Source organism: Prosopis cineraria, unplaced genomic scaffold, assembly GCF_029017545.1.
Source record: "Prosopis cineraria cultivar Desert tree isolate PC_DT_omini unplaced genomic scaffold, ASM2901754v1 PC4, whole genome shotgun sequence".
Classification (NCBI taxonomy): domain Eukaryota; kingdom Viridiplantae; phylum Streptophyta; class Magnoliopsida; order Fabales; family Fabaceae; genus Prosopis; species Prosopis cineraria.
The window spans coordinates 38,789,666-38,840,849 of NW_026555335.1; the positions used below are offsets into that span (position 1 = coordinate 38,789,666).

General features: G+C 32.2%; 3 protein-coding genes across 3 annotated transcripts; 2 read left to right on the forward strand and 1 right to left on the reverse strand.

Moving 5' to 3' along the window:
* Positions 1 to 6,586: 6,586 nt before the first annotated feature.
* Positions 6,587 to 9,049, forward strand: LOC129309307 (bidirectional sugar transporter SWEET12-like). The gene is made up of 5 exons (XM_054950837.1): positions 6,587 to 6,802; positions 6,902 to 7,112; positions 7,698 to 7,862; positions 7,983 to 8,102; positions 8,332 to 9,049. Exons 1-5 carry the CDS (start codon positions 6,723 to 6,725, stop codon positions 8,692 to 8,694), a joined length of 939 nt encoding a protein of 312 aa, XP_054806812.1. The 5' UTR covers positions 6,587 to 6,722; the 3' UTR covers positions 8,695 to 9,049.
* Positions 9,050 to 33,162: 24,113 nt separating this feature from the next.
* LOC129309209 (bidirectional sugar transporter SWEET10-like) lies at positions 33,163 to 35,731 on the forward strand. The gene is made up of 6 exons (XM_054950645.1): positions 33,163 to 33,401; positions 33,678 to 33,714; positions 33,817 to 34,030; positions 34,160 to 34,324; positions 34,422 to 34,541; positions 35,019 to 35,731. Exons 1-6 carry the CDS (start codon positions 33,356 to 33,358, stop codon positions 35,244 to 35,246), a joined length of 810 nt encoding a protein of 269 aa, XP_054806620.1. The 5' UTR covers positions 33,163 to 33,355; the 3' UTR covers positions 35,247 to 35,731.
* A 13,302-nt stretch (positions 35,732 to 49,033) lies between these two features.
* Positions 49,034 to 51,042, reverse strand: LOC129307638 (11-beta-hydroxysteroid dehydrogenase A-like). Its single transcript, XM_054948489.1, has 6 exons — positions 50,593 to 51,042; positions 50,295 to 50,487; positions 50,138 to 50,223; positions 49,905 to 50,036; positions 49,649 to 49,813; positions 49,034 to 49,500 (listed from the first exon to the last, which is right to left on the reverse strand). The coding sequence occupies exons 1-6, from the start codon at positions 50,773 to 50,775 to the stop codon at positions 49,216 to 49,218; spliced, it is 1,044 nt and encodes a 347-aa protein (XP_054804464.1). The 5' UTR covers positions 50,776 to 51,042; the 3' UTR covers positions 49,034 to 49,215.
* Between the last annotated feature and the right edge of the window lie 142 nt (positions 51,043 to 51,184).

Consider the following 51,184-nt stretch of genomic DNA (forward strand, 5'->3'; position numbering starts at 1 on the left):
AAGGGTTCCAATCTGAGCTAGCAACATCGGATTGGTTCATTTTCTTCAATCAAAATCCTATATTCACTTTTTTTTTTTTTGATGAACCCGTATTCATATATTAACCTGACATTTGTTGAGATTCCAGCGATTTCCAGGTGTCCCTCTATGTTGTTAGGCTTTTTTAACCACATAATAATAATAATAATAATAATAATAATAATAATAATAATAATAATAATAATAAAAAGAAGCCTCATATATAAACATAAAGCAATAGTCATGCAGGACCATTATATTGTATTTGGGCGTTTGTATGTACTTATGCATTATTTCGGGAAAAAATCAATCAATCATATATCTACGTCGGGTGAAGGAGATTTAATCCGAAAGCTTCATGCAATTTGATCCACACGTTTAAATATTTATATATAATAAATAAATTTCAATCAGAATTTATTTGGTCTGGCAGCATACCACTTTGTAAAATTAGAACCCCGCGACTCTCTTTTTGACTTTTTGTCTTTATGAGGTTCATTCATCATGTGGGATTCATCATGGAGACATGTTATCGTCAAATATATAAATTACTTGCGGCACATGCAGGAATTTATTTTAAATGATTACAAATTAATTCATGAAAATGATTAAAGCATGTATTAGATTCAAACTTACCGTTAACAAACATGATTGCAAATTAATATGAATGATTAAAGCAAAATACTACTATTAGATTCATCATGGAAGAGCTGTAACAAAAAGAAAAAGTGTTCTTGGGCAAAAATGTCAAGGACGAGCCCAAAAACACCGCAAGAGAACAACTAAACCAATAGTGAAAAACCAAAATCTTAATACTTAAATTTGTATATAGGTATTTTCATCCTATTATATATTTATTATTAAATTCATATCGATTCAATAGAGAGGTTTTTTTTTAATTAGTTAAAATAATTAAATCAGCTTATCTTAAAATTATAAATTTAACGACTTGATGAAAATGTCAGGAATGAGAAGCGACAAACTAAGCTCAAAAATAAGGGAAATTAGTGAATAACTAGAGGAAGAATAGTGTAGAACTGCCATGTCATAATTCAAAATATTAAGACTTAAATTTATAGGCAATGATTCACTCCGGATACTTTTCTCAAGTTCCCTGCCATGTTAAAAATATCAACAACATTTCTCTTTAGGTTTCATCTTGTGAAATATCTATTACTAGCAGGCAACTCACCAAGAGAGAATCTTTTTTCTAGGTTTATACATCCTCTCACTTTATTATATACTATTTACTGAACTTATATGGGCTCACATCCATTCAGACTTGAACATCATAATAATGAAAAATTAAAAAGGCATTAATTTGTTTATTTGGATGTCCCGTGTTTAATGTTGTTTGCGTGGCTTTTAAGGGAGTAGAAAATTAACAGGTATACATATGTAAAACACTTAACACAGACAAATGTCGGCGATGTCTCCTGGTATTGTGGCTGTAACTATCATTTTTGAAAAATGTGAACACTGTTTTGTTAGAGATATGATGAATTTCAACTTCGAAAAGTGGTGGGTTAGTTCGCCGAACGATCCTAAAAGAGTAAAAGGAAAGCTGAGGTACTCATCGGGGGCCACTCTTGATCATTGTTAATTAACAATAATTTCTTTCCTTTCTAATTAATTTACACACTTCAGATTTTTTTTTAAAGTGCCATTTATTTATTATTTGGCACTGTTAACCTGAATTTAAGTCCTGAATCAAGATAACTCTTGCAAATTAAAAAAGCTCCCGTACGTACAAGAATATTAATACGTACGTAGAGCAACATATAGTTAATTAATGAATTAATTAAATTGAATATTATATAGCTTAACTGTGATGCTTAGGCTTTTCTCTGTTGCAATTGGCGGATATTGCTTACCCCATTAATTAGTATGCGGCATTTACATTCTTCATTTGAAATTAGGATTGATGAATTTAGGTGAAGTTTTCTTCTATTGCTTTTAGTATTTTCTCCCATTTTATTATTTTTTATAAAATATAAAATCTTCTCTCTCCATTAAAAAAATTACAAAAATTTACCAATTACAACTTCAAAAGATTTAAATCCTTATTTAATTATAATTATCAGTCTTAAAGGTTTGCTAACTATAACCATCAACTTGAGTGACTCTAACATAAAAATCTTACTGCACCATAGCAGCTTGTTACTTTTGATTATTTAATATACAAGTGATTTGTTCCATTGTTCAGCAGAGAACATTATTAATTAGGTTAGTTTATTATTACATTACTTTTAGACTCGATGAATAATTGCAGTAACAAAATTACTTAAACCTTAAAGGAAAAAAGACTGGATTGTTATGAACTTGTAAGATCTTCATGCCTGACCAAGATTGAAATTTATAAAGCATTATTTTTCCTGGTAAAAAATATAAATAATTAATTAATGATTCATCGATGGATGAGTATCTCATACTCTCCCTACGCTTCTGTTGAGTTGTCCTTTTTTAATTTTAAAAAACAATTATTTGTCTTTTTAAAGAGTTCAAGTTAACATTATTTCTTGTTGTTTAATTAACCTTAATTAACTAATTTTAAAAATTCAATACAACGCTGATGATCAGTAAAATAAAATAAGGGCATAATAGATCGATTTATTTTGTTAGTACAAAACAACAACAACAACAAAACAATAAATTCTTAATTGTATGAATTCTCAAGTTTACCCTACAGTAAATTCTTGGAAATGTGAAATTCAATATATTAACTTTCAGCTACATTTTTCAAAATCCTCCTGAATTTAATTTCATTATACCAATAATTTTATGAGCGGTTAATTAATTAGTTTATTATTTCACGTGCATAAATAATATAGCACAGCCTTGACCGTAATATCTGAACCTTTATGATCTTTTGTGGAAATAACCTACTTAGCTTCCTCGGCCAAGCATGCATGCGAAGAACATGTATTATTAAAAGTATTTCATGTAATAAATTTGTTAATGCAATTTAAAATTATGTCGTTAACTCCAGCTTTTTAGGTCTGACGATTAAAGCATCAGTTTATTTGCAAAGTGTTATTAAAAAATAAAGGAGATAATCACACGTGCACGCACATGAGGGGGCAAAACCCTGAAGCTTGTTATGGCCAAAAAATATCTGATTTCCCAAGCGATTTAACAATTCTCATACGAGGACCAGACACAATTAATGCTGATCATGGTAGATAAGCAAGAATCACCTAATGATTGATTATATGCGAGTGATCCATGACCATTCTTATTATATATTTAAAAAATTATTAAACTACATTAAGAAGAAAATGATATATTAAGAAGATAATGATATACCCCTCATCGCATATATTTATGAATCAATAATCAATCATAACTAAAAATTAGATTTTAGTACCATATCTGAAGAAAAACGTAAGGCAATCATAAATGTTGTCACTTGTAACGTATCATGGTATGAGAATAAAATTACAATCTTATCTTTTTCCTTATCTTCTCTTCATCGTCATGCCTCGGTCTCATGTCTGCCTTAACCTACCACTCGCATCGATCTCCAATTATACCTACCAGGGGCTAAAAAAACTCTCACTTTTTCCTCTTGCATGTATTTTCTAAATGGCTAAAGAGCCTATCCATTGTACTGCCGAGCCAAACAGGTTCAAAAGGAACACCATTTAAGGTTATACTAAAGCGGAAATGGAGGAGACCAGTAATCAAAGGTTGACACGTGGTCTCGTCAACAGATCGACTTTGATTCCACTGTCCACGCGTGAAGAGTCAAAAGACGTCTGAGATAGACCGCAATATCAGATTGCTCTGACAATTTATAACGTGAATCACCCCACTACGGCACAGTTGCAATCCCATTAAAAACCGCAGTGATTTGGTCTAGCATCTTAGTTAATTAATTACACGTGTCAACTTTGGTGTGCCATTTAAATCATAGCTTAAGTTTTGTTATTATTAGTGGGGGTGATTAGGCCACAGGCTTTTGGCGGCTTCCACCGTGCATCGAAATGCTCCTGAAATGTGATCAACACACTACCGGCGTTCGAATATTTTAACCCGCTTGTTTAATTTTATTGGAGTTTACCATTATTTTAAGCAGATATTTTTTTAATAAAATGCACACAAAATTCGAGGCCTTTAATCGCACTATGAATACCGTTTTAAATTGTCAAGAAGTAAAAAAGAAATTCCGTCTAGCTTTTCATCGTAAGTTTCTTTTAGTCTTGTTTGTCCAAGAGATTAAAAAATAATTCCGAATTTCTTATTACATTCTATCTCCGTATAAAACTTAAAGTGAACTTAATTTGAACTCTAATGATTTTTGGCATGAACAGTGTGTATATATATATATATGAATTTATATTGAGCTACACTGTCAATTAAACAAATAATGTGATAATCAACATAAAATTTGTAGGGGCATTTAGAGTTGTATCTATCTCAATTAACTCATACCTATCCTAGTCATATCAAGACGGGATTGTCATAGCCTAAAAAATCAAGACACAATAGAGAAGGGGCCAGGACAGGACAAGAAGTGGGATACCCTTTCAGAAGTCTTGTCCCATCCCAATACTCTATATACATTTTCCTTTTTATGCTTGTGTATATATATTAATCATTATATCATTTTATTGTTTATCTGTTTATATTTTTTGTTTATTTTTACTTTATTTAATTTTGTATTATTCTGTGATACTCAATGTGGCCAAACAACTTGCAAGATGTTTTCTTATAATTATTGATATTGATTTGAGAAATTAAAAATGCAAATCCGAATTGTTGCCATTCAAATACTTTAATGAGTTTATTTTTTAAGTCTATGCTTAGTTGTTATTGCCTATTATAATTTAAGTTTATAATAGGCTCAAACCAAATAGCCTATATGTGTACGGGGCTTTTGTATTTGAGTGACTCATGTCCTTATATTTATTTGTTTATGTATTAAAACTCAATTGAAGATATAAGTAAATGTGACTAAAGCAAGTGAGGGTGGTTATCGAATTTCTCAATCCCATTCTGACTCCTACTAGGACGAGAGGGCTTTTAAAATGGGATAGGAAATTGGATAAAATTTAAGTTTAAGTCATTTTTTGGGATGGGACACCTATGATGAACAATCTTGTTGTCTATGTTTTTGGTAATAGATGTGAGACTGCATGTCTTTAAATTTGGAATATAAATGATGAAATGATAGTATTGATATAATATATGAAAAATATAACTTTAAATCCCTATATTTTACTCAAGTTTTGTTATAGATTCCTGATTTTTTGTCAATATTATATACTTTTTTTTGTATTTTAGATCTTTCTATAAAAAATATTATAGGGATTTAAAATATTAAAAAATAAAAATTAAAAAATTTAAAATATTAAAAAAATATAAAAATTTATAATAAAATTTAAATAAAGTGTAAGAATCTAAAACTATATTTTTTAATAACATATAAAAATAAGATTGCTTGTCACCGTTCATTGGTTACTCATGTACTATTAATTATACGGTAGAAAGGTGTCGTTGCTTGTCACCGTCCAATGGTACTCATTTACTATTTATGCACAATGAGTCGTTACTTTTTGACTTTTTAGATGGGTGCTTTCTTGAACGTTTAAACATACACATGTACTAGATTCACACGGGGAGGCATTTTCAGCCGTTATAAAGTACTTCGTTTTTATATATAAAAAATTACTAATTTATTTTTTAAATTTATAAGCAAAGTCATGAATGTGAACAAATATTTATCACAATTTGTTTAAGTTCTCTCTCATAAACTTATGATTTTCACTTGCGAAAAATAATTAATAGAGCCTTATTTTTATTAAATATAAAAGTATTTTAATCCAATTTTTTATTTTCAAATAAAATTATTATCCTGAACTGATTTTGTTTTTAAATTATGTCACACAGTTATTTTTTTTTAAATACATAATTTATGTTAATTTTTGGCCAAAAACTTAAAATTGGAGTGGAGTTTAACACAATTTCTTGGGATTGAATATTTACATAGATACATATATTCATACATACGTACATATACGTGTGTGCGCGCAACAAGATTCTAGAAAATATTGCACAGTTCTAAATATAATTAAGAGTATATTTCCTCCAATATATATGAATAATTAAGGTAGAAAGAAGTGAATAAAAAATCCTCCAATATGCTGGGATGAAAACACTGGGAAGAATAATGGAAGGGGCCAAGGGTGAAGCAAATGAAGAAGAAGGGAAAGGACACGTGAGGGAGGAGTGGGGGAAAACATTTTGGGCACGTAATACGCAGGGTTAAGTGATCAATTGGGGTGGGCCAAGTCATTATTGTAGAACTACATTGCAGCAACTTGTTTATTATACGTCAATAATGCGATGAGTTGGCAATTTAAGATATACATCTCCATGGGTGCATGAGTTTTGTGTACCCCACCTCCCCAGAAAGCAACTTCTAGGAATTCAATCATCACTTGTTCCATTTAGTCTCAAATCTCAATATTGTCCATGCAAATAACACATACCATGCCTATCCCATTCCCATGCATGTCCCCAAACTCTTCTATATATATCTCTCTCATTCTCATGTTTCATTCAGTCACAGAAACACACACATGTAGAGAGAGAGAGAGAGAGAGAGAGTTCTCCACAAATTAGCTTCACAAACCTTCCTTCTCTCCCTTGATTCCTTTGAGAGATTACTGAGAGAGAAAAGGTTATAAACTTCCAAGGCCATGGCTCATCACGGTCCATTAGTTTTGGTGTTCGGGCTTCTCGGTAACGCTGCCTCCTTCTTGTGCTTCCTGGCGCCAGTGTAAGCATATATACTTAGTTTTGCAGACATATCTTCTTGTTATTTCGTTGTTGTGGAAGTGTACTGATGTTGGAGAGGCAACGTTGGTGCGTGTTGCAGACCGACATTTTATAGAGTATGTAAGAAGAAAACGACGGAAGGGTTTCAATCGGTGCCATACATAGCAGCACTGTTCAGTGCAATGCTATGGCTATTCTATGCGTCCGTGAAAACGGGAGAGACGCTCCTTATCACCATCAATGCGTTCGGTTGCGTAATCGAGACCATTTACCTCGCCATTTACATCACTTACTGTCCCAAGAAAGCTAGGGTGCGTGCTCCTTCTTGTCCTGTTTACAGAATATTTTTTAAAAGTAATTTTTAATACATTATAATGATTAAATCATTTTTTTTAATTTTATCTTTTTTATTATCATGAAGGGATTTAATATAGTTATTTCCTTCGGTCTTATTTATTTATAAGATATCATTTAAAAATAATTCTTGATCTAAAATATATGACATCTTTTAATAATTAAACAATTTTTTTTTAATTTTGTCCCTTTTTGATTAGCATAAAAATATTTAATGTAGTTATATTATTATTCAAAGTTAAAGGTAAAAATAAAAATACATCTCTCTTTTATAATACCCAAAAAAAAACTGACTTTTTTCAAAATATGTGAAATAATTAAAAGTATTTTATAATGAGGATTGAAAGAAGTATATTATTATTTAAAATTAAGAATAAAAAAATTTCATTTTCTCATGATATAACAAAAAAACTTTTTTTAAAATGTGTAAATCGGTTGAGAGTGTCCTCGATTCTGACTGGAGAGAGTATCTCTCTATGTGGCTCTTTCTTAGTTCCCTCATCATGAGGTTTTGATTAATATATGATTGAACTCTCTCGCAGATGTCCACATTAAGATTGATTCTATTGTTGAACTTCGGGGGATTTTGTGTCATTGTGCTCTTAACACATTTACTAGCCAAAGGAGAAGCTGCTCGTGTCAAGCTTCTGGGATGGATCTGCGTGGTCTTCGCCACCAGTGTTTTTGCAGCCCCTTTGAGCATTATCGTAAGTATTTTTGATTCATCATTATTTTATTATATATCCTGCATCGAAGTTGCTGCTAATAATATATTATTTGTTGAGATGTTTTATGAATCTGGATTGTTAATTAATTTTAACTTTCAGAGGGTGGTCATTCGGACGAAGAGCGTAGAGTTCTTGCCTTTTCCTCTTTCGGTTCTCCTAACAGTCAGCGCTGTGGTGTGGCTCTTGTATGGACTTACCCTCAAGGACATCTATGTCACTGTAAGTTTCTAGAACTCTTGTTTGGTTTGTACTCTTTAATTATTTTGGATATATTTCCCCAAATTTGTGGGTATAAATATTACAACAACAAAAAACAAGATATCGAGAAAATTCAGAAAATTTCTGGAGGTCAAATTAATAATGTCCGGCCTCAATTATTTTGAATGCGATTTTTCTTTTTTCACAAAATATAAAATAATATTCTGAGTTTGGTTTTATGTGTGGACAGCTCCCTAACGTAGTAGGGCTCTCGTTTGGGATCGTACAGATGGTTCTGTATGCAATGTACAGAAAGAACAAGCCGGTGAAAGACGAGAAGCTCCCAGAACAGAGAAGCGAAGTAATGAATGAAAAAAAAAGTGAGGTAATTAACGAGACCAAGAATGTCGGCGAGGAGGAGAAACAAGAAGTGGTGACCATCGAGATCACAGATCAGAAGAAAGAAGAAGAAAAGCAAGAAGAGGAACAAAAAGAGCAGGTTAAAAATAACAAGCAAGATCAAACATACATGGACGACAAAGCCAGACCAGCGGTCTTCGAACCCTCCATTATTGAAATACCACCACAGCAGATGGTGACTTGCCAAGTTTAAGGAGGGAAAAGGACATATGCACGCGCGAGCGCGTGTTGTCAGGACTCTTTTGAGACTGTCTCTGTGGCCATCACCGCACCGCATGGGCTCTGGAATTTTCGTGTGAAATTGTTAAAGCCTGAATCGGGGGAGGCCACGGATGGTGTAGCTAATTAATTAATATGGTTCCATTTTCATGATCTTTTCTTAGTTATATTTCATTTTGTAGGGTTTAAGTTATATATAATAATACGTAATAGTTGTTGTAAAATCTTGTTATATCATTGACAGCAGCCTACATCGCAGGCGCCGGATATGCAAGGTAGAGATATCATTCTGATTATGTTGAATACAATTCCACCTTTTTTTTCTTTTAGCTTTTTGTTATTGTACAATTTTTATCGTGGAAAACAACAAAAACAAAAGATTAGTTCAATTGATAAATATTTAATCAATAATCTATAACTTTGGTTGTTAAAATTCTGTTGTCAATATATGGGGTGTTAGTGAGTAATCTATAAATACAATTGTATATGCTTTTTAAATCTAAAGAGATGCTCAAACTCTAATGTATTTTTAGAATCGAACTAGTCTGTAGAGGGAAAGGGGTTGTGGAGATTGGAGGGAGGTGGTGGCAAAGGTCTAATCAAGGGAGGGGAAAGTTGTTGGGTAAGTGTTGGGGAAGTGGGAAAAGTGATCGGAAAAGCGAGGAAAAATGATGTACGTGGTGTAGGCATGGGGTGACTTATGGTTTGATGAGATCCCTTGATTGTAGGAGTGGTTGGTTGATGTTTGTTCGTATCTTAATTTCTTTCCACCAGTGGTCACACACGCTGCTTTCCAAGCTGGCTAGTGTCTGCTAATAATATATTGGGTTAAAATTTATTTTTATCTCTCCACTTTATTTAAATGGTCATTTAACATCATAAATTTAACTTTAAATTAATTTTATTTCTCAATATTAAATATTCTCTTACTTGTTACCTGTCATTTTTTCATTGTTTATTCATTGTTAATGAGTCCCGCATTACATTTATTAATGTTTTATCATAAAATATTTAAGTTTAAATCATACTCTAACTCTTTCGGGTCAACTTGATGGACAAAAATGACCCTTCACCCAATATTTTATAATATTAAAAAATGCAATGTGGAATCCACTAATAGCAAACAAATGGTGAGATAATGATAAGGTGATAAGAGAGTGAATCTTTAATGTTTAGGAATAAAATTAACTCATAATTAATTTTATGGTGCCTAATAATCTTTGATAAAGTTAAGAAGTAAAAATGACTATAATCCTTATATATTTAATATTATTTTCCAACCCTAATGATCTCAAGGTTTCGTCACTAATTATAAATTTTAAAATGTCAAGACATCAGCTCAAAAGTTATGTTGACTATTTTTTTAAGGAAAAGACGTAGATATTTAATGTTTTACATTTAATATAGTTTTATTCAATTAATTCAAAACAAATAAATTTTAAAGTGTTAATAATATTAACAACAAAAGTTTGTTTTGAAATAGATTATATATAAAGAATTTACCTATTTGAAAGTTCATCTAAATGAGTATTTTGTATCTTAAACTTTTGATAAGTGCAATATTTTTAAATTATTAACTTTTAAATTAGAAGAAAATTCAACAACTCATTATTACCCAAAATAAAAGGAAGAATTTAGGTTGAATTACATAAACACCTCTAAGTCCAAATTTAGGCTAGTTTATGTTGCGCCAATAGAGAAGTCTGAACAAGTTTGCTTTTAAGCATATGCTAGTTGAGACAATCTGCTCATGGATAAAATAAGGGCAAGTCAAGATTTTAAGAGAATGTTTCTGGAGTGCTCAGAGTTGAGTTAATTTTTCATCCAAATAATCTCAAGTAAAACTTCACATCAAAATCTAAAAAAATTAATGAACCATTTTTAACAATGGTAATGGGTTATTAGAATTTTCTTATGATTTGAACATCAATAACCCAAAAACATCATTTTAATAAAAAGTTTAAGATACTAATTGCTCTTTTAGAAAAACTTTAAGGGCAAAATTTATCTTTAACCCTAGTCAAAATTTTCAATTAAAGGTCAATATGTTGATCAAATGTTATTTTAGGATAACATTGCATTATTTTATTAAACCCTCAAGATAATATTGTGTCAGTAAAAAAATAAGGATACTAGATGCATTTGACAAAAAACTTCCATGGAAAATTTGTGCCTTTTAACCCTTTAAATTATTATTTTCATGTTTTTATGACTACTATAAATAGGAAAAATTACTGACAAATCCCACGCAGCGATTTTAATACCTTAAAGTCCCATAAGATGTATAAATTGCTAACAAATCCCAAATTCTGTACAATTACAACTTAGTAAAGAAAAATAATAACTTAATATTAAATCCAAACCCAAGTTGACATTATATAAGAATTGAGATTTGAGAATATTTTGTCTATTTTATGCAACTTCCTAATAATTAAAATCCTTATGGGGAATGTTGGAATGATTTTCATTAATAAATAGCCTTAGAGTTTCTCATTTCTTCACCTCTCTCCTCTCTTTCCTAATATATTTTAGGACTATTATAGCATATAATATATAACTTGATTTATCAATTTATCAACTACAATACAAGATAATAATAAAGTAACAACATTAGAGTTACTATTTAAATTTAATATGATTGAAAATATAACTAAAAATAAAAAAAGTAGATTGATTAAAAAATCAAATAGTTAAATTAATGTGTTTGTGATATATTACATAACACACACATGTGTGTGTGTGTGTGTAAATAGGTTGGCCTATTGGCTCATCTAAGCCTTAAAAAAATAACCTTAGTATATTTAATTAAATAGATTTAATTAAAGGCTTAAGCCTGGTGTAAGCTCATTTAGTAAATAAGCTAGGTTGGATCTGAAGTAGGTTAGGTTATAAGCTCCTATTGGGGCCTGATCTATTCTCACCCCTAAATTTTTTATCTTTAACCTTAATAAAATGTTTAAGCAATGATTACTTTTTCTTTGACAATGATCAAAACAGAATAAGGAATTACAACTTTTCTTGTATATATTTTTTATTTTAGACTAAGAGTATTTTGGTAATTTCACCAAAAATCATTAATGTCAAAAAGGTCCATAAGAGGCTTGACAAGAATTATGATATTTCAAGAATTCATTATCATTTATATATTTCAAAAAAAAATTTCTATCATAAAAAAAACAAAGCAAATTGTATTATAATATTGTTTTAATATCAATTAATGCGTAGTGTTTGTCCTTCTCATTATTTTTAGAGGTATAAGTAAAGATTATCCATTTATTTGATAAAGATACCATCCCTTTAAATTTTTTATTTCATTAATTTCTTTCCACCAAACGCCTTCTAGAAATGCTAATATTTTAATTAAGCTTGAAGGCCACTCAATAAGTATAATTAATGGATCCTTCATCCTTTTTGCATGATTAAGCATCATTCTTTAAATAACAGATATTCCTAAAATAATCTAGCTAGCTTTCCATCCTGCTGAGTTTACGTCTCCAAACAGAAATTATTGCAGTTATTCAGGAATTGAAAATTAGTCCCCATATTCACCCAATTCTTTCAAAATTGTGTTATAAGAAACGCAATAGTTGATATTGATAATAATTATAAGCGAAGCAACACAAAGCGCTGTGTTTTCAAGTGGGAAAAAAAAAACCAAAATCATACCAAAATATATAATAATGGAAGCATATTATTTCAATTCATAAAGTGATATTAATGGCATGACGAATCGTTAACAGGAAATTAAGATATTCACCTCTTAATTCGAACTTTTTTAATTAATTTCAAAGAAGCGAGGTGGCTCGGGGACTGTGAATCTAATGGTTAGGATGCCAAATATGTGTATACTTAAGACAATATGGGAAGTTACGCATTGATTAAAAGATAGGCTTAATAAATCATATAAAATAAGGGAAAATAACTTGTTAATTAACTTGAGTTTTGAATTAAGATGTGTTATCATTCCACTTCTCTTTGTCCATTTTTTCTCTTTTCCTTTTCTAAGCTGTCGCTTCTCATATCTAACACTAATATATATTAAAGGTTATGCATAAATATTAATTAGTTGAAGAATACGGAGAGGAGAACAAAAAATATAGAAAAAGAAAGGGTATAATTTTTAATATTTCACCTACTTAACATTCTTAAAAAACTCAAATGATGGATGACTTGTACTATTGCCATTTTTTCAGATTGGGGGAAGCTTCACATATATACATATATATATATATATATATATATACATATATATAAAACACATAGAGAGATTAAATCATGCGTATAATATTTTTACAAGACTTTCCGCATCCATCACAATAAAAGTAGCTCGTCGTTATTGGGTAATTAAGATTGCAACTACGAATAAACTTTTAATTAATCGCATTATTTCCTAAACATAGACGCTTTCTTATAAACTACATATTAATTCTTTGATGCTTCGTTTGGGCTGTAAGAAACTAATGTCGAAACTTATACCTTTAATCTGCACTTTCGATCAGATTAAAAAGAAAGAAAGAAAGAAAGAAGAATCGCATGTGATTCAGCATATTATTCTCAAGTCAGTCATGAGTAAATATATAAATGTGAAAAGCTGACCTTGGATTACACACTATGATTTGCCCATCAATTAATTTTTAAGTGTTATCTAATTGCTACTTTTTAGCCTATAATTACATTATAGTGTTGACTATGGGAAAAGAGTAGCGTGCAACATGAAAACGTACACTGTTATATAAGCTACTATATTGATTAATGAGAAATGCTTTCTGCACTATATTATATAACCATATATTACATGGACTGTTTAGAAAATAATTAAAGCTTTCGATCCCTTGCATCATCACTGCCAATAATACATATTAAAGCTAAACCTGATCTTGTATTCAACTTTTTCTTTAATCCTCTCAGATTCGACCATTTTCTTTAATGAAAATCATGTCCTATTACGTCAGGATACATGAAAATCGCAAGTAGGTACCACATGAATATGCTTTTTCACTTGATTTAGTATCCGAAATAGAGGGACAAGGGACTCTTATCACTTTGTAATGCCACTTTGCATAAAACAAAAAAGAGGGTAACAACATCATATGTAAATAAAGAAAATAAATTATTAAAAATCATTCCGTGCATGACCACTCATATAAAATATCATATCCTCTCCTTCCAAAAATAAAGACACTTGAAAATAATTGAAGTGACGCTCTTTCTCTCCGCTTTTTACGTCATGTATATATGTAGTGTTTAAAAAATATGAGACTATTATGATTTGTTTATTGCACAATATATAAGATAACAGCAGGAAAAAATCAAAATTATTTAACCTTTTTCCTCTGAAAGCCTTTTCTCCCTCTATCTGAAGACCCCAAAACTGCGCGTGTCCTTTCCACATGGTTAAAGATCACACACCCACATTTTTCTATTCCTAAAGGATACGATATTTATTAAGTGAATTCCATTTTCCATAATTTTATGTTAAAAAGGGTGCATAAATAATTTATAAAACTTATTTTAATTGTTTTATTGTTTTAAAGTGAATTTTCTGATTTTTTTTAAATTAGTGAAATTATTATTTGTTAGGAACGGGAAGCAAGAGTGAGCAACCACTTGAGAATGGGGGAAAGGAGATTGGGCAAGATTAATAGAAGGACACCACATCTTAACTTAAAAGTTTAAGAATCGAGTTTATGGGTCATTACTTTTTATTATATATTAGTTATGAAACCCAACTTTATCATCATTTTAAGTCCACTCACACTTGGTCAACCCAACAATTTTTTCCTCAAGTATGATTTCACAAGCTCCCTATATTAAAAGGAGTCCAAACACCAAGTTCCTACTTTAGGGCCAATCCAATTTTATTAGCTTCAAATAGTGTGGTGAATGCAAGTCCTTGCTGCAACTAGGTCAATACCATTTGGCAAAATCTAGCTCTAATATCACTTGTTATGAATGAAAAGCAACAACTTGAAAATGAGGGGAGAGAAGAAATGGGCAAGACTAGCAGCATAATGCCACATCTTAAATCAAAACCTCACATATCAAGTTTATAGGTCATTTTTTTATTTTATATTAGTTATTAAGTCTAACTTCATTTAATATGGAACTTCAGACGTCATCTCTAGTTCACTCACACTTAAACAATCTAAAAATATCTCCCTCATGGATGAGTCCATAATTTCCCTATAATATCATGAATTTCAACTTTTAGATTTAATTATTTAACCAAGGGCAATTTGATAAGCATTGAGTGTTAATTAATTTGATTACCATTAGTGATGGCTATTGGGTCATCTTGTTGTGGATACAATTGTTGAATTGGGCCCAAAGATGCTTTGGGCCATCTAGGCCTAAAGCTTGAGTATTATAGTTTGGCCCATTTTATGCCATCTATCACACCTAAAAGCACCATGCGCTACAGCGAATGGTAAAAAAATTTTAAATATTAGTTTGCATTCATGTAATACATAAAGAAAAGGGGAAGAAGGAGATAGAGAGGGAGCGATGGGAAATGCATTGTGGTCTGTTAGGGAAAGCTTTTAAGGTCATTTTGGAAGGATTTAATCTCCAAGACTCTAAGGTATCTACTTTTCGCTCTTCCTTATCTTTGCTTATGCATTTTTGGCTTGGGTTTTTGCTATAAGGATGATAATTTTAGACCTAGAGATAATGGGTCTGAACACATTAATTCTAATGGGACTAATAGGAGTTATTTAAACTAACTAGACCTAGAAATTTTTTTTTTTTGAGTAAGAAACTTCATTCATTAAGAAGTAAACAAATACAAACAGGGGAAAAAAGACCCAAGAAAGGAAATACAAAAGACCCCCAAGTAATCTAAAAAAATCTAGAAGGGGGGCAAATGAAACAAGTTAAAATCACAGGGGATACTATGTGCTAACTTAGCAAGATAGTTAGCTTCCCTGTTGTCATTCTTATACAAAAAATAGATATTAACATTCCAATCTCTAATTAAAAGCCTTCTGGTAGCCTGTATAATGTCATAAAAGGGATGGTAACTATGGTTGTCCCTTGTGATGGTCGAGATAGCATACATTACACACTATCACAAAAAACCTCCATAGCTCTACATTCCTTCTTCCAGCATAATTCCGAACCATAGAAAATCCCATAAATTTTCACAATGCCAGCAGGGACATGATCTAATTTCTGATTAAAACCAAGAATCCAATTCCCAATATTATCTCTCATGATACCACCACAAGTACTACGCCCATCACTGAGAACATATCCATCTGTCTCTAGCCTAATAGCATCTATCCTTGAATGATGAGGATTATTAGCAAAATGAAAACCTTCACAATTTCTAGCTTGAGTAAGTATCTTCATATCAGCAGCCACTTTGAAGAGGAAAGCAAAAGGGTCATCCATAGAGTCTTTTTCCTCTGCTTGAAAGACAGCCCTGCATCTAACTTTTCAAATATTCCAATAAGTATAAGCGAAAAAGGCATTCTAAGAGATACACTGTGTGAAGTTATTACCAAGTTGTGCTTTTAAGTTCTATGATATCCACTCCCTTCTATTTAAGCTGAAAAACTTATCCATATCATCTGGCCACACATATTCCTTCCACCATTTCATAGTATGAGGATAGTCTCTGAATAAATGCATAGAATCTTCAATGGTTGAACATCTGAAAGGGCATGGATGATCCACATCTAGGCTTATTTTTTTCTGTAGCTCCATTGTGTGTACTTTATCGTGTGCCATCAACTAAAGAATGGTTTTAATCTTCTCAGGTATCCTCCATCTCTAAATGTTGCGCCAAATGGGGACTGTATAAACCTCCCTACCTGCAAAAATGACAGAATAACTAGAGTGCATAGAAAAAATCCTCTCCTCTCTCCTCACAAGGGGCTCTCAAGCTAGAAATGAGGTTCACAACATGATACGGAAGCCAAGATCTCAATTTTACAAAATCCCATCGACCCGAAGGAAGAGCATAATCTTTTACACGCTCGTTAGGGTCAATGCATTCTCTGCCCTGCTCCACATAATTAATCAGTGGCTTTCTATTAGGTACCCACCTCTCAAACTAGAAAGAGATATTATTGCTCGAACCTATGAATTTACCAAGCCCATCTTGAAAGGAGTCCCAAACTTTCACAATACTTCTCCATGTAATTGTAGCCCTTACTCTTTTTTTTTCACCTTTGGAAAGTCACCATGACCACACTTGTATTTAGATTTTAAAACTTGCACCCAAAGAGCTTTCTCATTTGTTAACAAACCCCAACACAATTTCCACAAGAATGCTTTGTTCTTATGTTTCAAGTTTTTAATGCTTAATCTACCCAAATCTTTGTTCTTCTGTAGAATGTCCCAAGAAAGAAGATGTAATTTATGAGTCTTAGCACTGTCTCCCTAGAGAAAGCCACGACTTAACTTTTCCAAGTTGTTAAGAATCCCCGTTGGAAGAAGTATAGTCTGAATATAGTAAGAAAGAAGGGTTGAGATAACAGATTTAATAAGAGTGCATCTTCTCACAAAGGTAAGATATTTACTTTTCCAACCCGACATCCTCTTTCTCGCTTTCTCAAGAATAGGAACGAAGAGATATTGGAAGCCTTTTTGTGAATAAGAGGAATACCAAGATATTTCTTCAGATCGATAGTCAATCCAAGCCCTAATCTTCTACTAAACAACTGCTTCTTCTGCAAGCTCAAATTATCAGAAATAAAGAGCTTAGTTTTTTCTTTGTTCATTTTCTCCCCAAAACTAGCACAAAAGAGAGACATACAGCTATTTATGGTATCCATCTGCCTACGAGATACTTCACCAAAGAGCACAAGATCGTCAGCAAAAAATAAATGAGAAAGTCAAGGGCCATTCTTGATGAGATGAATCAGTTTTCAATCATCTTTAGTAATCATATAATCAATTATATGACTCAACTTTTCCATATAAAGGGTAAAGATAAATGGAGATAGTAGATCCCTTTATCACAGACCTCTGGAAGGAGCAAATTCTGAAGTAGGCTCTCAATTCTATAGAACTTTAGCCACTGGGGTGCTAACACATGCCATAATGATCCTACACAGCTTGTCCCCAAATCCCACATTTTTTATGCATCTCTGGATAAAAGTCCACCCAAGGCGATCAAAAGTCTTTTCCAAGTCTACTTTAACAGCCACAAAACCCTTTTTTCCTACTTTTCGCTTCATGGTATTTATGACTTTTTAAGCAATGATTATGTTGTCACTACTTTATCTTCCCGCAATAAAAATGGTCTGATGATCACCAACAATCTTATTCATTAACCCTTTGACTCTATTGGCAATGATTTTAGAGACAATCTTGTAACTTACGTTGCACAAAGATATAGGTCGGAAGTCCTTCATGCATTTAGGATGATCAATTTTAGGGATGAGTATAATATGGGTACTATTGATCTCCTTAATTTTACTAGGGTCTTGAAAAATTTCCCTTACCAATTGACAAATCGAGGCCCCTAGAGTCCCCCAATAATGTTGGTAGAAAACTGCTTGAATGCCATCCAATCCTAGGGCTTTGAAATCACCTAAATCAAAGGTTGCTTGTTTTATCTCTTTATCTATAAGTTCACAATCCAAATTAGCCCTCTCGGAGTCACTAAGAGTAGGGTAGCTTTTTTGAGACACTGCTGGTGTTTGGAGTGTAGACTCAAACTTGAACAACTTTTTATAATACTCTAAAGCCATATTTTTTAACTGTTTATTATTAAAGACCCAGTTGCCTAAATCGTCTTTGAGTACTTCCATATGATTTTTCTTTCTTCTGGCTTGAGTAGTAGCATAGAAGAATCTACTATTTCTATCTCCCCAATTTAGCCATTTACATCTTGATTTCTAATACCACAATAGTTCTTCTTGAGCTAGAACTCCGTATAATCCTTCCAAAGGTCTGCTTCAATCTGCTTAAGGTAACATAAGTCTTTCCTCCTTCTTTCAACATTAATGTTCTCAAGTTTCCTCAACAGGTGGTTCTTTTTCTTAGGAATGTTTCCAATCCTAGATTTATTCTACTGGACAGTAGCTGCTTCAAATGTAACAGTCACACCCCCTCGAGCCTACTGCTACGAGTGGTGGACTGGGTCGTGCCACCTCACGGCAACCAAGCCGACTTTCCTCCTGGTAGTTCAGGAGTTATTCCTCGCACCCACTGCGCTAAGGGAGCCTTCCCAAGTTCGATCCTCCAACCTCTCCTACATAACAAAGTTGAGGCTGAACCTGGTACCATTGAGTCTCTCCTACATAGCAAAGTTGAGGCTGAACCTAGTAACATTGAGTCAACTTGACTTAATGGTACCAGGTTCAGCCTCAATTTTGCTATATAGGAGAGGTTGGAGGATCGAACCTGGGAAGGCTCCCTTAGCACAGTGGGTGCGGGGAATAACTCCTGAACTACCAGGAGGAAAGCTGGCTTAGTTGCCGTGAGGTGGCACGGCCCAGTCCACCTCTCGCAGCAGTAGGCTCAGGGGGGTGTGACTGTTACATCAAATGTTTTAACTTTCTCGCTCCAGCTACCGATACTCCAACAGTGATTAACCACATCTACAAAGCCCTCCTCTAGAAACCAGGCAACTTGACACCTAAAGATAGGTTTACCCTTTCGCCTTTGTTGATGAGAAGAATTCTTAATGTAAAGAGGTCTATGGTCTGATTCAAACTTGCATAGATGAAAGACTTTGAAGTCAGGAAAAGCAGAAGTCCACTCCCTATTGGCAAATGCCCAATCAATTCTTTCCTTAACTATCCCATTTTCCCAAGTAAACCGATCTTTGATTTGCTTTCTAAATCCCTTCTTCAAATTGCTTCATAGACACATAATTCAAACCAGCACCCCCACGTTTGCCTCATCCGATAAATAAGCATTGAAGTTTCCTAGAGTTAACCATAGCCCATTAATATAGTGGCTAAGAGTTTGTAGACTAGCCCATAGATTTTTTTATAGACAGTGATTAGTTTTAGCATACACGCAAGTCACATCAAATGAAATATTAGTGTTCAAATCTTGAACCCGTACATGTAGCAGCTAAGTATTTGAACAAATGTAATTAATCTGAGCAACAGACTCATTCTATAAGAGTCAAATACCCCCAAAAAAGCCCGTAGCTTTAACCCTTAGCCAATTAGAAAAACCAATATTCCTATAGATTCTATCTGCTTTAACACCACTAACATGAGTTTTAAATAAAATCAAAATATTTACTTCCTTTCCTCTTAACAAATCCTTAATTTTATTGGGGAAGCTTTTGGTAGCTACTCCCCTATAATTCCAAGCTAGCACTTCTATAAATTAATAAAGGAAAAGGGAGAATGAGAATGTAGAAACCTGTGGGCCTCAGGAAGTTCCCTCCAACTCCATGTCCAGTGTCACTGTGACTTCACCATGTACATTTTCTTCATCCACCTCAAAAAATTAATCCACTTCACCATCCATGTTTAAAATTGGAACAAGTTCCTTATGAAGGTAATTTGGAGGCCTGGGTTGCTGATGTATCCTTTCATTCACAGTACCAGTCTAGTCTATCCTTATATTATTTGGGTATTCAATATTCTAGTAACATCATTCCTCTCATTTAAATTTAACTCACCTTTTTTTTTCATAGAGCCTTCCACCAGATTATGTTTTCTATTCGTGCATTTCAAGATAGAAGATAAGTCCTTTGGTCTAGAGGCTATACTTCTTTTAAGTCTGCTAACTTTAATCGGTAAGCCTTTACCAGACCTAATTGCCTTCTTATTCCTTCTTGAGCCCAAGACGACATAGCTTCTATTGTTGAAAGCTAAAGTATTAAACTTAAAGAGGTTATCCTCACCTATTGGGCCTTTACTCATTTCTCCTTTTTCAAATTATGAGTGAAGGTGTCTCCTTGGCCCAGTCTGCCTTTTTGGTTTTTTGAAGCCTAAATCTTGGCTTATTGTTTTGTAAAGCCCAGAGGCTTTAAAGTTAAAAACTGGGCCCCTTGTGTAATTGACTTGGTCTACATGTGCTTCTGAGTCCTCTTTATCTTCCTTTCTGAGCATACTTTTCTCTTTTAAAATCTTAATTGACATGGCATGATCTTTGACCAAAGGAAATACTTCATTTCCAGCTTTTCCCTGTCGAAATCCTTACCCATCTTATCATGACTTTGATCAAACTTTTGTCCCTTTTTCTACCTCTATTCTATCACATAAACTTTTCTTATGGGAGCTGGTGTAGCAATCTCAACCTTCCCTTCTTCCATCGCCTCATCCAGTACACTGAACCATGAGATAGGAGCCCTATTTACTTATAACTGTGATGATTTATTCTAACCCAGATATCCTTGGTACTGGTTCTCCCTCCTTCCCTAGTCTTATCTAGACCATATAGGTTTATAGGATCTCTTCTCTAGCATCCAACCACTGTACTCCTCTTCCAGCAGGATCTGTAAAGGGTTGAGCTCTCCTCTGTCCGACCTGAATGAGCTACTGGAGTTTATATCAGGTAACACTCCGACAACTGACAATTTTATTGGAATTTCCTCTTTCTTTAGTAATGGACATTCTTCTTTTTTATGCCTATATTTCTCACAGTTGAAGCATATAATTTCCAGCCCTTCATATGTAACGTTAAAAACTTGATTACAGATAATAAATCTGGAGTGCAACTTCTTGTTTAAATCAACCTCTACACTGACTCTAGCAAACCTACCTCTTTCTATTTTTACAGTAAGATCATTTTTTTAACCAGCGTGTTCTTATCAACCTTAAGTACCTTACCAATCTTGCTCCCAACCTCACGTAGCATATTCTTTGTATAACAATGGAGAGACAAAATTGATATTCTAACCCAAATGGCGAGTTTTTGTACTTTATTATTGAAAGGATTGAAGTTTGGGCTCATCGTTGTATTGCTAAGTAGTGTCCTAGGATGACCTAGGGACCTTCATTTAACAGCTTCAGTCTGAGCGCTTTATTTTAGACCTGAGAGTAAAATAATTGTTTGCCATATCAATCAACTCGAAGTTCGACGAGCCAAGCATAGCTTCCAGTCTTTTACGCAATTCATCAAGACATAGTTTTTTCCCTATTAATGTCAAAATTAGTATATCTTTCCATGGTAAACACAGCTTCTTCCACTATTCATCCGACATATCTACTCATAGGATCTGCTCAAAGATTTTTTATTGGGCTTCTGAAAGCATAAGAGAGACTTCCTCCTCTTTTTTAAGCGAATTCTAGAATAAGGTTTTGAAATCCTCTTCCACTTCTAAGTAGTCTTTCTCAATTAGTATATCTCTAAAGGAGGTTTGAGACCACAGTTTTGCACCATAGATAGTTTCTCTCTTTTGTTCCAACTCTACATCTATACTGGAGCCATTCTTACCAGTCTTTAGAGTCAAACTCTTCTCCTTTACTACATCATATTGATGAGTCTTCTTAACACTATGAGCAATCACATCTTCTTCTTCTGTTGATAGCTCCTGACTAGCTTCTCTGACATCTTGAACAGTCACAGCCCCATAACCAGCTTTTGTGCCCCCACACTCTCTCACACTACTCTCTCTCATCATGCCTTCTAACATGTGTTATATCATGAGAAAGAATTTGATCTCAGTATAGAGAAACAAAAAGCTATAAATTACATGGCTTATGCTTATGCATCTTGCTTTTCTCTCTCCCCCCCTCTCTCTCTCTCTATCAGTATCTATACTAGACCTAGATTTAAAGATTTTATAAAGTTATGAGTTTAGGTCTAAAGTTTTGGATGAACCCTACCTACTTTGGTAAGTAAGATTATGGGTCAGTGGATGATATATTAGTTATTAATTAAGCTAATGGGAGCTCAATAAGATTAATAGGAGTTAATAAACTCATTGGTTGTAATTTTGAGCTTATAATTGGATATATGGGTTGTTAAAATGTGAGTTTTGGGAGTTGAAAATGGTGTTTAAGTTTATAATTAGTGACAATTTTTATTGTTAAATTATAGATTAGAGTTGTCACTCATCGTTTGAGCTCATTTACTAGCTCGGGAGCAAGTGTAGGGGTAACCTTTGATTTCTTATAGGTTTGAGGTAATTAGGATAATTTTATATCTTACTATTACTTGTTAGATTTACTTTTGTTGTTTGTGAATATGATTAATATGGATTTATGCAAATATAAATTATTTAATTAGTTTAAAAAATATATGCAAGTGTGGCATTTATTAAAGTAAATTGTGTTGGAAATGCTATTTATATTGTTAAATGATTGCATTGTGAAATGAGAAGTTATTATATATATGCTTGGTTAGTTGCATTATGCCATGCATGGTGAAAATTCATGCCAATGCCTTATGCATGGTTGCATGATCATATGATAGGTAGAAGGGTGCCTTAGGAAGAGCAATGTTTGCCTTCCACGTGGAATTATAAAACCATCACCATGGGTGGCCTTAGTGTTTGGTTCGTGGGTCAGGTTTGTGACATCTTGAAATTTAACTCCCTAATAATTAACCTAATTAAGGGTAATCAAGTAGGATTTATTTGGTATATGATTAGAGGGGACTATTAAGTGTTTTGATTGTAGTTTTAGCCATAAATTTAAGTCCAAAGTAGAATCTATCTAGTCACTTAGGCATCAAAAGAAAAGAAAAACAAAGAAAAGAAGTTTTTGTGCCATATATTATGACACATGGAACCAAAAAATGTAAAGCAGCCTCATATGTATCACATACTGCAGCACGTGTGATGTGTGCCTTGGCACATGACTCATTTTCTAAAAAAATATTACATGATCAAGCTCAAAAATTAAAAGAGAAAGAAAGATAAAATGAAGAGCATTGGGAGAGCTTTGCTACGGTTTCAATTCCAGGAGGATTAAAGGTGTTTTGAAGCCACTAAACTTAAAGAGTAAGTCTCCTAACCTTTCCTTCTTCTTTCCAAACCATTTTCTCAAAGTTTAAAGTTATGGTTTGTGTTTAGGAGTTAATTTTTTGTCCAAATGGGTTATGGTTCTAAACCTATTGATTCAAATAAAGTTAATGGGAGTTGTTTAACGTATTTAAACCTAGAATTTATAGATTTAGACATTGATGTTGGTTGCAAGCCATTAATGTCTTAAAACTAGTAATAAATAAGTTTTTTTTAAGTTAGTTGAAAGCAATTAATAGTAAGTTGAGAGTTTAATAAAGCTAATGAGAGATAAAAAGAGTTAATACACCTAATAGGTAACCCTAAATGCAAGAAAGTAGGGCTTTGGATGTTCTAGAGATAGGAGTAAAGAGGTTATATTGTGTGAATAATGATGTTGATGATTGTGGGTTTGATTAATTATAGGTTAATTACCACATGCACTATCTCAGGCTTGAGAGCAAGCTTGAAAGCATATACTAGAGGGGCAAACCTAACCTTTCAAAGGTTTAAAGTAATAAAAAAAATCTCTTCTATGTACTTATTTATTAATTGGTTTGTATTTTCAAAACTGAATGACTTGATTTGAATGGTTGAATTTGTGATTGTTATATATGCTAGAAATTATGCAAGGTTTATTTAAACCTAATTTGGATATAATTATAAAGTTGAACTTTAAAGGCTTTCATATTATAATTTTGTGCTAAAATGAGAAGTTGAAATGATGATTATGTGATGTGGAGAATGTGTACTAAATGCAATATAATGATTGTATATTGTAAAGAAATATGAGTTTAAGTTTTTAACGAAAGGAGTAATTGTAAAAGTAATAAAGATGCTCACGGGGGTTAGTTTACTATTAAACCCAATGTGTTAATTGAATTGTGAATTTGTGAAATGAGTGAACATCATACATTGACATGATCATTTAGTGAGAGTTCACCTAGAGAGAGAAGTGGATAAATCCATATGGTACTATATGACTACCTTTCGATATATAAAGGCTAGTCTTCTCCCACTATTTGTCAAGGAATTGTTCTATAGTTTGTGAAGGGACTTGAATCTAGCTATTTTTACTTATTTGTTGAGGAGACCAGCTTAGGATTTATGACATCTCTAGGATTCGAGAATGGGAAAATTTGTGGTCTAAAAGTGAGTGTGCTGATCTTTGGCATAGTCACTCTTCATGATTGGTGAACTTGGGTATGATTATTGTTTTTAAAATTAAATTAGACCAGTCGATCTAATCGAAGAACTGAAGACTCGGCCATATGTCTAGTCTAATTTTGCATTTCAATGTGGCATAATTGAATCAGGTTAACCTAGGTAACTTGGGATTAACCATGATCAACTCACCTAACCTTAGAGTCATACGGGTTGGGCAGGTTGAATTTCTTTTAAATATTCTCACCCTAAAATGTGGGGTTAATAAAATGAAAAAAGAAAATTATTGAAACAACTTAGGGTGAGAAAATGGAGAAGAAAACAGCTCGGTAGCCCTATACTTCTTTCGATCTTCTATCTTTCTCTCCTCATGCTTGCATTCTCACCTCTCGTCTTATCATCCATCGTCCATTCATCCCTGACTAGAGACCACTGAAGCATTGCTCATCCATCATCCCTAAGTAGTGAGCTCTCTTCAATCTTTAGGCTTAATAGCATTCTATAACAATAGATAGAAGAGAAGAGAGATGAATGTAAAAACCAAAGAGGGTGGAGAAGAGACTTTGAGTACTAAAGAGAGAGATGTGTTTTGAAAATGAAATAGAGAAATAGAAGAAAGCATGAATAGAGAAACATAAGATGGGGAAATGAAATAAAGAAAGTGAAAAAAAGTAGACATAGAAAAATGTGAGATGGGAAACATCTTTTCAGACAACTTTCTAGTTAAATTTTGTATTATATAATATAGTGTTTTTAATAAATAAACATACTAAGAAACTTATTGAAATGGAGTCTTTAGGTTTGCACTACAAGAGAATTGTTTGTAAATTCATATACTAGTTTTTTATCACTTAAATTTTATTATTATTAAATTAAATTTTATTTTTTGGTTAAAAAAGAATTGAATTGTATTATTTTATTGTAATTGCTCTAATTTCAGTTTGACTTCCGATTTGACCTCAGTTGAACCCTAACCCTTGACCCCTTATCTCAACCGGTTTAATGACTAGTTTGGTTTTGAATACCTTAGGTATAGTCCAGTCACACAGATGAAGCCTTGATTGATATTATGGCCCACGATTTTAGTTGAAAGAAATAAGAACAGTATAAGGAGGAATCAATCATACATTTGTATATGATGTGTCACATAGTTGCTATACTTGTGGCAAGTTGTGATAGTTGACTATGCCATTGTCACATGATTGTTAGTATTGTCACAATGTACAATCTTATTGTTGATTGGGTCATGGTTACATAATTGTCTGTACTGTGCTAATATGCCTTGTGATTTGGTTCCCAAAAATGAGCATAAAACAAATCATGCAATCATGATATCGTTATGTGAAATCGCATGCGTTTGAGTATTTAACTCTCATTTATATATTTTTGCCAATTTATGCAGCTGCATAGGATAGACATACCTTAGTTATTGAGTAATTATACTCACCTCTCTCTTTCAATAGTTTATAGGCTCTAACTTAAGTGCAGAAAGAGAAAAAGCTCTAAAGTCTTAGGAATCTAGTATTCCTACTATGAGCCTTCTAATCTCATTTATTTTGTGTGATAGATAGGATATTGCCAACTAAGAATTGCATTCTTTTATTGCACTTATACTATGTTTTTATGCATGTTTAGATGGTTTTATTTTGGGTCTTAAGATTATTGTAAAAGTAATTTGATGATTCAAATATGGATAAAATACTAGTGCAATTTTGGGTCCTAAGATTATTGTATTTGAAGTTATTCGATTAAATGCAATGCTAAACTTCTCCTTTTATTTTTTACATTAAAGGGGTTGAGAAGATTAGATTTTGTTGTGACTATACGCCTGTGGTCTGTTATATAAGTAGTCTTAAGTCTAATAAGTGTGGTCTGGGTGTTAATGGTAACTTTTAGCACAAGTGTAGGGTTTTGGACACCCTTGTGATATGAAAAGTTATGAAAATGTATTTAGGTGTTATCTTCTCTGTGTGAAATAATTTGAAAATAAAATCTATTCCATTAGTTAGTTTATGAAAATAATTTTCTGTAGACATCTAAATCACCTTGATCAGACTTCAGATAGAGAAATAGGGCACATCAAAAATTGCCTTTAGTTGCTATCTTATGACAACATGATGTTATCAAATTCTATGTATCACATTGCGACATGTGGCACAGATAAAGACAAGCCACGGCCTATCCCTATGTTTTTCATTTCTTGATATTTTACAACTAATTCATTGGGTTAGTCCATTGATTATCTTGAGTCATGTGTTAACTATAGATTAATAAGGGTGATCTTATAGGGTCTTCTTGAATCTCACCTAACAATAGGTGTAAGCATAGGTTGTCTAGACTCTATTCTAAACCTTACCCTAGACTAAATAAATGGTAGGACATATGACACCCAATGGATTCAAGAATTGGGGGAATATATAGTTTAAGATTGAGTGAGGAATCTTTGCTCAAGTAACTCCTCATAATTAGTGAGCTTGTCCTAGTCCACTCATATGAACTTAGTTGTATTAAATTGTTAGCCCATGAATTCATTTTGTAATATATAGAGAAGATAAGGAGTAATTGATCATGCGTTTATGATATCATGGGATGTCGTATTGTTCTATATGTCTCTATTTTGACTTTTTACTGTGCACATTACATGCCTTAATTAATTTGACTTACATGGGCATGATTTAGAGCTTTCTTTGATTACTAAATAATTGTACTCATATCTAATCTTCATATTACAGGGTATAGCTCTAAAAAAGTCGAGGAGAAGGAACTTGAGGCATAGGAATTATTGATTCCTACTGTATGCCTCTTTCTTTTGGATTCATATATGTAATTAATGATGATACGTTACTAACTAGAACATTTATTTTTTGGTTTACTTTCACCATTGCATATTACTTATGATGATTGATTGTATTTAGTGCCGTATGTTTGTTGTATGTTCTGATAGGATTTATTTAGGGCCTAAATAATGGTGTAAATTTTTTGGTTTACTTTCACCATTGCATATTACTTATGATGATTGATTGTATTTAGTGCTGTATGTTTGTTGTATGTTCTGATAGGATTTATTTAGGGCCTAAATAATGGTGTAAATTTGTTTATGATTATTTTGGATTGATGAAAAAAGGAGAAAAAAGTGTGTTATGTTATTTTGCCTCGCTTGTGGTTTTTGCTTAAATCAAGGTTAAAAAGTGAAAGTATGTTATATGTTGAATATATGTAGTGTAGTGCATGGCACAAGTTGCCCTAAGTCCTGGAAACTTGGTCAAAGTGATTTTTTTAGCTTTTGGCATATGGTTTAGGTTTTGAACACTCTGGAAGTGTTTGAGTGTGAAAAAGAAGTGAGTTTAGTTCTGGATGTCCAATTGTTTCTTGTAATGCATTTGTGAAATGAAACTAATAGCATTAGTTAGTTCACTAAATAATCTATCTGTGGACACCTAAATCACCTAATTCGGATGAGGTACGTTAGAAGTTCACCCACAGTGCTGTAGTTTGACAGCATCATTGCTATCGGATTTGTACAGTGCACCACAATGCATGTCACAAAAATGCTCACCTTGAGTGCTAAAGTAGTGTCATCGCTGTGGTAGATGGCCTTGATCTCATTAGTCGCAACTGATATGCCTTTTTGTTGCAATGGATGAGTCCTTTTTTTTTGGAAAAAATAATGATTAAGTTACTATTTTCAATGTCTTTAATTATAAATGAATTTCCTTCCATGTACCTTGTTATGAAAACTTGTTTCTAATTATGGGATCCTGATTTTGGAGATATTTTACTTTATTGAAGTCAAGTTTTAACTTTTTTCGAGTATACTAGTATACATTAAATAGTTTAATCCAATCTGCCATGGTAAATCTTATTCTATCATGGTATAGTCTAATTTGTTATTTTTTTTAACCATAGTAGACTTTTAACTTGGGTCTTTTCTTTTTCTACTATGGTTAGCTTTTTTTTTTTAATTATAGTCAATTCTTTTCTACCATGGCAAGGTAACTTGGGTAGTTAATCCTTACTTACCATCATAGTGTTTGGCATAGTAGTTTTTGGTGTAGAGTAATTTAGGCAATTTTACACTCCCTATATATATATATATATATATATATAACACACCAAACACCAAATTCCTGCTTTAGGGCTAACCTAAAACATGTGCAAGATAATGAGCTTATAGATTCCAAGTGATATTTGACTTTGATATCACTTGTTAGGCGTGAAGAGCAACCACCCAGGAATCTGGGAGGAGCAAGGGGCAAGAAAATAATGAAAGACCATCACATCTTAACTTAAAACTTCAAATCTTAATAGTTCATGAATCATTTTTCTTTATTATATATTAGTTATTAAGTTTAACTTTATCTATTGTAGACTTTTCTTATAGTATTAAGTCCATTCACATTTGACAATCTAACATTTTTAGAAGAATATGTGTACATATATCGATCCGCCATGAGCTTGGCGTGCCTAAAAGTATGTGTCTGTTTTATAATATTTTTTTAAAATTATTTTGTATGTAAAGTCAGCTTGTAAAACTATTCAATATCTACAAAATAATAACATAAGTAATGTAAAAGTATTTAACACTATGTAACCATGCATACAGTTTATCATGTCCTAGTCCAACTCATATTACAATAAGACTATATATATATATATATATATATGGACATGTATTTTATGTAAAGTAGATAAGTTACCCTGTTTTTAATTTATGAATATTATATTGTGGATTACTATGAATTTTATATTATATATGGATATAAATGTGCGCGCGCGGGGATGTATAAATATTGTGTGTGTGTGTGTTTTATATCCATATTTTATCTTATCTATGTGCTTTTGCCAGCAAATGATTTCGGACTAGTGATCAAAAGGTCCCAAGATTTGGGTGTATGTGGCTGTAGAATACACGCACACGTATGTACATCAGTATAGGAATATATTATTTTTCTACGGTTTTAATTTTGTGTTTTGTATATATTTTTTTCCTCTTTCTTATAATGGGAACCTTAGTAAGGTTTAATTTAACTAGAAAAGTTTGGTATTTTCTAACTTTCTTAGAATATACAATTGGTAAAATGGATAAGGCACCTATATATGTTGGCTAGATGCACTTTCTTCGTATTGGAATGATGAATAAATAATTAATAATTGAGGCAAGTATATCATGGATATTATTTTGGTATGAAAGTGAATCCACATAACATGTCTGGAAAGATATTAAAAAACAAAAAACAGAGAAATCTAAAAGATGATATGCGAGTCCTATAACTATATACTTTCGCACCATTTTTTCTTGTTTACCACAAAAGTGCATAACCATAACGGATACAAATTAATTAATTATCATGTGATGTGCTAAACATATAACAAAAACTCCATGATTCAGAGAGTTGAATTAACTTAATTATCTTAGGCTTTGAATTTGAGTCTTAGGACATATAGTTATATTAAATAATATGTCAAAGATATTTTTTAGACACCTGTAAAACTACTGTTGACAATAATCACCTCACCTCACATGATGGGGGTTCGCTTTAACTAGGCTGGTGATGGTAATAGCTCTACCTTTCTCAGGATACTGTATGATGGAAGATAAAACATAAACAAAAAATCTAAATTATTTGACCCTGATAAAATGAATTAATGAAACCAGTTGCTTAGGTCAAAGAAGCGAAGAGGCATGTTAATTTCTTGTTTGGGAAAAAGAGAATACATGGTACATGGTGATGCAGAGTCTGCATCTGGACCGTTGAAAAGAAGGTTTGATGGCTAAGGAGTGAAGATCTGAACCACAAAATGCGATTACACATCAAAAAGGCATTCAAAGGTAGTGCGTTCTGAAATTTACGAAGAATCTGTGTATCTCCCAAACTTGTGTGGGGAATATATCCTTCAAAAAGTTCGGGGCAAGTGGGTTCAATCTGCATATATATAGTATTGTGCTAATCTCATCCATTACATTGCAGTGCATTACAGAGAGAGCACAATCACAATTTTGGTTTGGTTTGAATTCTCTCATCAGGATCTCAATTATTTTCATCATTGTCATTATTTCGTGGTGTTGCAATATATATTTGAACTTTGGCTCGACTTGGCCCATGTTTACTTGATCCATAACCTTTTCTGTACTGAATCCATCTTCATAATGGATAACGAAAGTGGAACTGGAGGGACCAGGCCATTTTTAATCATATAATGCATTTTTTAAACGCTTAATTAATTATAACTAACCAACCCTGATCTCTTTCTCAATCATTTCTCAATATAATACTAGACAGCTACATAGAATCATCTCTCAGGTTAAAATTAAAACATTTGTGATTATATATATTCCTACTAGGGGTGGAGGCAAGGGAACCATCAAGGTTCATGGCCCTCTAACTTTTTATTTTTTTAGTAAAATATAAGAATTATATATTTTCAGCCCCCTAAATTGATATATTATATATAAGCCTTGAGACACTAGATGAAATTCTCATTTCAATTCTATAGTAATCTTTTATAAATATATAGTTCAATTGTTGTAATAGCTTGAAGATATAGTTGTCATATGATCTACTTATTTTCAATAAAATAATATTACAATTGCTCTTAAAACATTAATATCATTTGATTTTGCTTCTATTTTACACTTGATGAAAGAAATTATAAGAATTATTACTAACTAATTTTATAAAGCACTGCAACAAAAATATCAAAATATATTAAATGAATGATATATCAATTGAAAGAATTAAATAGTAAATTCAACAATCAAATAATAGAGTTTTTTTTATATTGAACAAAACTTTAGATTCCAAAAATGCATTTAAATTATTCAATGCTTATGGGAAAGATGAAATATTCTCCAATTTAATGATAATTTATATTGAGAAGAAAATTTTTAAAAGTTTTATCATAAACATTATAATTAATTATTCTTATGTCACAAAAAATTAATGAGCAAAACTTAATATATATATATATATATATATTTGTTGTGTGTGTGTGCGCGCCTGTGAAAATGAATATAAACATATAGTTTGAAATATTTATATTATATTAGTGATATATAAATTTAACTTGTTTCAATTATCATATATGTTTTATCATTTTGGCCCCTCAACAAAATTTCATGGCTACGCCTCTTACTAAATTAAAGCAACACTGAGAGTTAGATTAGAAGGCTTCATTTTTGGGGGGGGGGGTGTGAGAGAGAGAGAGAGAATAGAAGGCTTCATTGGGGGGAGGTGAGAGAGAGAGAGAGAGAGAGAGAGACGTTTCGATTTGTACTTTAGATTTATATATATAATTAGTAAGTTGTAATCGAAGTTACCAAACGATTCTAATTAATCGCGCCTGTCATTAATTAGGGAGGATATTTTTATTAAGGTTTAAATTTTTCTCTATCATTTAGAACATGAAAAAAGAATTAAACTACATTTTACCAGGCCTCTAAGTCTAAACTTTATATGATTTGATTATCAACATGTCACGAAGTATTTATTCCGAAAAAAAATGCCATGAAGTACTCTCCTTCAGCACAAGATATATATCAAATACCACCTCAAAAGTTCGAGTAGTATACATTTTGTTACATTATTATCAGAGTTAAGGAGCATGCATGTTATCTGACCCAAAAAAAAAAAGGAGCATGCATGTTCTGTGATATTTCAGAATTGATTTTTTTTTTTTGGGAAAAAGAATTATATCAGATGACATATATATACTAGCACCTTTGAAATTAAATTAAAGCTGATGTATTATAGTCGTATAATTAAGTTTTAATTAGTTGATAGCTAGCTAGAATTAAAAAAAATGAAGGAATAAAGAGATGGTGGTGGAAGATAGCTAGCTATACCCCCAAAAAATATATTAAAAAAAGCCTTTAATTAATTCATCTAAAATTGAAGGAAAGGACGCAAATTGAATTGCGGCTAACCAGGGTTGACGAGGACGGACCTTGAAAACCAAGTAAAAATTGCCAAAGGTGGCAATACAGGGTAAACCCAAGTAAACATTTAATGGAGAAGTAATAACTGTTCCATCGAGAAAGAGCAAGAAAATCATGTTATTAAAACTGGAATATATATTATATGTATGAGTTGTAAGGCTTAAAACAACCACTTGGTGGTTGACACATCATAAAGGATACAGGTGGGCCCACAGGAATTTTGCGTATGTACTAGTAATAGTACAAGCTACCACGAGTTACCCCGAGGGAGGGATGGTGCCATTGAGAGATATAACCCAAATAAGGTTACATATAATAGAGAGCATGTATAATGGGGTAAGATGGAACCAGAGGTGTTTGGGAGCACAACTGGAAAGCAATTTAAAGCCATGTATGTGTGAAGCTTCGCATTCTCGTTTTGCAACTTGACCACCTTTTTTCCCACTATAAATACCCCTCCATTTCTTACAATGCTTACTCGTGGAACAGAGAGAGAGAGAGAGAGGGAGAGAGATAGAAGAGAGACACAGAGAGGCACAAGTGGTCATTACCTTGAGCCTTCACCGTGAGATCTATCGGAGAATTCTCTATATCACTTTTTTCCACACACACAGCACACAGGGAAGGGGAGGGAGAGGGAGAGAGAGAGAGATCTTCAACACATACAATATGGCCCTTCACCAGCACCAATTGGCTTTCATTTTCGGCCTTCTAGGTATAGATTTCACGTTACGTGTTTATCATTACTTCATGAGTATAGTTTAGTTTCATGTCCATTATGTATCGATCACGTCCTCTTATATTCTTTTAATCTTGTTCTTCTTCCGGTACTTCATACACTTGCATGTAGAAGGAAAATAAATATGATAGCCTTCAATTTTTTTTTTCTATTAATTACTGGGAAATTTTGTGGGTCAAAGACTCGCTATTCAGTAATCCAAATGAAGTATATATACTGATTTCTCTTTCCTTTGTTGTGCTATTATTGCAGGCAACATCATCTCTTTTATGGTGTTCCTTGCTCCAATGTAAGCATCATTGAAGTTTCATTTTGCTTTCATATTGGATGATTAAATCAGTGAAGCTGGCTAAGTTAATTAATCATAATATCATGATTATGTATATTGCAGGCCGACCTTTTACCTAATCTATAAGAAGAAATCTGCTGAAGGGTTTCAGTCCTACCCTTATGTGGTCGCTCTATTCAGTTGCATGCTCTGGATTTACTATGCGCTTGTCAAGAACAGCACCACCTTGCTTCTCATCACCATTAACTCCTATGGAATCGTAGTCGAGATAATCTACCTTGCCATTTTCCTCTTCTATGCTCCCAAGAAGCTCAGGGTATGTATATATATATATAAATAAATATAATTTTATAGAGAATTCTGTAATCCCTCTCTCTCTCTCTGTTTTTTTTTTCAATATATATAATGCTTTATTAAACTTTTCCTTTCTGCGAACAATTCGCAGCTCGCGACGATTAAGCTTCTTATGCTAATGAATGTGTTCGGGTTCGGAGCCATGCTTCTGTCCACACTGTATCTCGTCCACAGACAAGCAACACGTTATCAGATTATAGGATGGATTTGCCTGGTGGTTAACATCAGTGTCTTCGGTGCTCCTCTCCTGATCATTGTATGAAATTTGTTTTTCAAATTCTCTTCTTTATATAATTTCGTTTTGGCATGTACTTTGTTATTAATTATTATTATTATTATTATAATCCGTGCAGAGAAAAGTTATAAAGACCAGGAGTGTTGAATACATGCCATTTACTCTGTCCATGTTCCTGACTGCAAACGCTGTGATGTGGTTCTTCTATGGCCTTTTCCTCAAAGACTATTTCATTGCTGTAAGTTTATTCTTCAATATTTTTCATTCCCAAAGGCGGAAACTTTTTAACTTTTTTTATTGGTTTTATATGAGACTTACGAAATAACAAAATAACGACACTTTATAAATTTGCATTTTCAAAACAAAACTACAAACCTTCAAAAATACTCCTACACAATTAATTATTATTTTACATTATCATTTTAATTTTTTCTCCACTTAAAAGGTAATCTTAAAAAAGTATCATTAATGAACTTTATTTTTCTTAAATTGTCTTATATTTTGGGACAAAAGAAATTCTTTAAAGTTGTTTTATGATTTGCCAATTAAATATAGGCACGCTTAGTTCATTAATGTCATGATAAGATGATGACCCGATCAATAATTAAACAGCGTGTGTGACATAAATGCGTGGGTTTCATTCATATTAATGATCAATTCGTCTTTTTATTCTTTCATGCTAATGAAATTATCTTTGGATTTTGATATTTCGCAGCTGCCAAACACTCTCGGGTTTCTGTTCGGCATAGTTCAGATGGTGCTGTACATAATGTACAGAAACGCGAAGCCAGTGGTTCTGGAGGATCCGGTGAAGGTTCAAGAGTTATCTTCTGACCATGTCATTGATGTTATGAAGCTGGGCACTATGGTCCCAGAAGATGCAAAGAATGATGCGAAAGAACAGAGGAACGCGAACCCCAGTGGTGGAGATCAAAAGGTTTAATTAACACAACGAGAAGGCCAAAAAGAAGCAGCAAGAAAGAAAGAAAGAAAGAAGGAAGAAATATAATTTAACCTAAAAAGAGCAATTAATTACTTTTCTGAGTGGAGGAGGCATGCAAATAAAAGCACTTGAAGATACAGTACGTAGCGTGCGCTACAATGGTGTGGTTACTTTTGCCTGTACGATATAGAAATTGTAACTGTCAGGCACAGTCAATTATTTACACTAGCCGTTAGGGTCTTCTTATGTCATATTATATGGGCCTCCTCTATTATCATTTCACAGTCACATATAATATGTTGTTGCTGTTTATGTACTGGCATAGTATATTTTCTGTGGATGCTCGAGTCAAATAATTAGCCATTTTATATCTTTCTGAATTTCTATACATGAACCATGTGTGCGCGCGCGCGCGCGTACTCATGATGATGCTCAATTATTTTTAGTAATTTGAAATCTACGAATTTGGCTATTAACTACTTATATATATTTGTTTCCTAATTACTTAATTATACTTCAATTAATTTGCACTACACGTAATCATCATTATCCTTGACTGATTCCTTCCTTGCTAATGATCCATAGTTTCCTGTATTCGAATTAAAGAAAGGTTATTCGTGGTGTTTTCATATGTGTTATGCACGACAGGGAGGGATATAAAGGCAACCTTAAAAGTAAAATTTATCTTCTATTTACCAAAGAAAAAAAAAATTATCTTCATGACGTCAGCGTTACAAGTTGGTGAAAAGAGAGAGAGAGAGAGAGAGAGAGCCCGACACTGTGGTTATAAGAATATGCTATTCTGGTCTGATTCCATTTCATTCATCAAAAGTGAATAGAGTTATGTAACAGAGAAATTATATTTTAATGAACTTCTAGTTATATAACATTTTTAACATATACCCGATGCATGTAAAAAGTGCTAAAAGATAAATATCTTTAAATGTTTCTGCGATGTATACTCTTGACTTTATTGAATCGTGTCCGTGGACACACGTATATAAAATCATCCCAAAAATACAGAAGATATCTTCACATGCCAATAATTGGATTATAAATACAAAATGATTGACTTTTTAAATCAACGTTAATTGACTGTGGATATTATAATATACGCGAGAAATTAATTATATCATCGCGTGATAATTATGCATGGGAAGAAAAGTCAAAACGAAATGAAAAGTGCTATAATCAAAAGTAAAAGTGAATCGCTCAAGTGAATGTGAACCCGCTTGTCTTTTGGCCCCTCCCCAGAATTTATAACTCTTTTATTTAAGCGCTTGACTTTAATTTATAACTCTTATTCAAGTGAATGTGAACCCGCTTGTCTTCTGTCTTGTGCAAGGCATGCATATATATACATACATATATATATAGAGAGAGAGAGAGAGAGAGAGAGAGAGAAGAAAAAAAATTAAAGTCGGATCGTCTCTCGTTTGATTTTTCATTTTCCTTGTATAAATTTCTCTCGTTAAAAGCCATATAACCTTTTTCTGTCAAAAAAAAAATCATATAACCTTTGAATATGTGTTTCACTCTCGTGCCATATCACTAGCTAAGAAAATTATGAAGGACCTGGTTCCACTTGGCTAAACTTTGTGGTGTTTAGACCCATCAGTGAGATAATCACCCAAAAAAGAAAAAAGCGGTGATGGACAAGCCGACCTATGAAATTCTCATAATGATACGCTCCCAAAAAATCAATTTTTGGTGAAGTTATATTACTTAATTTCAGGTTATAAATACTACGAGTCGTTTTAAAAACCCTGTGCAATATACAAGACTAGCAATGTAGTTGTAGAATATGTGTGATCCAATATATATATATATATATGGTTTGACATAATATTGTATATTCAATGTTAATTAGTTATGTCATTTTTTGAAAGTTATGTTGTCTAGATAATCACACGATTACATATTAATTAGTCCCAAATCCCAACCACACACGCAGACATGATAAAAGAACGATGCTGATTTTGCAAACGTGCATGAGAGAAATTATTAACCTATGTCTTTTAATTAGTGAAGGTCATATATACATCTCTTGGTTAATTAGAAAAGTTGATAAAAGTTTTCCACAAAATTAATTAAAGGAGTTCATTTTGGTATAAAAAGCAATTGCTCCTTCAATTATTACACACAAACTACAATTTTTGTAAGGAAAAAAAAACTCTAATTAATAGGGGTTGGCCTGACCCTTAAAGCCAAATGATCAAATGAAGTACCTTTCTAATAAATTAAATAAAATATATTATTAATTAATTCACCTTATTGATTTTCCTTTTTCTTATTCATGGTTGAATATATATATATATATATATTACTTATTAGGATTTGACCTGTTTAGTTATATATATATATATATATATCAGAATGGTGAGTTGATTTGAATTCCATCTAATCATACGTTTATAATTTAAAAAAAAATGCACTAAGGCAGAAGCCAATGGTGAAAAGAGAAAAGGGAGAGGGAGAAGATAATGGGAGAAACAGATAACTCACAATCAGAGGATAAGCATTCGAAGGCTTTACGCAAATGAGTGAGCCAAGGTTGGCTCTAAAAAGCAGCCTTTTGATGATCCTGTCCCAAGATAAAAGCACATAACCCCATGCCATGCACTGCACAATACATGGTTATTGCGTGGTGGTTCCCTTAGTTCACTTGAACCCAAACTCCTCCTCCTTAATAATACATATCAGATAGAAAGAGAGATAAGGCTCTCTGATGTAACCATCAGCCACTTGTCCCCCCTTCTCCTTTAACACTAGATAAAGCTCCCTCTAACCCCATTATCAAGATTTGCCAACTATCAAAAACCAAGTCTTCTTCTTCTTCCTACCTACGTTGCTACTGCGATGTCAAATGTGAGTGAATTTTACTTGGTGTATAAACAAATTTCTCATCAAATAAAGTTAAGTTAGAGAAGAGATATATGAATAAAATTAAGATGTGATGTCGTATTCATAGCCCTACTATGTTCTCCCTTCTTTCAGGATGCTTTATGAACTCAACAAATTTACTTTTTTTCCCTTTCTTCCTTTTATTGATTCAGTAATTATCCCTACCTATGTGTATATATATAATATGAATATACCACAAATATATCAGATATGATTTACAATTTCTTTCTTTCTTTCCCTTTTCTTTTCTTTTTGTTTTTTTTAAAGCATTTTAGTGTGGCTCTAACCTGAAGACTGAGCCAATGATTGCCTCATAATGGTGCTGTGTTCATATCATTCTGAGTTTCTTTTGAATTCATTTATGGGTCACCGGCTTTGTACCATGTGTCGTGCATCATCTTTTATGGAGGGTCCTGTGCTTACCTCATGCTTTATTTCAATCATATCTTACTCCTCCTACCATCTTTTGTCTTTTCTCTTTTTCCCTTACATCATCATTTCATTGATTAATTTATTAATTACTTATTATATAGTTTTTGGTGCATCTATATTTCCCATTCAGTCCCATCCATCTATCGTTTTCCCTCCGCATGATTAATTAACCATCTTGTATATGTTCATTCTTCTTCTTTTTTATTTTTTTATTTTTTTTATTTTTTCTTGGTCTCAAATAAATCAAGGATAAGAAGATATGTTCATATTATATGAACCTTATTCACCTACTCATTTCATTGGCCTTGAGTGTATCTTTATGATCTAATCCGTTGCCCTAAGCCGTCCAAGATATATAATGCAAATTTTATGCTTCAAGAAGCAGAAAATTAAAATGATGATGGTGATCATCTTCATGATTAGTTGCACTAATATTTGATTTTGGTAGAGATACCTGCGCATTAATTAGCTCTGTTTGAGTGCCTGCTTTTATTTTAATTTAATATAAGCATTGTCGTCGTGATGATTAATTAATGATTTTCTTTTTTGTTACTACTATTATAAGTATTTTTTTTAAATTTATATCTTGGCAATTTCCAGGGAATATTTTCTCACATGATCGTTTGGAGAGTAGGGATTGATGATTTCTGCATATTATTTTGGTAAACTTCTGCGTGTTTAATTTGGAGTGGGATTTATTTTTTTTATTTTGTCGAATGAAGTTTAGAAAATATGTGGGGAAAGAGATGTGATGTGTATTTGGTAAATATTTCATAAGAAGTTCTTTTCACAGAACACTGAGCGTGTACAATTATTTGAGAGGTAGGTGAAAAGGATTGTATTAATTAATTAACGATTCTGAATGGAAGTGCAATAATTTTTTGAAACATTGTTTTTAAATTTTGGTGATAGGGAAAGTTTGTTTCTACTTTCTAGTTTTGGTATTATTACTTGGAAGGAGCTCTTTGTTCATTACAACAATAAAGTAACATTATGCATCCCTTCATATTTTTGTAATATTTTCCAAAGAAAATATGAAAATTTTATGCATTTTCTCTGGTAAAAGAATAAAAAATTAATAACATTTAAAAAAATAGATCAATCCCCTTCCAAACATTCGCAACGGATATATATATATATATATATATATAATGATGATTAAAAAAATTGCATTAACTTGAGGAATAATAACCTATACGATTTTGATATAAGAGAAATACCCTCAATTGAGCCTGAAAATGATCGAATCTGACTCGGTCGTATTTGCATCAGTAAGATATAATATATGATGATAATGGTGAGTTGTGAGTAAACAAGAACGCGAGAAGGAAGTGAAGAAGACATGCGTGGTAGAGGAGTGAAGGGGAAAAGAGGGAAAGAGAAAGATGGTCCCTGCTTGGGAGACTAAGTCTTTTTGATTTGTAGGCGATGATTGGTGGGAAGATGGTCCCACCCAGCAGGGAACGAGTTACATTGCAAGCCTTGTTCTAATTCGCTTCCGTTTATTATCGGATCCCCACAAAAACAAAAAATAGAGACAGATACATAGACATCTTATGTTGACCCCGACCAGAAAAAAAGAAGTGGCCTGCATGTTTTACCCGTTTTGTGGGAGACTGTGCACCAGTCAACTTTGACCCTCATTCCAACCAACCAAAACCCCCCCTTTCCACGGTTAAACCAGGCCATGCCTCGCTGTTTAAAAATTGAGCAAATAATTTTTCGCGACTTCAATATAATCCCAAATTCATCAAAGTTAGCATAAATCACTTTCAGATTGATTTGTTTTAGCTTATTTTATAAAAAAATTACTTATTTTTTGAAAAAAAAATGCTTCTGTAAATTGTTATTATGTTTGTTTAAATTTTTAAAAATAATCAAAATTCAAAAAAAAAAGTAAATTTTTGATTATTTTAAGAAGCTATAAGTAGCTTATGAAAGTAATTTAATGCAGTAGATAAAACAGAGCATTTTAAATGGGATATGTGAAGATATCATAACATTTTAAAATAATAGAATAGTAAATCATTTTTAAAAAAACACAAATTAATAAAGATATTTTAAAACTTTAAAATAACTAAAGTAATAATTATTTTTTATCATCGTGACCAAATATAAAATAATATATTTTTTATAAAATATCTGTAAAATAAATTTGTTTCTATAAAATATTTAAACTATCTCAAAATCACTTAATTTTTAATCTCAAAGAAATGGGCCTGAATACCAACTAATGAGATTCTAACATCAATAATAAAATTCAAACCCATAATTTATTATGATATAAATCGCATCTTTGCATAATTATATATTTTTTGTAAATATAAAGAGTAGATTTTGTGGACAGTAAATAGTTTCTCCACTCTTGAGAACCAAAAGAAAGGATTGATTCCTTCCCATTAGATTATTACACCCACAAGAGTTGATATTTGAATGAATCTCCTACTAATTGTTTAATTGTTCAAGTGATAAAAGCTCCTATATCATCGATGCCAACTTAATTCAGTTGGTATAGTTAAACTAATTATACGGAAGGTATGTGTACCTTGAAGTGATTTGTCAAGGTAGCATGGTGGATAAATTGTGAGCAAGAGTGTCATTTCAACAACGATTTAATTCCGAATCTCGGTCAAATACCAATTTGATTAAGCCACTAGATGCAGGGCTGCTACGAACAAATAGATAGGCACCAAAAAAAAAAAAACGCACGTATGTATAATACAAAACGCGCGTTCCCTCTCACTTTGACTTAAAAACACGTGCCAAAAAGTGCCGGCATCAATCAATTGTCTATTCATGGGTAGTGTGTTTTTTTCAACAGACTAGACATATATATACATGGAATCGTTAATTGAATTTTGAAACATAACGATGATGATTTAATTCGTTAATTATCATTTAATTAACATAGATTCGGATAGATTCAAAGAGTTTCAATTCGAGTTGGCCCTTTAATATTTTTATTTTTTATTTTCATCCAAAAAAAAAAAACGATTGTGCGTGATTAAGGGTGGGAAGTTATATAATCTGCTAACTATGGGATGCTACTTGGTCTCAAATTGCACAGGACCTCAGCTCTGATTTTAGAGGCCTCCTCACGCGAGATTGGAATGTGTTGTTTACTTGTTCTTGTAATGATCCTTCTATTCATATTAGTGAGATTACTAGGTTAGGTTTAAAGGGTATTTATTTTTTTGCTGCCTTTTATCATCAACCCCCTCTTCCCTTCCGTAAGGTGGGATAGATTTTGGAAGGCATTTTGTTGGTTTTTCTTCTTGTTTTGTACTTTGGATTCCTTTAGTTGAATTTATTGACCCTGTTTTCATTCAAAAAAAAAAAAAAACAAGGAACGAACCTTGAATTATAGTGTTTTTAGCATTTTTCAGTCCACAATTTTCATATTTTTCATGGGCCTGAACTTGTTTTTTTGTTTTTGGTAAATAAGAGGACAAAGCCCGGATTAAAATACGGTTTTTTTTTTTTTGGGGGGTGGGGGTAGGATGGAGCCTGGTGTACAAAGTCCCAACAGACATTGGGAACAAGATCAATCAGACCAGCGCCTCAGGGTTTGTTTAGTTTTTATTCTCATTTTTTATTTTTTAAAACTATTTTATAATATAATTTTTAAAATTATTTTTCAAAAAAAAATAAAATGAAAATCTGATTAGTTATGTTAATTTAAAAATTATTTTTTAATTAAAAATTTTATTAATAGTGATAGTTATAGATAGTTAATGATGGTGATTTATAACAGAAATTAATAAAAATAATTGTAATTTTCAATAATCAAATGCATAGTATTTTAAAAACAAGAAAAATAAAACAAAAACAACTTAAAGTTGTTTCTATTTTTTAAATAGTTTTAAAAATAATTAAATTCAAAACACTTAACCAAACAAATTTTTAAATTTTACTGTTTTCAAAAACCAAGAAATAATTTTAAAAATAGAAAACAAACAAGCCCTAAAATTCCCTCATTTGCCAACTTGTCAGCGACCATATTGTGCTCTCATGAAGCATATTGTATTTGAAGGTTGAACAAGCCAATTCCATTTTTAATTTGCCATCTAGTGCCTTCTTTTTTTAGTAATTTCACTTTGTTGGGAAATGAATCTCCAAAGCTAAGAATCCAATACTCTTTGGGCAACCAAGTTTTGTGAGTGTTAGTAAAGTGAAGGAATTTGCAATCACTTTGAGATGAGGTTTGGTATGCAAGAATCATGCAAAAAGAATCAAAAATAGAAATGAAATTTTGAGGGAGACAAGTTTGGCACATCTGAATTATGATTCTTGGAAATCCATATTTAGAAAAATTTTCTTGAATCGAATCGCATCATAATAAGGATGGAATCGGTCAAATTCCTTGAAATTAATTTCTTGATATCACCACGCCCTCCATCTTATTTCTACCTTTTTTTCTTGTTTTGTTTGTTGTTGATGGTCAAATGTCAGTGATAGAGCCTTGAAGTATCCAACTTCAACAATGGCGTCAAAGGCAGCTTGTTGGGACAACTATACTAGAACAGAGGTGATTGCGAAGAACGACAACAATGACCCATGCACTACTACTTCTTCTTCCACAACCTTTGCTAACAGCCCCACCTATAGCAAAGAAACAATTGTCAAGATCAATGAAATCATCTTCATATGAGATATGGACTTGCAGTCGTGGACAAGGCTTAACTTGTCAAGGCAAGTGTCATTGTCTATTATGGTGACGCTTACACAAGTATAGACATTGCTCATCTAAAGGTAAGACGTAGACTTATGGAGGTGCTTAAGCTCGTGGAGGCTCTTGCCCATTGGCCACCACCCATGATGTCTCTTTCTCTCCCCCCTCCCTATCTCTCTCCCCATGGCATTTCTCTCTCTCTATGCAATTGAACTGTCGAAGTCATTGGTAGAGAGAGGAGAGGTGTGCTAGGACTTTTTTTTAGCAAGGGGCATTTTAGTATTTTTATTATTTTAAATACATATAATTATTAAAATTATATCAAGATTTCATACCTATACCAAAAAAATTTTTATAACCCAATTCAATTTTGATTTCGATTCCAATTCCAATTATATCAAAAACTTTTCCTTCATACCAAACGAAGTTTAAGATGTCTAATTAGTTTGGCAGTACAAATAAAACTTGATATACACTTAATGAATGTTGTTACAACCTATCTATGTGGCTCTTTAGATATAAAAATTTATATAAAAATCCTTGAATGATTCAAATTACCAGAAACATGTAAAGATTCTCAAGAAAAATATGCAATTCATTTATGTAAATCTTTGTATGGACTAAAACAATCTGGAAGAATGTAGTATAACCATCTCAGTGAGTATTTGCTGTATGGAGGTTATAAAAATGATCAAATCTCTTCATGTGTTTTTACAAAAAGAAATAGGTCAAAGGTTGTTATAATTGCTGTCTATGTAAATGATTTGAATATAATTGGAACTTCTGAAGAGCTCTAAAAGGCAGTTTGTTGCTTAAAGAAAGAATTTGAAATGAAAGATCTTGGAAAAACAAAATTTTGTCTTCATTTAAAAATCAAGCACTTAGCAAATGGAATTTTTTTTTCATCACTTAACTTATATTGAAAAAAATATTGAAGTGATTTTATATGGACAAAGCACATCCATTAACTACTTCAATGGTTGTAGGATCTCTTAACGAGAAAAAAGATCTTTTCTACCCTCAAAGAAAGATGAAGAACTTCTTGATCCTGAAGTACCATATCTTAGTTCTATAGGTGCACTGATTTATCTTACTAATTCAATAAGACCTGATATTGTATTTGCTATAAATTTATTAATAAGATTTAGTTCTTCTCCAACAAAAAAGCATTGGAATGGAGTTAAATATTTATTTTGATATCTTCAAGGGATAATTAATATAGAATTATTTCATTCTAATAAATTTAGATCACAACTTATTGGTTATACAAATGTAGGATTTTGATCAGTCTACGTAAAGGTCGATCACAAACTGAATATTTTTTTTGTTGTGGAGGTACAACAATATCTTGACATTCAACAAAATAAACTTTAACTGGTACCTTATCAAATCATGTAAAAATAATTGCAATTCATGAGATAGGTAGAGAATGTGTTTGGTTAAGTTTAGTGATTCATCATATCCAAAAGATGTGTAATTTATTGTTGGAAAAAAAGATTCCAACAATATTATATGAAGATAATACAGTGTGCATAGCTCAACTGAAAGGAGGATACATCAAAGGAGATAGAACAAAACATATTTCTCCAAAAAATAAATTCCTTATGACCCTTTGAAGAGTGGTGATATGGATATTCAACAAATTCGCTTATGTGACAATCTTATATATTTGCTTACCAAGACACTACCAACTTTGACATTTGAGAAGTTAGTGTATGGTATTGGAATGCGCATATTCAAAGACATAAAATGATGGTGTCACTAAAGAGAGTGAAGTGATATTGTTACTAATGGAAGACTACAAGAAGTAAATATCATGTTGTACTCCTTTTTTCGCTCTAAGGTTTTGTCCCACTATGTTTTTTGAAAAAAAATTTAATGAAGCAACTTTAATGAATGTTTAAAAATATTGTGTACCCTTTTTTCCTTTATTAGGTTTTTATTCCATTGGGCTTTTCTTAATAAGGTTTTAATGAGGTACAATATTTGTTATGGACATCCAATAGGGAGTATTATGAATATTATATAATTATATGAGTGAATGCTCATAACTCATAATGTTTAGGATTCTTTATATCCCATAACCTTCCAATGGATAACTTAAAATGAGTTTCTCAAAGTTATGCCTTATAACCTTCAAAGGTTATATACCATGCTATCATGTTCTTTACTCATTTGCAATATTAAAGTTAGGCTTTAATAGTTGAAAGAAAGTATTAGGATACTTAAGTGAATGAAATATACTCCCTTATTTTTTTCTCAATCGTTCTTACCTTGCTATTCTCTTTTCTTTCTCTCTTTCTTCTTATTTTCATAACAGATTAGAATTATTTAGTATTAGTCATTTTTAATTCATTTACACCCTTTGTTAAAAAACATTAGACATTATTTTAGGCAAGATGTTAAAAATATACTTCCTCCATTCAAAAATATAAAGTATTTTTTTAAAGGTTGGATATTAAAAAATGTAAAACTTTTTTCTATTGAGTAAATTAATTTATATTTATTTTAGAGTGAAATATTTTATTGAATAGGTAAAGATGGAAATATATGATTAGTTTAAAGACAAGTAACTATTTTATTGGAGAATATGATTCAGTTAAAAAGATTTTATATTTTTTAACAGAGAGAGTAAGACATTTGAGAAATTCTTAGATTGATTCAATGCGTCACATCATTTGTGATTAGTCTAATAAAATAACATTCAGATGACATTAAACATAAATTGATTATGATATTTATGATAGTAGAGAAAGAAAATATAAAAAAATTAAATATATATTCAAAAATAAAATCAATTAAAGTAATATTATATAAAATTTTATTTAGATGGCTTATGACATTTTTACCTGGTCTGCCTAATTGGGTCTATCAAACTGCAATTAATGACATTTTTAAAAAAAATATTATTAATTAATATGTGTAATTAAGACAATTTTTTAATTGAGACACCCTGTTAAATAAAAAATATCTAAAAATAAAATAAAATTTTATAAATCATAAACTAACTCATTAATTGGAGGGTGTAAATCTTTTAAAAGAGTTAGATAATATTAAATGGACGGAGGAATATTTATCAATACATCCATCCATATCAAGCAATACTCCATGTGTTATAAAAATTATGCTTCTATTCCAAGGCAACGAGTCTGAAAACTTTCTCATCATGCCATGTGTAAAAATTTAAATAGAAAAATAGCAGTCAAATTTCAAAGAAGAAAGTTTATTACTGAAATATTTTATAAATTTTATAAAATACTCTTAAATTTTAAATCTTGCATATTGATAACTTTACTAAACATATTAACAATTAGAAAACAGTTATTTATAAATTATTATTATAAGTTATCATTTTTATTTACAAGTTATAAATGATCATTGTCTAGTTATCAATATTCTTAATTAAGTTGTCAATATACAAAATGTAGAATTTGGGAGTATTTTATAAAATTTATAAGACTTTTTGATGATAAATTTCTTTCTGAAAGACGTAAATGTAATTTTACCAATTTAAATCCTAATCTGTCATTTGAATCGCCAGTATCACACGATTTTGATCTCAATTTGAATCTAGGAAAAATTATAGCGAAGGACCATGATATTCTAAAAATATTAATTATTTAAAAGGATCAAATATCAAAATATAAATTTAAAAATACTAAATTGCTCCAAATTAACTCACACGTTGTATTTAACATTTACTAACAAAAACTCATTATTGGAGAGAAAACTATTTCTTTGTGCAAAAAAAAAAGAGAAAACTTTTTCTTTACACACACATGTGTGTGTATTTGATTGCACTCAAATTATAAATTTAAAAACCCAAACTCAACTCAATTTAATTAGCTTTAAAACAATTAAAAAAATATATTTATAAAGCCTTAGATACTAAGTCATTCACACTTCACCTATGATGAATAATCACGATAGTGGAAGTGATTCTTAAATTCAAGAAAACTGGTGATCATAGAACTTGGATATCAAGACAAGATTATTTATAAATAGAGGAGTTCTCTCTCAATAGTCATCATCAATATTAACAAACTATCAGTCTTAGACTCCACATCTACTACTTTATTTTATTTTTTTATCATATAGTTTTAGTCTTTATTTTTTTTATTATATGACTAGCATAACCTGCTATTTCTTTCTTTAAATAATATATCTCTACTTCCCTGTGCACATTAATTTTTTTTATTTTGCATTCTTACATTCAGGTGAACCGCGATAAAGGAGCTCGAGTTTCCCATATTTGATTAAAAAACATGTTCTTCCATCCTTTTAAAACTTTATATCTCTAGCACGTTTCATAACACTTCTTTTTATTTTTGTCAAACAATGTCAAGGAGATAAAAAAACAATACATTAAAACAAAGTTAAACTAATACTTAGAAACTCGCCTCCATGAAAATTTATAAGTGGATAAGACGTTCTAATTTTTTAAATTATAATGATTTAGTTTTTTAAAAGTAAATATTTTAAAATCATATTAATTCAGTTATTTGAAATGAATTGTTTTTTAAAATTATATTGATTTAATTTAATATTACTTTTTATTTTTGTGTATAGAATTGAAAACTGCGGAACCTTATTTTTAAAAGACTGTTCTTGTAACTTTACATTATCCCATGTTAATTTTAAAGGATTGTTGACAAGTTTTATACCAAAATTATAATAGTTAATTGCACTTATCTTGGTCTTTCATCCTAATTTTGATTTGGGCAAGACTTATATACTTAACATTATATACTTAATATACTTATATCAAATCAAATCATGACATGTGGATCTTTATATATTAATTTAATTAATAATAAAAAATTATTATAAAAAAATAATTTATAAAAGATTCATATATCATGATTTAATTAGATACAATCACATTAAGTATACAAGGCAAAGTATATAAGTTTTTTCCTTTTAATTTTAATTTTTATGATCCTTTCTAATAAATTTTAACAGTATTATATTCCTCTCCTTAATTTTTCCTTGAATCTATTAGAATGGGTTTTAAATGCCTTCATTCATGTTTAAAACGTACTAATTTTAAGTTAGTTAAATTTAATTTTGAGATTACATCTTTATATTAATTTCAATTTTCGATTCAAATTAATTGTCTCAAGCGATCAGGTTCATATCAATATTAATCCAGTTGATTGGGATATCATTAAATAATTTGAATTATACTATGGAACAATAATTACAGATTTTGTTATATTTGAACTATATCACCATTAATCCAATTCATGATTTGAATTGTTTAAAAAATTACAGATCACTTCTCTTTTCAACGGGACACTAAACGCGAGCAATTCTTTAAAAAACAAAAAAAAATCAATTTGGATTCTGAACAATGATTACTAACACTCGGTCTGTATACTTAAATCGCCTGGAGCTTTTTTACAAGTCCAGTCCACTTCTTCTTCTTCTTCTTCTTCTTTTTTGGGATGCCAAGTCTTGAACCTGTGCCATGCAGTTTAAAGCATTGCAGAGAACCACGAAGACATTCAGTCCACTAATTTGCCACAGGCTTAACAAGTTGGGACACCAGGCCCAGCACCTATTCTAAGTCTCACTCAACGGGACATGTTCTATATGATCCTTGAAAAAATATATTGAATTTAATGTTGCTGTCCATTATGCCACGGTCAACAATGGTCAACATGCCCAATTAACGTGAATGGTAAATGTCATCACACAAAGAAGTAATCGGAGATTTGAATGCCAACTTTTACACATGTAAAACAACTTGGTTAAGAAAGAACTATTAAGTCTCTGTTGTTGATAAAATCTACTCATTCCTTTAAAAAACATTTAAAAAGTAAACTCTCTTGTTACATGTTCATGAAATAGTAACAAGATCTGTATGAAATTCATAACACAAAACACATGAAGGCACTTAAAAAAAAGGGCGGGGGGGAAAACATGATCAAAGTGGTAGGCACAAAGTTGCATTGGATTTCAATCGGTCTTGACGTCAGGAGTTTGGATGGAAGAAGGATACAACACATTCTTGGCTCTAGAAGCATCCAGAATCTTCTTGCTATACGCTTCCATGGTCGAATCCCCACTCATATACATGAACCTGAGGCCCCATTCCACCAGTTCTGGGCACAATGCCTTCACCAAGCACGTCACTCTGAACCATGATGGCACCGTCAAATACCTATCTCCCCTCGCCACACTCTTCACAATTTCTCTTGCACACCCACTTGCTGATCCCACTGCCACTGCGCTCACTTCAACCTGCATCACCACCGCCATTATGTGACGCCAATATTTAGTACACCAAAAAGAGTTTTCCAGGAGGAACATGTAACAGATACAACTCCGTGTACCAAACTTCGCATAAGTGTTATCAATCATGTCTAGAATCGTAATGAGAAGTGCTTACATCTCTTAGATCTTGATCTACCTCCACCCTGCCATCGCCCATCAGGTACTTGCCTTTGGTTATTTCAGACTCAATGTAGCCTGGGGTTACTATTGTTATGCCTATTTCAGACCCAACTTCCACTCTCAGTGTCTCGTACATGGAAATTAGAGCCGCTTTGCTTGCCTGACCACAACAAGTATTTAGATATTACAGAGATAAATTAATGACAAGAAAACAATATATTATGCATATATTGGTGCTACATCTGGCTTACACTATACACGTTTCTTCTGGGTGCTGGCATCCAAGCATCAACACTTGACATTACTACGATCTTGCCTTTGCTGTTTTTCAGATGTGGCAGAGCAAAACGAGTTGTGTACACTGAACCCCAGAAGTTTGTCTCCTGTCACAACACACAACAGTACTGAAGAACTGAGCAGAGAAAACAAAACAGAATAAAATACGTGTGTGTGTGTGTGTGTGTGTGTGTAGAAGATCCTTTACCATTATGGGTCTCAAGTTGGTGATATCATTAACTTCTTGGAATAAGTTGGAAGTGGTAATAGCCGCATTATTGACCAAGTGATCCACTGCACCGAACATTCTCACATCAAAACATAATACACATCATAAAGAGAGGGACAGAGAAAGAGAGTTTTACATCTTCCAAAATGAGACACGGTTTCGTCGACCATTCTGGAACAATCTTCGACCTTGGAAACATCTGCGCTTATTATAATAACATCAGGAGATCCACAATCTCGCGCTCTATCAGCAACTTCCCCCAGTGCATTCTCCCTCCGAGCAGAGAGGGCTAAACGAGCACCTCTTTTACCGTACTCGTACGCCAAATACTGCAAATGAACATAAACTGACGGCATTAATGAATAAATCACAATGAATTCAGCAAACTGGGGCAAAATATATACATATATATATATAGGTGTGTGACAAATTACCTCCCCGATGCCGGAGGAAGCACCGGTAATGAGGACAACTTTGCCGGCGGGATTCTCGGCAAAGATGGAGTTTAAGGTGCAGAGAAAGAACTTGAGAGCCCAGTATGCGGGTAATAAGAGGGCGAGAGAAAAGAAGGTGAACGGTGGAGCAACGAGGTTGAGGAAAGTGTGAATGAGATCCATGAATTAGAAACAGAAGGAACAGGAACGAAGTGACGTGAATGCTGCGAAGAGCGAAAGTAATTGGTGTTATATAATAGCCCAGCAAAGGAGGGACGAATGCAGCGCAAGGTGGCACCAGTGCATGCCATGTAAACGACACGTAGCTCAGAGATAGTGAGCGCATCGGTGACTATTATCCGGTGACATTTCGATTTGTCCTGTAACGGCTTCCTTCTTCTCCGAATCGGGCACGCTCCCGCACGAAGAGTATCAGACTCGAAAGCGACACTGTTTCTAGAGCCGTTGGTGATTCAATTCCACTCATTACGATAAAGCCTAAAGGAGATAATTCGTGAGCTCGCTAAACGCAAAAAAAAAAAAAAAACACACACACACACACACACACACACACACAGAAATAAGAAAAAGT

What these genes read in the sequence shown, in the direction of transcription:
- LOC129309209 (XM_054950645.1), top strand. Translation starts at nt 33,356, where the DNA reads ATGGCCCTTCACCAGCACCAATTGGCTTTCATTTTCGGCCTTCTAG. An exon ending in ATGGTGTTCCTTGCTCCAAT is followed by an intron (nt 33,715 to 33,816) that starts GTAAGCATCATT and finishes TGTATATTGCAG; the next exon opens with GCCGACCTTTTACCTAATCT. An exon ending in GTGCTCCTCTCCTGATCATT is followed by an intron (nt 34,325 to 34,421) that starts GTATGAAATTTG and finishes TAATCCGTGCAG; the next exon opens with AGAAAAGTTATAAAGACCAG.
- LOC129307638 (XM_054948489.1), bottom strand. Translation starts at nt 50,775, where the DNA reads ATGGATCTCATTCACACTTTCCTCAACCTCGTTGCTCCACCGTTCACC. An exon ending in CCAACTTGAGACCCATAATG is followed by an intron (nt 50,037 to 50,137) that starts GTAAAGGATCTT and finishes GTGTTGTGACAG; the next exon opens with GAGACAAACTTCTGGGGTTC. An exon ending in TAGATCAAGATCTAAGAGAT is followed by an intron (nt 49,501 to 49,648) that starts GTAAGCACTTCT and finishes GTGGTGATGCAG; the next exon opens with GTTGAAGTGAGCGCAGTGGC.
- LOC129309307 (XM_054950837.1), top strand. Translation starts at nt 6,723, where the DNA reads ATGGCTCATCACGGTCCATTAGTTTTGGTGTTCGGGCTTCTCGGTAAC. An exon ending in TTGTGCTTCCTGGCGCCAGT is followed by an intron (nt 6,803 to 6,901) that starts GTAAGCATATAT and finishes TGCGTGTTGCAG; the next exon opens with ACCGACATTTTATAGAGTAT. An exon ending in TCAAGGACATCTATGTCACT is followed by an intron (nt 8,103 to 8,331) that starts GTAAGTTTCTAG and finishes ATGTGTGGACAG; the next exon opens with CTCCCTAACGTAGTAGGGCT.